At 43.0% G+C, this 72,089-nt stretch overlaps 1 protein-coding gene and 1 non-coding gene across 2 annotated transcripts; one reads left to right on the top strand and one right to left on the bottom strand.

Annotated features, from left to right (window-relative positions):
* Positions 1 to 10,877: 10,877 nt before the first annotated feature.
* On the bottom strand, positions 10,878 to 10,951 carry Trnat-ugu. Its single transcript has one exon. It is a non-coding gene; the product is annotated as a tRNA-Thr (tRNA).
* A 9,546-nt stretch (positions 10,952 to 20,497) lies between these two features.
* On the top strand, positions 20,498 to 64,226 carry LOC124560170 (proline-rich protein 2-like). Its single transcript, XM_047130922.1, has 4 exons — positions 20,498 to 20,576; positions 53,047 to 53,148; positions 62,046 to 62,459; positions 64,156 to 64,226. Exons 1-4 carry the CDS (start codon positions 20,498 to 20,500, stop codon positions 64,224 to 64,226), a joined length of 666 nt encoding a protein of 221 aa, XP_046986878.1.
* Positions 64,227 to 72,089: the final 7,863 nt, after the last annotated feature.

Below are 72,089 nucleotides of genomic sequence, written 5' to 3'. Positions count from 1 at the left end.
ATCGCCGATTTCTGACTGTCGTCAGACCGGCGTAAGATATGCTCAGTTTTCTGTCCACCGTTTTCTGCCACAAGTTAAAATCGAGAAACCAGCATTTTCCACAACAGATCAGAGTGTCTCCGTGGTCACGTTCGGAATGCGTTGCGCAATTCGTGCCCTCCATTCAGCTACGTTCGTAACTGGAGCACTGAATACAACATCTTAAAAAAAAGCACAAATAACCCCACAGCTAGAATTCACACTAATTAAGATCAGGTGATCTCGACGGCCAGGCTGTAGGGAAACGACGGCTGATAATTGTAGCATTTCCGAAATGGTTCTGCAGCAGCCACTTAACTGGCTGTGCAATGTCATCCTGCATAAAAATCCATGCTGTTGAAGGGTTGGAACAACGCTGGTGCCAGAAAACGGTACAGGACTTGCCGAAAAACTTCAAAGTGAAGTGGCACCGGTTGACGTGAACGTGCGTTTTCCGTTGACCATATTCTGCAATTCTGCGTACTGACATATCCTTTGAAATAGGAATCGGCTTCGTCTGTCGACAGCATGTTCCATAGTCTTAATTGTCCACTTCCATGCGAGTGAGAAATTCCAGAGCGAACGTTTGTCTCGCTGACAGGTCAGCAGGAATCAACTCTTCTTTCGTAGGGTTTTATGCATGTCGAAAGATCGGGCAATTCCCCGCGCACTTTCGCACACCACCGTTCGACCCCTCCTGCAATGCTGCGGACACAGCCGCATTGAGTTTCAGAAGGACCTTTCTTTTCGAATTTTGTAATCATTTTCTCCAGCCAAGTGCCTTTTTTCATACCCTTGAGTGTCTGGAACTTCTGCAGGGTTACTGGCGCACAGTCACCGTTCTTGTAAAACTGCTTTATCAACAGCGTGCTATTCTTCAAGGAGACAGTCACGCTGGACGTCTCGGACCCAAACTGAGGAACACCAGTGTGTCACCTATCCGTTGATGTGCATAATCTGACGCTTACTGCGCCATCTGTTGGTCAGACTGTGGTTAACATTTTTTTTTGTTCCACGACGTTTCCCCTTGCATCAATAATACGCTGCTCGAATCCGACGTCATTCTGAATAGTAGGTCTTTTTCTACAGCGTTTTGAAACTGGAATTTTAATTATGGACACCCTGTATACATCTCTACCTTTGGATTGCTATCAATATCCTGTTCTACCAGGTGCGTATCTACCCACGCATGGTCAGTTATTCTTTTAAACTTCAACATGCTCCTGCTCGGAGCTATATTTCAAGTTTCAAGCTGAAACCTGGCAATACTGCCCCTTCATCTACTCTACTTAACGTGTAAATGTTTCTGCCTTTGTACCTTTGCTACTACTGCTTCACGGTTGTGTTTTCAAAGTGGACATCCTAAAATAGGTCCCGTCGTTTCTTGCCACTAGATCTAATATACGTACGTCATGATTGGCTAGGTTGGCAATTGACTCTCAACATAAATGTAGCTATTTTGTATAAATAGGCAGAACGACCCATTACACGATTGCGGAAGAATCAGTGAAAGCAGTCGCATCCATAAGATATTTAGTTGTATCAGGAAGGAGAGAATTAAGAGTGATTTAAAGTGGAACGATCACATGAAACTAAGAGCACATAAGTCAGATGCCAAACTGAGGTTCACTGTAAGCATCCTCAGAAAGTATAGTCAACCCACAAAGGAGGTAACCTGGAAAACCGTCGTCTGGCCAGTACTTCAGTATTGCTCGTCAGTCTGGGATCCGTATCAGACATGACTGATAGAGGAAATAGTGAGGATCCAAAGAACAGCAGCGCGTTTCGCAAAGGGCCCATATGGTAAACACGAAAGCCTTTCGGAGATGCTCAACGAGCTCCAGTGGCAGATGCTTAAAGAGAGACGTTCTACATGATGTTGTCGTTTACTGTTCAAATTGCTATAGTGTACGTTCCTAGGAGAGTCGACCAATATATTTCTCCTTCCCAGATTAGGGAGACTGAACCTCGCATCTACACCTGCCAATAACTGTTCTTCCCACGAAACATACACGACTGGAATAGGAAGGGGAGTTGCGACAGTGGTGCGAAAAGTACCCTCCGCCACACACTGTAAGGAGGCTTGCAGACAGGACATGTAGATGTAGTTGTAAATCTGGAACTTTAATTTCTCACAACTTCAACTCTGTAAGACAACATCTCATGGCAGAATTTCACTCGGCAGTGTACTGTGGACTGTGAGCTATGCTCACATATAAGATCGATGAACTGTTGAATATCAGAAATGAGCGTTAGATTTCGACCTATAGCGCTGCTGGAACCGCACTTCAGTGTGCGCGCTTCGGAATTATATCTGCAATATGCACCCTGCACTTTCAGTGTTTCTTGAAGCTCCAACCACCTTAGAGGCCTCACGCCTACTACGTAACAACTTCGTGTCGTAATGCTTTATAGGTCAATGGTTCTGAAGACTATGACTCAGTAGCCTGCTTCTCGAAACGACCTTCACACGAATTCAGACCACGTAAGAACCCGGAACGCTAATGCTCACGACATTCAGTCGAATGTAGTGTAGGCGCCAATCATTCTTGCGATCAATGTAGGTTGCGCGCTACAAAGCTATAATTTTCGCAGCTGAGAAGCCTTGCGAAACTTCTTACCTAGTTCACAGACTGTTCGTTCAAGGGCAAGGTCCCAACAAACTCATAAATTTACATCTGTTTAATGAAAACAAAACAACGTATGATGCATTTGACTACAATATCTATAGGGTTCACTTCTGTTCCTCTCGAGGCACCCACTGCGTGGCGCGACGCAGTGATTAAGGTGTTGCATTGAAATCGGAAGTAGCGTGTTCCAGTTCGGAAATTTTAATTTGCCCTCTCAGGGTTTTCATAAACGACCGCGGTATTTCATTCAGTACGGCCTTAGCCGTTTCTCTCACCCATCCCTGTGCGGCGAAGCTCTTACTCTGGTCACAGCGACGTTCATAGAAGGCAAAAGACAATTCTTTCCATTCTCCTTTGAAGTAGTTCTCTGGAGTCACATTACGGGAACGGCAAAGAATCTAACCATGATTGTAAGACCATCACCTTAACCATACCCTCCAGTTCCACAACAAGCGAAGGATGTGGGCTAATTATCTTCATTGAAGCCATCACACGGAGTGTTTATGTAAGCTTTCTTGAGCATATCGAACTGCGGTAAATCTGGGAGCGACAACATGAGTTTATAGCAGTGTCTGTTAACTTTTCTTACGGCAGACACTTTAAAAACTGAGCGTTGAAAATTTTGTGGTACTGCATAGGATGTTAGCTCCAATCTGAAAGATGGGTTAAACACCACAGTGACTAACTTCCTCCAGCCGTTGAACGGTTCTAGCCAATTATAGGAGGACCTATAGCTTAACGTTGATTCCGAATCAAGGTACAACCTAGCATTTTTCACATTAACAAATAATCGTCAGCTATAAAACAGCTATAAGGGACAAAAAATCCTGCGAATAGGTGAGGACAGAATCCTGGCCTTCTGTATTTGTATTCTGGCAAATGTCCACGTCGAGCCACACGTGCGTATAGACATAATAGAGCGTTGTACTGCTCTACTTTGTGTTACGGGTAGGTAAGAGTACAGGAGGGAGAGATTAAACGTGGGGCCAACTTTCTGTCTACATTTGGTTTTATTAAAGAAAAGAAAAACTTTGGTATCAATTAACATACTTTTTATTTTATGAAACGCGTTTTAACAAAGAATAGAGCTCTATGGATTTAAATAAATTTTAAGAAAATTAGAAAGCTTAGTTTCATACACAATCAGCAAGCTTGTTAATTGCAGTATTAAAACATTTGTGTTAAAATATAGATTGCACAACCAGTTTATTTGATCTCATTGTTTATTTTATCTCATTGAATTCACCACTACCAGAAACGACAAACAATCAGCAGAAATTAACTAACTGAAAACGTAAATGAACAGAAATACTTACATTAGCCTAAAGAAAGCAAGTCGTTAAGGACTACGCTTAATACGCAACGTGACTGCTCAGTCTCTTATCTTTTTCAAAAAGAACAACTTCTGGGTCCTATTCCAGCTGCTGCTAGTCTCTGATTAACGGTGCGGCAAAAAAATGGTTCAAATGGCTCGGAGCACTATGGGACTTAACATCTATGGTCATCAGTCCCCTAGAACTTAGAACTACTTAAACCTAACTAACCTAAGGACGTCACACAACACCCAGTCATCACGAGGCAGAGAAAATCCCTGACTCCGCCGGGAATCGAACCCGGGAACCTAACGGTGCGGGATGACACAGAATGTTGTACAGAGCCTACTACTTGTTCCCACATGGTACACAAAGTCTAAATGGACATCTTTCTGCCGTTGACCGTAATGTTCTATTTTTCAGGAAACAATTCCAATTTGGGCACTTAGGCTATTGTCAAGCGCTTAAACGAGTGCTTTAGCATAAGTCAAAAATGCCGGACCATTATAGAAATATCGAGATATTCGACGCCGTTGTCAAGAAAGCCTATGTGGCATCATAATTTGACCGTATAATTATGTGTTTTACGTCCTGACATGGCCGTGGTAACGCACAGAGACATCTGTTTGACGAGATTTTTATTTGAATGTCAAACTGTGATGCCACCCAGGCTTTCTAAACAACGACCTCGTATGTCTCGGTATTTGAATCATTGCCAGACTTTTTTTACTTATGCTAAGACACTGTTTTAAACACTTGACAATAGTGTAACTGTCGCAATTGTAATCGTGTTTGAAAAACAAAACATTACAGTCAAAGTCACAAGTATTATTTTTTAAAATTCATCAAGTCGGTGTCAGTTTCCGTGCTTATTTGCGTTAAATTTTATGATTTCCAATTGTCGCCTAACTACTTTGTACTGACATATTCTGTGCCGGCAGAGTTTTCTCAGTCACTGCCTATCGTGATGTGAGGACGTGCTCAATGTCTCTTTACACAATGACGTCAGGAAGAACGCCACTATGTCTCTCCAAAACATTGGTAGAACAGGACCTCTCTCCAGGTTCTTTCGGGGTGGTGCAGAACTGTGGTTCATCGCTGGACACAATACGATGCCGTTCATCAGCAATCCGTGCTTCCCGGCCACGCCACCACTCCAAATGCAGCAGTCTGTGCTATGGTGCTAACGGCAGACTACGGAAAGGGCGCAACTTTCCTAGTCCACTTGCTGCTGGTCTCTGGTCAATGGCGCGGGATCACACAGAATGTTGCAGCAAGTGTATTAGTTGTTCTTGAATGGAAGTACAAACGTTACGGGTTACAATGTGCTCAGTGCACAATATGGTGATCCTCCTTTGTGTTGGTTAGCCATAGTCGAACGGAACCTTTACGATGAGTGTGCTTGCTCTCAGTACCCAGGCAGTCGAACATCGAGCCGCTAACGCATCCGAAAGCCCCAAAAATCTGGATACTGCACGATGCGACCAGCCGATCGAATGGAGACCATGTTCTGCTAGGTGCCAATAAAGCTGTCTCACACGAGTACGTGGCTCTTCGTGTCCTTCAGAGATCACTCAGCATTTAACATCGTTCACTTCCCATGGTCGTCACAGAGAACTGAAACTCTAAATCATTCACCTACCCACTGATAGTGTGTACTTATTTCGTTGACCGACCATGTTATCTGGGCGCTTCAGACTTTTTTGTCGGGCAATATTAAAAAAGTATCCATGTACGCAGATTACCTCTCGTTTTTCTAGTCCTATGTCGAATCCACAGAAAAGTTTAGAGGCAAGTGGGCCCGCGCGAAGAAAATACCTTAGCGTTACTACAATTCGACTAAACTTTCATCAACTGGGCGAGAGACATTACTGAACAATTCCAGTAATTCCACCAGGAAGGAGGTACACGGCTGTTGTTGTCTGTAGTTCAACCATGCCTAGACGGTCAATACCGCGGTTCGATCGCGTCCGTATTGTTACTTTGTGCCAGTAAGGGATCTCAACAAGGGTAGTGTCCAGGCGTCTCGGAGTAAACCAAAGTGATGTTGTTCGAACATGGAGGAGATACAGAGACAGGAACTGTCGATGACATGCCTCGCTCAGACCGCCCAAGTGGCTACTACTGTAGTGGATGACCGCTACCTACGGATTATGGTTCGGAGGAACCCTGACAGCAACGCCACCTTGTTGAATAACGCTTTTCGTGCAGCCACAATGTTACTACTCAAACTGTGCGCAATAGGGCTGCATGATGCGCAACTTCACTCCCGACGTCCACGGCGAGGTCCAACTTGGCAACCACGATACCACGCAGAGCCAACAACATGCCGAATGGACCGCTCAGAATTGGCATCACATTTTATTCCCCGATCAGTGTCGCATAAGCTTTCAACCACACAATCGTCGGAGATGTGTTTGGAGGCCATCCGATCAGGCTGAACGCCTTAGAAACACCGTCCAGCAAGTGCAGCAAGGTGGAGGTTCCCTGGTGCTATAGGGTGGCATTATGTGGGACCGATAGTGCCACCGATAGTTTATATACATGCCTCCATAGCCGAGGTGCTGAACGAACGCCCCTGTGGTGGTACCTGACTCGAGGAAAGCCGTTTCGATTTCTGGTGGCAGAAAATTTTCACTGGAAGTATGATGACGGCGTAAAGTTCCGATGACAAGTGTCAAACTTCTGGATTAAATTGCGAACGCCTCCGCAGTAACTCATTAAGTGAGGGCATGTGACACTATTGATGGTGGCCCGTCCGCCTGCTGGGAACGGCCGCGCGGGGTCACGGTTCGCGCGGCTCGCCCTATCGGAGGCTCGAGTCCTCTCTCGGGCTTGGGTGTGTGTGTTGTTCTTAGTGTAAGTTAGTTTAGGTTGGATTAAGTAGTGTGTAAACCTAGGGACCGATGACCTCAAGTTTGGCCCCATTGGAACTTACCAAAAATTTCCAAAATTTTCTGATGGAAACGTTAAACAGGGAGGCCACCTTGGTTATATTCTAGAACAGTACACTATGTGGCACCATATAGTTTCATCCTCTCCATCCGAAACCGACAGCGACACAACCCCAATACCATACTCGTCAGAGACATCCACACGACACAGGTACTCACTTTACATTTCATTACAGTTCAGAGGATGAGAACGTCAAACCACCCCTACTAGGACCTTGCCTAGAACGACGGTGCATGATTCCTGCTTCTGCTTCCTTGTCTGATTGTTTTGACACTCAGACACTATTTCTGTTTCTGATACATAAATGGTGTTCAAAAAATGGCTCTGAGCACTATGGGACTCAACTGCTGTGGTCATAAGTCCCCTAGAACTTAAAACTACTTAAACCTAACTAACCTAAGGACATCACAAACACTCATGCCCGAGGCAGGATTCGAACCTGCGACCGTAGCAGTCGTGCGGTTCCAGACTGTAGCGCTTTTAACCGCTCGGCCACTCCGGCCGGCTCATAAATGGTGTGTGTACTAGTAAATTACCGGAATGAATTACTCAGAAAACTGATGAAGCTGTTAGAACGAAACGAATGCAACCTATTCATTTCATGCAGTTACTACAAATGAAAGAAAGAATGATATTTAAGTACAGTAGGATCCACGTTTATGCCCTTCCGAAAGGGGGCAACAGAGGTCAAGAACCGCCTCTGTAGCCGACTTTTAGATATGTCGTTTCGAATACTACTAGTGGAATTATCACCACCAGATTTTATACGGCAAGTGGAGGAGGTGGTGGCGCTAAGTTGGCATAAAATGCCAATATCGTAAATTAAATTCCAAATCTCTCTGCAGTGTCTCGTGTAATCTGGGCATGTACCACTGGTGGTCGTCCGTCCTTCGGAGAGGACGTTAAAGCCAGGGGCACCCTTGTAGCTGTTAGAGAGGAGGGCAAGTTATGTGTCAGCATCAGCTTTCACCCTCCTCCTCCTCTCGACATACTACAGCAATATGACACCACACTGCATACACGCTCTTTACGGTCACCTGCCTTCAACAGATAAACACAACGTACAATTCTCACAATTCGCGAAGGTAAATTGCCACTCGCGCGACGGAGAGAAAAGCCTTTCCATGTAGGCAGCTGCCTCTGGTACCATGGAAGCTACTCTCCCATGTCGTAACAGATGTCCTATCATCCTGTCCCTTCTCCTTGTTAGCGTTTTCCAAATACTCCTTTCCACTACGATTCTGCGCTGAACCTCCTCATTCCTTACCTTGTCAATCCACCTACTTTTCAACATTCTTCTGTTGCACCACGTCTCAAATGCTTCGATTCCCTCCGTTTCCGGTGTTTCCACAGTTCATGTTTCATTGTCATGCAATGCTGTACTCCAAACGTACATTCTCAGATATTTTTTCCGCAAGTTAAGGCCTGTTTTTGATGCTAGTAGACTTTTCTTGGCCACGAATGCTCTTTTTGCCAGAGCCGGTCTGCTTTTTATGTCCTCGTTGCTCTGTCCGTTATGGGTTATTTTACTGCCTAGATAACAGAATCTCTTAACTTCATTTACTTCGTCATCACCAATCCTGATGTTAAGTTTCTCATGGTTCTCATTTCTGCTACTTCTCATTACTTTCTATACTCATTAGACTATTTATTCCATTCAGCAGATCCTGTAACCCTTTTTCAGTTTCACTGAGGATGGCAATGCCATCAGGGAATCTTATCATTCACCTTTATTGTATGTCCACTCTTGAATCTTTCTTTTATTTCCGTCATTGCTTCTTCGGTGTATAAACTGAACAGCAGGGGTGAAAGACTATATCTCTGTCTTACACCCTTTTTCATCTGGGCACTTCGTTCTTGATCTTCCAGTCTTACTTTTCCCTGATGGTTCCTGTACATATTGTATGTCACCTGTATTTCCCTATAGCCTACTCCAATTTTTCTCAGGGTTTCGAGCATTTTTCACAATTTCACACTGTCGAACGCTTTTTCCAAGTCGCTTAATCGTACGGAAAAGTTTTTTTTTTTTTTTTTCTTACATTGTCAACTGCAACATCAGAACTGACTCTCTGGTGTCTTTACCTATGCTAAAGCCAAACTGATCGTCATCTAACACATCCTCAATTACCTTTTTCATTCTTCTGCAGATTCATCTTTTCAGCAGATTGTATGCTTGAGCTGTTAAGAGATAATTCTTGCACTTGTCGGCTCTTGCAGTTTTCGGAATTGAGGGATGATGCTTTTACGAAAGTCAGATGGTATATCGTCAAATTCATATATTTTACATACCGACGTGAATAATCGTTTCATTGGCGCTTCCCCCAATGATTTTAGAAATTTTAGTGGAATGTTATCTGTCCCTTCTGCCTTATTTGATTTTTAGTCTTCCAAAGCTCTTTTAAATTCAGATTCTAATATTGGATCACCTGTCTCTTCTGTATGGACTCCTGTTTCTTCTTCTTTCCATCATACAAGTCCTTCCTCTCATATAAGGCATTCAATGTACTCTTTTCACGGATCTGCTCTCTTCTACATTTGACAGTGGAATTCCCAAAGCACTTTTGATGTTAACACCTTTGCTTTTAATTTCTCCGAAAGTTATTTTCACTTCTCTATACCCAGCCATCATTTCCTTTACGATTTCTTCACATTTTTCATGCAGTCATTTTGCCCTAACCTCCCTGAATTTCCTATTTATTTCATTCCTCAGTGACTTGTATTTCTGTATGCCTGATTTTCCTGAACATTTTTCTAATTCCTTCTTTCATCGATCAACTGAAGAATTTCTTGCGTTACTCATGGTTTCTTTGCAGTTACTCTCTTTCTACCCATGCGTTTCTTTTCGGCTTCTGTGATTGCCTTTTTCAGGGACGCCCATTCCTCTTCAACTGTACTGGCTACTGAGCTATTCATTATTGCGGTGTCTATAGCCTCAGAGAGTTTCTAGCGTACCTCTTCATTCTTCCCAATTCTTTGCGCATTTTTTCTTCCTGAATAGCATCTTAAACTTCAGCCTACTCTTCATGACTACTAAATTGTGATCTGAATCTATATCTGTTGCTGGGTAAGTCTTACAATCCAATACACGATTTTGGAATTTATGCCTGACCATGATGTAATCTAACTGAAATCTTCCAGTGCCTCCCAGCCTTTTCTAAATATATCTTCTCCTCTTGCGATTCTTGGAAAGAGTATTCGCTTTTGCACAACCAATTAATCTTTCTCCTATCTCGTTCCCAGTTGCCATATTCTCCCGTAACCCTATCTTCTACTCACTCCCCTACAATCGCATTCCAGTCCCCCATGACTATTAAATTTTCATCACCCCTTACGTTTTGAAATGTTCGTTCAATCTCCTCATGTACCTTCTCTATCTGTTCATCTTCGGCATGCGACACTGGCGTGTATCCCTGAACTGTCGTTGTCTGTGTTGGTTGGCTGTCGATTCTGATGAGAACAACTCTATCACTGAACTGTCCACAGTAACTCACTCTCTGGTCTACTTCCCACTCATAACGAATCCTGTTCGCGTTATACCATTTTCTGCTGCTTTTCATATTACCCTGTATTCATCTGACCAGAAATCGTTGCCTTCTTTCCATTTCACTTTATTGACCCCTACTACCTCTAGATTGAGCCTTTGCAGTTCCCGTTTCAGACTTTCTAGCTTCCCTATCACGTTAAAATTTCTGACATTCCACACCCCGACTCCTAGAACTTTATTCTTTTGTAGGTTATTCAACCTTTTTCTCATGGACACCTTCCCCTTGGCAGTCCCCTCCCGGGGATCCGAACAGGGACTGGTCCGGTATTTTTTGTCAATGTAGAGCTCATCATGACACTTTTTCAGTTAAAGACTACATGCCCTGTGGCTACATATTATGAAAATGATAATTAATTGAAACCCTCAGCTGCCGACAGGTGTTGTTGATATACCTCGATGGGGACAGCTGAAAATGTGTTCCCCGACCGGGACTCGAATCCGGGATCTCCTGCTTACATGGCAGACGCTCTCTCCATCTGAGCCACCGAGGACACAGATGAAAAGCGCGACTGCAGGAACATCCCTTGCACGTTTCCCGTGAGACCCACACTCCCAACTGTCCACAATCTACATACGTAATGTACATAATAGATATTTGCCCATTCACTCTTTACTCACACACAGTAAGGTGACGATTCCCGTAAGAGTTCGGGCAACCTGTGCGCATTCGCACAGACGAAGGTCAATGTCTGGGTAGCCTTTAACTTCGTATATGAAGATAGTAACTGTTCTCGAAACAACATATACCATCGATGACCGTGCAGCTGTCCCCATCGAGGTATATCAGCAACACCTGTCGGCAGCTGAGGGGTTCAATTAATTATCATTTATACTAGTGAAGCTGCACGCTCATAAATGGTATCTGTTCTTTCGAGATGTCCCCATCGAGGTATATCAACAACACCTGTCTGCAGCTGAGGGTTTCAATTAATTATCATTTATACTAGTGATGCTGCACGGTCATAAATGGTATCTGTTCTTTCGAGAGCAGTTACTATCTCCATTGTCTTCTGCATCATCATGCCTTTGATCATTGTTGATTTTTCTGCCTGTGGAGGCAGTTTCCGACCCCAAGGGTCTCCTCTGTCCACTCCTACCCCCTCTCCAACAAGGACGTTGGATGAATAAGGGATAACTTCTTCTGCCGGAAGTCTTCAGCCACCACTGCTGATCGTTTTTTAATCAAAACTGATGCGGTGGTGGGGCCACGCAATGTGAATAAAGAAGTTAAGAAATGTAGGTGACGACAGAGGCTGACACGTGTAAGAAAGATTAGGGAGATAACGGCGCAGTCAGTTCACAACGCAGTGAGCAGAACACTGCTGTGTTGCGGAGGTTTAGATCGAGCATGTCGTAGAAGTCACAAGAGCGAAAGCCTCTTTCGTGACACTACTTAAATGACTCACTGCAGTCAGTAGTTGGACTGTTGCTTTAATGCGTGAGAGCGTCTTTTGGAGTCCGCGGATGACTGGGCCGGTTCTGTTATTCTGAGCTAGTTGCGACGGCCCACGTCCACTAGTGCCCACCGACGATGAGTCAGAGAGAGACGTGCGTGCAGCGCTGCGGAGGCGAGGCAACTGCCCGCCCACTACAAGGCGCCGAGTGGGCGGCGAGCTGCAGCCACCGACGTGGAGGATGGCTGCGCCGGCCGCAACAGCACGTCACAGGTACACGTAATCTTTAACATATGTGTAATGCAGTGAATGATAATACGTATGCAGATACAAATCAGGCTAGTAAGGACGTGAATCTGAAGTTCCAGCATATTGCGACTAGTGTGTACTAGGAAGTCGAAGAAGCACCAAAGTTGCGTGAGGGGTGCTAAGGTACTCAGACGACATGGCCCGTCTTGTCGAAAGTAAAATTATTTTTTGGTTTCTCGAATGGAATGAACATCGTACTCAACTCCAATTACTGGTAATAATAAACAAAACTAAGAATAAAGTGATAAAAAGTAGCTGAAAGGAGAACAGCGTATTGCGTATCATTGCAAGTAGAAATGTCACAGCAGAGACACAAATGCAAGAATTCTCCAACCGAGATTACAGACGATGGCCCAAGCAAGAAAGCTATTAAAAGTAAAAAAATTTAAGGCCTATGTTGCGGTCAATTTCTGACGTGGAGCTGAATAATTATTGAAAGCTTCCACTTGAAGTATACCATCGCATGGAAGTGAGGCTAGCAAAGGCAAACCAGAAAACTAGATGGTAGAGACGTAGGAAATATGCTTCTATAGAATGTTAAAAGTTATATTGCACAGGGAAAACACGAAATGAGCAGATAGCAGAATACGTGAGGAAAACAGTCTACAGAGAAGCCTAATTCGAAGACGGGAAAGGTCACCAGTACATATCGAGAACGTAGTTCTTCAGTGACACACTTACGGGTATCGAACATATGAAAAGATTCATTAAACAAAGGGCAAGTCTCTTGTAGCATAATATTGCCCCCAATAGCCTGCAACCATGCCACGGCGCATATTTCGAGCAGTCGTTCCTCTTGATGACGGTGCTTGAGAACATTACTATTCACCTGGTGTAACAAGAGACGTGATTCATCCGAATAGGGGACTTCCACTGAACCGTGGTCCAATCTGAGTGATACCGCGTCCACTGGACTCGGTAATTGTTATTATTACACATTTTTGCCATTAAGACTGTGATTAACTTGGATGTTACACGTTTATTCAATTTTCTCTTGTCACTTTCTTCTTTTTCTTTCCACAGAATCATTTCTTTCTTTGAACGTCTTCCTGTTTCATTCGCTCTGCCCATAGTTTCCCTGTTTTCTTCCTCTCTTTTACCTCAAATTTCGTGTTCATAATTTTGCTTCTGCATTTTGTCTCTTTTGTAGAGGACAAGGGTTTATTTTTAGAAAATAAGGTGCGAAATTGTGATTTAGTGTGTTTCAGTGCGCGATGCGCCAGCCTCAGGGCAGACGGCGGACGGAGGCTGGCCGGCGCGTTATGCAGGTGACACAGTTTTGCAACGAGCGTCGGTATGTGTGTACGTGCGCGGAAGCCATCAACAGCCAGAACGCGGCATTAGCAGAATTACGCAGGCGCGGGCCGCGTGTGGCGCGGTTGCGTTAGCCAACTCATCGACAACCTTCTAATAAACACGGCGCCGCATAACCGGCGGATTCAGCAGCGGTCTGCACTATTTAAGGGCATCAGAGGTGGGCGTCGGCATCGGTTCGACCGATTGGGCGTTCGGTCGCTGTTACGTCGTCGTCATCAGTGACGCTGTCCCCGAGGACCGGCCGGCGGAGGGCGTTGCCCGCTGCTGCACCGGCGACTCCCGGCGTCGTCACGAGCTGCAGTGTCTGCAGGAGGCGAGCTGGGCCGGGCCTCGTGCTGCTAACCTTCTACCGCCTGCGCTGCCGCTGACTGAGCACAGCGTCGCGTTCTCCGGGTTGCACGCATCAGCACGCCTCCACCACGACACAAGTGGTGGCGCTGAGCTACCGAAAAATGTATGGGAAGAACCAACAGTAAAGAGGAAGACTGCTAAAAACAGCCACCTTCTTCTACCCAGCCACGCACTACAACCACGACCACGTCACCTGCTCCGGTCATCCTATTACACTTTCATTTATCACTTTCCTAGTGATTCCTGGTTGTTTCAGTTCGTCTTCTATTTCTTGAAATCGGTTGCTTATTTAGATTATGCCGTTTATTACATCAAAAATCTTCTTTGTGTATCTGCTGTCAATTCTATGCATATGTCCATAGAAAGTCAGCGTTTTCTGATCACATCCATGAGTCTGTACGCGTATAATTCTTTGATTGGTGTCTGCACCCATATACCATGTCTGTGTGGTGTACTGAATATTTTTCTGCCTCTCTGATGCCTGATGCTCCGATTGTGGTCGTTCCTGATGCGTTGAGTAGTATAACTGTATTGTAGTGCCCGAGTTTGACCTATCTTGAAATTATACTTCTTTGTAGTGCGCCCATGTTTGTTTGTTCACTTTCTGAAGTACTTCGATCCTCCTGTTTGTACATAGTCGGCAGCTACTTAAATTTTTCCACTCTGTCAACCTTTCTGTATTTTTGTGTATGGATTGTTGTTCTTCCTTTCCATGAACTGCGTTTTCTCAGTGACCTCTGTAGACCTGTTTTGGCAGAGACAGTTTCCAGAATTTACCGTTTACAAAATTCTCGTTCCCGCCCTCCAGGCCAACAGTACTTGTAACTTATGTCAGAGGATTTCTCTATCACGCTGTTGCCTGCCTTTCTCTAGACAGCTATGCTAGTAACGGAGGGTTGCAGTATTTTACCTTGAACTTAAGTTTGGTGTATATGTAGCATAGCGTGCTCGTGTGTGTCCTCTCGCTACAGTGCCGGTATTTGACATTGTTGTTATCTCGTGGTGGGCTTACTGACGATCCACTAGCCTCACTTGCCTTGCGGGGTAGCCTCGCGGTCTTGGGCGCCTCGCCATGGTTCGCGCGTCTCCTCCCGTCGGAGGTTCGAGTCCTCCTTCGAGTATGTGTGTGTGTTGTCCTTAGCGTAAGTTAGTTTAAGTTAGACTGAGTAGTGTGTAAGCATAGGTTCCGATGACCTCAGCAGTTTCGTCCCGTGGAAGCTTACCACTACCACTAGCTTCCCGTGCCGCTGAAAGCATCAGTATTTTCATTATGCTTTCACAGTGACGCATTTTTATACTGTTGAAGTTTACTGCATAATTACTTCAAATCAAATGGCTCTGAGCACTATGGGACTCAACTGCTGTGGTCATAAGTCCCCTAGAACTTAGAACTACCTAAGGACAGCACACAACACCCAGCCATCACGAGGCAGAGAAAATCCCTGACCCCGCCGGGAATCGAACCCGGGAACCCGGGCGTGGGAAGCGAGAACGCTACCGCACGACCACGAGATGCGGGCATAATTACTTCGTGTATTCCTGTAATCTGCCTATCACCCTTTGTTCTCAGTGTAAGTAATGGGAGGGAAAGTTCTGTGGAACGTGGTATATCCTTCTCACTGTTTCATTTTGTTAGCGTTGTAGTTTTTCATGGCGTGCTTTGACCGCTGCACCCAAAAATAAAAAACCAGGCTGATTCCCCATTCTCCTCTCCTCCCCCTACATTGGTGATTCAGCTCCCCCCTACTGGTGTCGTTTTATGCAACAGCAATGCTATAGCTGGCCTTCTTAACTACGGGCGAGATTTTCATATTCTCTCACTCCCTGCATGCAAACTATTAGTCCTACACAAAATATGAGCGGGACCTTTTTGTAAGAGGTTTAATGTACTAAATTTTGTACTGGCATACGTTTTCGCTGGAGGCCACGGCTTTCGAGTTATTTAAGAAAACCTTAGCGACCTTCAAACGCACCTCCACGCAACACTCATCCCTCACCTGTCAGGATATGTAGTGTGTTGTCCGTTCCGCTCCCTCCTACCACAACAATTTCCGACTTCACGAGCTATTCCCGATATTCGACCTGCTTTGGTCTCTAATGATGCCAGCAGCATAACCAACTATTTCGTTAACATTATTCATTTAAACGCACGTGTAAGGGTAATGAACGATAAACGATTCCTGTAAGGATTAAGGTAAAGCAGATGACGTTGAAAATTCCATCCAGACTTAAACCTTACAAGCACAGCAGTTGCTTAGTCAGAAGACCTGACGAATACAACCATGTAATTGTTTATTTTATGCTGTTAATATTCACAAAATTGTTCGGTAAAATTTACACAAATGCCGGTTTTACAATTTGTAAGTACTCGATTAAGCCGGTGGCGTACAAGGCCATTTGTTGACGATCAAAAAAGGTCGAATGTGGGAAATAGCGCGTGCAGTCGCAAATATTTCTACAGTGTAGAGGGAGAGCCGTAAAAAACATACTACAAATTCTGACAGATACGGTGCGTTTGAAGATCACTTAAGTGCGTTTTTCTTGAATAACTCGACAACTACGTATTCCAGTACAACTTTAACTACGTTAAATTTTCTATGATAAATACCTGTTCATTTTTTTTCTGTAGTGAGGCGAAACAAGCGCTGTAGGCTATCACTGTACGACGGACAGAGCGAGCCAGTGCGCCGGGGCTACCCCAGTTCACTACCACCAGCACCACGTCATCATAACGCACCTCCTCACCATACGAAGGACTGCACCATAATTTAAGAGTGAAATTAAAAATTAAAATACCTTTCACAAACTTCGTCAGTGTACGCTTAAATATATTAATGTGTAAAGTCTCAGAATGATCGAATGAATATGTTAGGCAAAATATATGATCTTAAGAAAAAATAATAAAGCTAGAAAGATAAAAACTGGTCAGAATATGCAAATGCATATCAGAATTAAAAGTTACAACTTGATCGGAGCAATATTTTGGTTAAAATCGGCGTTTTACGACAAATTGAAGCCCCTAAATATTAGAGTCAGAAAGCTGAAAATTTGTATGTAGCCTCAGTTTCATGTAAAAACATTAAACATGTGACACGTACCTCTACCAGTTTTCAAGTTATTTACTAAAAACGAAATTTGGAACGAAAACGGTAATTAAGTATCGTCTGTCCTTGTAATTACACCAAACTCCATCCGAACAGGTATCAGGACACCCTAACGGTACTGACTGACCGCCTTTAGATGCCACTGGATGCGGTTACAGAGGGGCTCTCCCAGCCGTTACCGGTTTCTGTGACCGGAGCCACTACTTCTCGGTCAAGTAGCTCCTCAGTTTCTCTCACAAGGGCTATGTGCGTCCCACTTGCCAACAGCGGTCAACACATTGGATGGTCACCCATCCAAATACTAGCCAAGCCCGACAGCACTTAGCTTCGGTGATCTGATGGGAACCAGTGTCACCATTGCGGCAAGGCCGTTCGCTTCTATTTGTAATAGAAAGTACTAATTACAGCACTCGATTACATTCATGAAATAGTACAGCTATGCCAAGCTTCAAGACTGTATTGTAAATAACAATGGTTACTGTTATTGTTGTTGTGGTCTTCAGTCCTGAGACTGGTTTGATGCAGCTCTCCATGCTACTCTATCCTGTGCAAGCTGCTTCATCTCCCAGTGCGTTCTGCTGCCTACATCCTTCTGAATCTGCTAAGTATATTCACCTCTTGGTCTCACTCTACGATTTTTACCCTCCACGCTGCCCTCCAATACTAAATTGGTGATCCCATGATGCCTCAGAACACGTCCTACCAACCGATCCCTTCTTCTAGTCAAGTTGTGCCACAAACTCCTTTCTCCCTAGTTCTATTCAATACCTCCTCATTAGTTATCTACCCATCTAATCTTCAGCATTCTTCTGTAGCACCACATTTCGAAAGCTTCTATTCTCTTCTTGTCCGAACTATTTATCGTCCCAAGGCTGTCAATAGTTCTAATGTAATGCTGTCTACTCCCGGGGCCTTGTTTCGACTGAGATCTTTCAGTGCTCTGTCAAACTCTTCACGCAGTATCATATCTCCCATTTCATCTTCATCTACCTCCTCTTCCATTTCCATAATATTATCCTCAAGAACATCGCCCCTGTATAGACCCTCTATACAGGGTGTTACAAGAAGGTACGGCCAAACTTTCAGGAAACATTCCTCACATACAAATAAAGAAAAGATGTTATGTGGACATGTGTCCGGAAACGCTTAATTTCCATGTTAGAGCTCATGGATGGCCCCCTCTGGTCCACATGCATTCACTGCGACAACCAAGGAGACAGCTCTGCTTGGGACTTACCCCGATGGCCATGAGTGGGAATCCGACTGTGACTGGCTGTGTGCCATGAATTGCCCCTTGGAAATGTCGTGTGGCTAGGGCCTCCCGTCGGGTAGACCGTTCGCCTGGTGCAGGTCTTTCGGTTTGACGCCACTTCGGCGACCTGCGCGCCGATGAGGATGAAATGATGATGATTAGGACAACACAACACCCAGTCCCTGAGCGGAGAAAATTTCCGACCCCGCCGGGAATCGAACCCGGGCCCTTAGGATTGACAGTCTGTCACGCTGACCACTCAGCTACCGGGGCGGACAATTGCCCCTTGTAACTCAATGCTGGCGGTAACAGGAGACAGCGGCAAGCTGACGGCACTGGGGTGCTGAGTCCCACCAAGAAGTCAACAATGAAGGCAGCTGGTGCAGCCCGGAGTCGAATCCATGGCTGCTGCTGGCGATGCTCTCTCGCCTCGTGGCTCACTGTGGCCCCGGTGTCGTGATGGTGCTGCAGAGCTCGGCAACGATGACCAATCAATGAAGAATCTGCACTTCCTCAAGATACAGCGCTATTTATGCTGTGGCCGCCCACTTCATACATCATAGCGCCATCTGCATCCCACTTCATGTCCAACCAACTTGAGATGCCTGCATCATAGGGCGTGTATTCACCAGGAAAACCTACGTTGTCTGTGTTGTCAACAAAAATATTTACCCGCGGCCACAACACAACACAACACCAGGTCTCCACCAACGGCCGCCAAGGACCGCTACCCGTTCGCGGAGCCTGCAGAACAGTTTCACCAGAGGTCGCAGCTAGCCCAGGAACTACTTTGATACGCCAGGCACAGGATCGCAAATAGTTCCAGGAGATACATCCGCCAAACTGGCTTTATAAGGCGGCGCACTGCCGGCAAAGGGTGGTTCGACGCACCGTATACAGAGCTGCCACCCAGGCAGCCACGGTGAGACACCACTTCTAGTTGGCTGACCTCTTCCAGATGGACTTGGTACAGTCGACGAACATCTTGACATTGAAGAATTGTTGTATTGTGACCTCTCCCCGTAAGGAGTCGGATCGTATTTGTTATTTTATATTTGTGACGATCCGCAGCTGGGATCAAGTCTGTTGTTCTTTTGGAGATTGTATTATTGTTTTGTTTTGGTGAGTCCAATAAATTGTTTTCGGACACGTGTTTTGACATTTCTATTCTGCTCGCGTAGATACTTCAATTTATGTCTGTCCCTAGCAGCCGGCTGGTGTGGCCGAGCGGTTCTAGGCTCTTCAGTCTGGAACCGCGCGACCGCTACGATCGCAGGTTCGAATCCTGCCTCGGGCATGCATGTTTGCGATGTCCTTAGGTTAGTTACGTTTCTAAGATATATGGGACTGATGACCTCAGTCCCATAGTGATCAGAGCCATTTGAACCATTTTTTGTCCCTAGCACATTTGTTTCCCTAAAACTCACGGCTAGTCACGTCGTTCATAACAGAGACTAGCCCTGGATCTACATCAACAACTATATACACCGCAAGCCATCGTACGGTGCGTGTCGGAAGGTATCCTGTACGACTACGAGTCATTTCTTTTCCTGTTCCACTCGCAAATAGTGCGAGGGAAAAACGACGATCTATATGAGCCCTAATTTTTCGTACCTTATGTCTGTGGTTGTTAAGCGAAGCAAATGTAAGTTGGAAGCAGTGAAATTGTTGTACAGTAAGCTTCAGGCGCCGAGTCCCTAAATTTTCTCAATACTGTTGCTCGAGAAGAACATCGCCTTACCTCCAGGGTTTCCCATTTGAGTTTCTGAAGCATCTTCACAATACGTGTGCGTTGCTCGAAGCCGCCAGCATCAAATCGCCTCGCTCATTTCGGCGGCCATTGCTGCGTTATGCTGTTTTCTGCTGCTGTCGATTGCCCTCGCGAAGCAACGGCTTGCCTGTGTGTTTACACTGTTCTATCCCACATGGACAGCATGGCGGCTAATGTAATCCTTTTCGTGACTATCACTTCTTACTACTTTTACGCTAAAACTCAGACCATGGCGTTACAGCGATAAGACAATAAGTAGTGTAATCTGATTAGTTAAGGTATATTTTTTAAATATTATATGTGCCTTTCGCTTATCACTTCCTTACGCCACCTAGATATTAAAAACAGCAACTTAGATAAATCGTTCGTAACTTGTTTACCTGCAGCGTCTCTGAAATGCCTTACAGAGACTTGGGTTGTTTTTATGTAGCAACTGCAATTTTCTGGCGCACTGTGCTTAAAACGTGGGTAGCCGTATTCTAGAGCGAAACAAAAAGCAATTTTCTTTGAGTAAAATACGATGTGAGCTTAACGGCGCAATGGCCAATTCTGAGACGGTGGTTGAGCGTGGGGGCAGCCAGCGGGCGCAGTCGCCCGTGTCCGGGTCCACGCTGTGCTGTAAGAATTAACATTTTATGGCCCTCGCGCGTGCCGTGACGAAATAATGCGGCAGCGAGCGCGCGGCAAGTGCCACCTCGAGGATACGGCGCGCCAGGGCGGTCCGTCATCTGCAGCGCGCATTCTGATGCCGCGCGCGGCGCGCGTAAATGGCCCTCCAGCAGCGCTGCCCGCCGGGGCACTGCGTCTTCCCGCCTGCCATCCTGCGATGATACCTCTTCCAGAGTACGGCGGAGCACCGTGCAAGAAAGCCAACACAACTTCTGACACAATATGAAGCACTCTTCATACCAGTGTGACCAACTGCCACACAAACAGAGTTCTGTACTTATAAAAAAATTGGAGACCTTACTTTTGGGATTACATGTAATTACGAGGGTAATCCCAAAAGTAAGGTCTCCTATTTTTTTATAACTACAGAACTCTATTTGTGTGAAAGTTGGTCACACTGTTATGAAGAGTGCTTCACGCGCTGTGTGTAAACATGCGCACACCACGCCGAGGCGCTCAGCCGTTGAGAAAGGAGCTCCCGTTGGATGTTACCGCCAAGTGCGAATTGCGGACAGTTATTCTGTTTTTGAAGGCAAAGGGCACTGCGCCGATTGAAATCCATCGCCAATTGACGGAAGTGTATGGTGTGTCGTGCATGGAGTTAAAAATGGTCATAAGTGGTGTAGAGAATTTGCAGCTGGTCGGACCGAAATTCACGACGAACAAAGGAGCGTGAGACCGACAATCTCTGAGGAGACAGTGTTGAAGGTTGAGCAAAGCATGCGTGAAGATCGACGGATCACCCTAGATGATCACTGCACGTTGGTTCCTCAGGTTTCCCGAACCATCGCTCACAGAATTTTAACGGAAACATTGAACTACCGGAAGTTTGCGCAAGATGGGTGCCACGCATGCTGACTGAAGACCACATGCGACAACGAATTGATGCTTCCCGCGCATTTCTTCATCGCCTTGCAGCTGAACAGGACAACTTTGTGGACTCAATTGTCACGGGTGACGAGAACATTTGGCCGGAAAGCGATTCAGCTCCGACGACGAGGTGAAAGAAGAGGTTCATAACTTTCTGAACAGCAAGGCGGCAAGCTGGAATGACATGGGCATACAAAAACTGCCACAGCGTCTACAAAAATGCATCGAGAGAAATGGTGATTATGTCGAAAAGTAGCTAAATCTTCAAGCTGTAAGCTGATGTAAACCATCGTAGAAATAAACAGGTCTATCTACTTATAAAAAATAGGAGACCTTACCTTTGGGATTACCCTTGTATTTAGATGATGATGGTGGTGTGATCATGACGATGAATGAGTATTCTCAGCAACTCAGTAGCGTTGTTATTAGTCCCTTCTGTCCCATAATCAAAGAGGCAATAGAAGAGTAGCGAAATGACTGTCGGAAAATAAGGTGTAGAACATAAATAAGTGAAGGGAGAGTAGTGGAAGTAATATCACAGGAAAAGTTCCTCCAGAATAAGAACTGGAGTGGAAGGTGTACCCCACGACTCCCTTCCCTCCGCCTGTCCATTCAAATTAGGAGAGGATACCACAAAATGGAAAAGTTATTCTGTGTATTATGGACCATAAGGACAGATAATCCGGTTTCAAATATAGGGAGGTAAGACTTGAGGTTTGTGCGTGGAGTAGAGTGAAGCTGTGATTGGATTCCGCCATTCCGCCACCTCCCCCCCCCCCCCCTGCCCACCCCCGTTCGGGGACAAAAGTAGTGGCAAGTGTTGTCCCCTCACCAATTCCATCCCATGAGCCAACTGCTGAAACGAATATTTTCAATCAATGGTAATATCCATTTTCCCATAGGAATGTTAAAATGCGAGTTTCTTTCGCTGCATCACTAGCTAGGATCTGTGGCAGTGATTCGTCAAGACATAATGTATGTTGCTGGTAAAGTGAATCTCGACATGCTCCATGGATGTGGCGGACTGTCAGGGGTTCTACGTAGAGCCGCTGAGGAGTGTGCGCCTACGCGTGTGCGTGTGTGTGTGTGTGTGTCTGTGTGTGTGTGTGTGTGTGTAAGAGAGAGAGAGAGAGAGGTAAGTGTGGTCAGTATGAATGCGACGTTGGACTAAAGCTTCTCTTCGCTCTCCTTTTCTAGGTGCAGGTTTTTAGTGTTCAGAGTATGTTGCGCTGGCTGTTGGCCACGAAGTTATTTACAAAAAATATTGACATCTTTCTAAGCTTAATGCATTGTACTGTGATCAATCGCACATGTTGCCTCAAACAGACTGTTAAATTGTGTAATAAAATGCCTTTCTGATTTTTTTTTTCAGTATAAGGCAGGCAGCTAGATCAGAGTCTAGTAACTGTTAGTGTTTACGAACTATTCAGCTACAGCAATGCAAGACTACTGAGTACGATAAGTATAGTACAGGCAAGTGTAACGTAAGCACATCTTGGCTGGCTCTAGCGTTCAAATGGCAATCCTAACAGGATTGTTTTCAGACCCCACGTCACCATAGGTTCGGTCTCTGGCAGCGACGGGAATTTTTCCTCGTTACAGTCTCCCCAGGACGGCCGCAGGTCCATTCAGTCTGACGTCAGTGAGTACGAGGCATCTTTGCCAGGTGTAAAGGGCAGCCAGGTCGCGGGATCAACCAGCCCTCCCCCTCCTAGTGTCGCGGCCAGTGGAAAGGCTGCGCTCTACCTGCAGTCAGGACAACAGTCCGGCCACGGACGCGCACCACAGACTTTGCATTTATCTTCATAATATGGAATCTTGATATGATATTAGGTGGAGATAAATCCGCAACAACTGAATTGCCGCCCGCTGTGGCCGAGCGGTTCTAGGCGCTTCAGTCCGGAACCACGCAGCTACTACGGTGGCAGGTTCCCAATCCTGGCTTGGGCGTGGATGTGTTTGATGTCCTTAGGTTAGTTAGGTTTACGTAGTTCTAAGTCTAGGGGACTGATGACCTCAGATGTTAAGTCCCATAGTCCTTAGTCATTTGAACCATTTTTTGTAACAATTGAATTATTCCTCTGACACCTCTTTTATAGCAGCCCATTGTCACATTGTCTTCATAATAGTAACTAGTTTCGTTCATGTTCTAAACATCCTCACATCCATTATAACAAAAGAAGACATGCTAAGTTTGATCTGACGTAAGTAAACTGAAACATGCATGTGATAAATATAATAGTGTATATGACATCCACAGCTGTTGCAGAGCAACTCGTAAGTTTTATGTGCTGTGCACAGCCTCCGTAACTCATTTACGTCCAAAAATTAGGTCAGGAGTTATAAAAGACTGTGGGCAGGCAGAGTAGGAGGTGTCGCCCGCTGTATGTGTTACATCAAAAACATAAAGTCCTTATGTTAAAACAAAACAATTAAAAAATAAAATAATGATCGGATTTAGTTTTATAAATTTATGTTTTATCGAGGGCACGTGCTGCAGAAAAGAGTGGAGTGTAACACCAATTTGCGATATGATATACACTTCACACAATATTCTATGCATAGGATAGCGCAATATTGCGCAGTGGTACCCAGCTTGGGTCACTGCAGAAGGGGATGATGTAATTTTCAGTGGCGTGGGACTGTACACGTGACAGCCAGGTGGCGTGGAACTGGATGTTCATGTCCTATTGACTGAGAGGAGCCCTGCCATATAAGGAAGAAAAACGAACTCCAGGCGCAGACTGGTCGATAAGAATATTTGCTGCTAGCAGCTCAAGAACTCTGTTGCCTGGCCACAGTGAGTCATGAGTCAAAAACTTCTAAAGAACAGTTAAAAATTGAAACACTCCGCGGTAAATTGCAGTCGAATTGCGATGTTGTCGCGAGAATCGATCGAGAGTGTGTATAAATAATTGTAATATCTTAATATACTGTTTAATTTATGTGTTGGATTATGGCAAATGGTGCAACATCTGTATATAGTGAAGTATGCAGAATGGTTCAAATGGCTCTGAGCACTATGGGACTTAACTTCTGAGGTCATCAGTCCTCTAGAACTGAGAATTACTTAAACCTAACTAACCTAAGGACAACACACACATCCATGCCCGAGTCAGAATTCGAACCTGCGACCGTAGCGGTCACGCGGTTCCAGACTGTAGCGCCTAGAACCTCACGACCACCCCGGCTGGCTGAAGTATGCAGTAAACCTAGATTGGAGCCCAGCAGGAAACTTGTGGCATTCTTTAAGTGATTTGTGACGTTATTTAACAGTGAACAGTCCATTCGCTGCCAGACTCCTCTTCGTACGATATCACAACACGCAGTATCATCAACGCCACGGGCCAGTGGACTGGGACACCTGCTGCGACACAGGGACAACCATCTGAACAAGAGTCCAGATAGGAGCTCAAACAGATTCACTTTATGCTAAGTGTGACGAACTTGCGGACTTCCAATAGCAGTCCAGCAGGTCTTACTAATGTAAGGGAGGCTTCTAGGGGGAAAATGGACGTGAATTAGGTACTATTTCGAAATGCGCCTGCATGGTATAGCAATTCAGCAGAAAACCTGTGTCGGACATACCTAGTCGGCAGTTTTTAAACCCACTTTTTTTGATTCATCAATCTTCTGACCGGTTTCATGCGGCCCGGTACGACTTTCTCTCCTGTGCCAACATCTTCATCACAAAGTAGCACTTGCAACCTACGCCCTCAATTATTTGCTGGATGTATTCCAACCTCTGTCTTTCTCTACAGTCTTTGCCCTCTTTAGCTCCCTCTTGTACCATGGAAGTCATTCCCTGATGTCTTAAAAGATGTCCTACCATCCTGTCCCTTCCCCTTATCAGTGTTCTCCACATATTACTTTGCTCTCAGATTCTGCGCAGATCCTCCTCATTCCTAACCTTATCAGTCCACCTGATTTCCAACACCTCAAATGCTTCGATCCTCTTATGTTCCAGTTTTCCTACAGTCCATACTTCATTACCATATAATGCTGTGCTCCAGAAATTTCTTCCTCAAATTAAGGTCCACATCTGATATTAGTGGTATTCTCTTGCCCAGGGATACCCTCTTTGTCACTGATTGTCTTTTTTGGTGTCCTCCTCACTCTGTTCGTCATTAGTTATTTTACTGCCTAGGTAGCAGAATTACTTATCTACATCTAATTACTATTAAAAACAGTCTTGATCACGATTTATTTAACAAGGTGACCGGTTTCGACCACTACTGTGGTCATCTTCAGACCATTGAGTAGGAACCTCTTTCTGTTGGAGAATCACTGCTGTTCCCGTAATGCATTCAAAAGTAATTTATCTACATCTGCTTCATAACCATCAATGCTGATGTTAAGTTTCCGCGGTTCTCATTTCGGCTACTTCTTATTGCTTTTGTCTTTCTTCGATTTTCTCTCAATCCATGTTCTGTATTCATGTAATTCTCCTTCACTTTCACTCAGGATAAAAATATGGTCAGCGAATCATATCACTGATCTTTCACCTTGAATTTTTATACCACTCCTGAAACTTTCTATCATTTCCATCATTGCATCTTCGATGTACAGATTAAACAGTATGGTCAAAAGACTTCATCCCTGCCTTACACTCTTTTTAATCCGAGCACTTTGTTCTTGGTCGTCCAGTCTTCTTTTTCCCTCTTTGATCTTGTACACATTGTATATTACCTCTCCCTCCCTATAGCTCACCCCTGTTTTTCTCAGAATTTCGAGTATCTTGGACCACTTTAGATTGTTGACAAATCCTATGAACGTGTCTTGATTTTTCTTTAGTCTTGCCTCTGTTATCAACTGCAGCGTCAGAACAGCATTTACCTTTCTTAAAGCCAAACTCGTCGTCATCTTGCAGTCTTCGGAATCATGTGGATGATATTTTTCCGGAAGTCAGGTGGTGTGTCGCCAGACTCACACATTGCACACAACAACGTGAATAATCGTTTTGTTGCCACTTCCCCCAGTGATTTTAGAAAATCTGATGGAATGTTATCTATCCCTTCTGCCTTATTTGATCTTAAGTCTTCCAAAGCTCTTTTAAATTCTGATTTTAATACTTACTCCTCTATCTCTTCTAAATCGACTCATGTTTCTCCTTTTATCATATCAGACAAGTATACCACTTCATACAGGCCTTCATTGTGCTCTTGCCCCTATCGTCTCTCTCCTCTGCATTTAACAATGGAATCCTGTTGCCCTCTTATGTTACCACCCTTTGATTTTCTTTTCACTTTCCTACATGCTGAGTCAGTCCTTCAGATAATCATTTCTTCTTCGATTACTTCATATTTTTCATGCAACCATTTCAAAGTAGCTTCCCTGCACTTCCTGTTTATTTCATTGCTCAGTGACTTGTATTTCTGTATTCCTGAATTTCCCTGAATATTTTTGTACTTCCTTCATTCACCGATCAACTGAAGTATTTCTTCTGTTGCACTTGATTTCTTCGTAGTTTTTCTTTCTGACTTCGTGATTGCTCTTTTCAGATATGTCCATTCCTCTTCAACTTCACTGCTTACTGAGCTATTCCTTATGGCTGTACCTATAACCTTAGATAACTTCAAGCATGACTCGTCGTTCATTAGTACATCTGTATCCCACTTCTTTGCGTATTGATTCTTCCTGACTAATCTATTAACTTCAGCCTACTCTTCATCACTACTACGTTGTGACTCAATCTATATCTGTTCCTGAGTAGGCCTTACAATTCACTATCTGACTCCGGCCTTTTCCAAGTATATCTCCTCCTCTTGTGATTCTTGAAGAGAGTATTCACTATTACTAGCTGCAATTTATTACAGAACTCAATCACTCTTTCTCCTCTCCCATTCTTTGTACTAAGCCCATACTCTCCTGTAACCTAATTTTCTACTCCTTCCCACACAACTGCATTCCAGTCCCCCATAACTATTAGATTTTCATCTCCCTCTCCATACTGTATTACCCTTTCAATATCCTCGTATACTTTCTCTGTCTCTTCAGCTTACGACGTCAGCATGTATACCTGAACTATCGTTGTCGACGTTTGTTTGCTGTCGATTCTGATAAGAACAACCCTATCACTGAATTGTTCACAGTAACATACTCTCTGCCGTATCTTCCTATTCATAATGAGTCCTATTCCGAGTATACTAATTTCTGTTGCTGTTGATATTATCCTATACTCATCTGACCACAAATCCTTGTCAACTTCTCATTTCACTTCACTGACCGCTGCTATATATAGGTTGAGTCTTCTTATTTCCATTTTCGTGCTTTTTAGCTTCCCTACCACATTCAAGCTCCTGACATTCCACGCCCCGATTCGTTGAACATTGTCCTTTCGTTGGTTATTCAATGTTTTTCTTATGGTCAACTTCCCCCTGGCAGTCCTCCCCCAAAGATCCGAACGCGGTTCTATTCAGGAATGTTTTGCCAATGGAGAGATCATCATGACACTTTTTCAGTTACAGGCGATATGTGCTGTGGATACACATTATGTGTCTTTAATATAGTCGTTCCAATTGCCTTCTGCATCTGTATGCCGCTGATCACTGCCATTTCTTTCGCCTTTTGGGGCAGTTTCCCACCCCAAGGATAAAGTGCCCTGAGCCTCTCTCCGCTCCTCCGTCCTCTTTGACAAGGCCGTTGACGGAATGAGGGTGACTTCCTACGCCGGAAGTCTACGGCCGCCACTGGTGATTATAAATCAAAATTCAAGAGGTGGCGGGTTTCAAACTCGGGACCGAGGAAGCTTTGATTACTAATCAAAGACATTAGACCAAGAGTGCAGTCCCGCTACATGATGATATGAGTCCAACGCTTTAATCATTGCTCCCCCTCGACCTTCTGCGTGCCGTTTCCAAACTGAGGGTTAAATAAGTAAATTTGTCAAGGGGGAGAGAGGGAGAGAGAGAAGAGAGAGAGAGAGAGAGAGAGACAGATTGACCTTAGTCACGCTGTTCTTTCTGACATATTTGTCAGAAAACCTTCATGCAACGTCGACAGGAACACCATTCATATATCTTTCATAGCTGAATGTTCTCGACCGAGAACCTGCTCAAAAGCCGCTTTGGTATGTGCAACAATGACACACTTCCTATTTTTCGCAGGGTGGAAATGGAGTGACGCACATGTTTTACAATAAATTCATGGGATATCCTTTAGCTGGGTACCTGGCTCTTCCAAGTGCTTGTGGTGACTTCTCAACTGAGTTTTGCACGAATGCGCTTTTTGAAGCACAGAATCGATGGAATAATATGGCTGTTTCTGTTGCAGACACAATGTAATTTACATGTTCCTGTAATTCGACATTTCAAGCGCAGCAGATGATCATCTCATCTAATCAACTTAATTAGGATTACGAAAGGGACGATCTGAATGGAACCATAATGATACTTCCTGAATCTGAGGACTACTTTAACAAAAAATTTGAAGAAAAGAAATCATGAGTTACGAGTAGTTTTGTAACAATGTAGGCCAAAGAACTGACCCAGTGTCGAAGTTACTACTGCTCAAATCAAGGACCCGCTGACACAGGAATCCCACTCAGCGGCAGCAGCATCCACACTCCAGCCTCCTCCAGCAAGGCAAAGATCGCCCAGGACGCTGACCAAACCTTCAAGAAGTTTCCGTGCTGGCCAGATGGTTCATCGACACAGGGGAATGCGGCGATGGTACGTCTTGTGTACGGTCAGCTCCAGACAGCTACATTTATATAGCAGTCGTCATCAGAGTCGCGGGGGTATGTTACGATGCCCACTCGGTCGTTGCAGACAACGTTCAACAGATGCAATCATAATCGGTATAGCTGGGCTATGTTGGACACTCACTTCAGCCAGGCGACGCCTCACTTGTGACACAGTTGTCACCACCGTCACCGGGCCTCGAACCTCCAACCACTGCCTGACTGCCTAGACCATTAACAGCATGCGTTCTGCGGCCACCTCAGTGTTTGGGGCACGAAGCGGCGTCCTCCCAGGTACGCACACCGAGGGGTCCGACTCCGCCCGCTCCCACTCTAACCGTTCCCCAGGCTGCAAGTCTGCGTTCATCACCCTGGCAAGATCCGCCCTCTACAGTTGGGCTGTCCTGCTTGGTTCTCGCTGTTGGTAAACACTTTGCTGTTCTCCCATACCGACCAAGCAGGAGCCGACTGTTGCAGTGCAGAGGTAGAAAATATGTACACCACCGCTCGCATCCACGAGAATCGCTTGTATCGATGCACCCAAGCCAGCTCGACTGGATACAAGGTTCAGTGCCTGCTATTTGTTGTCTGTTTGCTGCAGACACACTGTTTAACGATTTGCTTATGACTGGAAAGAAATAATCTTAACAACAAACTGGCTCTCGTTATCGCCTGCACGTTCACCCACTACCAGCAGACACAACCGTAAAAATTCCAGAACAAATGTTCCGAGAACTGTCTTAGTAAAATACTTTTTTTCTCTTGAATATGAAAAACTAAAGTACCTATATTTTTTCCCGGTTTTCAATTACATATTATTTTCTATTATTTCTAGTATTCAGCTGTTCCAAGATGATGGTTATCCACTTGTGTTTTGACTTTACACGTCTTCTGTTGAATGCCATCTACAATATCAGTTTTCAGAATGTTTATTTCGATTTGTTGGGTATTTGAGTTTGTGAAAATATTCTTTGTCCCAGAAATGCTAGTTCCATAAGATATGCGGAAGAACGTCTGTTAACATAGGATGTTCAATATGAGGTCCTGGTGGAAGTAAGACTGCGGGAAGCTCGTCGGTCGTACTTGGATACCTCACTCTGTATATTACTTATCCACTTAATGCAGAATTTCAAAGTTCGAGCTCTGGTTAAAAAAAAAATGGCTCTGAGCACCATGCGACTTAATTGCTGAGGTCATCAGTCGCCTTGAACTTAGAACTACTTAAACCTAACTAACCTAAGGACATCACACACATCCATGCCCGAGGCACGATTCGAACCTGCGACCGTAGTGGTCGCTCGGTTCCAGACTGCAGCGCCTAGAACCGCACGGCCATTCCGGCCGGCGTTCGAGCTCTGTCTGACACACAATTTCAATCTGCCTGCAACTTCCATGTCTTAATAAGGTTTATAATTTATCCCTCTAAACTGATTGATCCTATGTATCTGAGATGAGATATTTGAAATATCGTCTCAAAGTCAACTACCACAAGTTTTCTGAAAGATATCGAGCAGACCCTTCCATGTCTTGTTTCTTTCTCCTGTGACATTCCAGGGTTAGTGTAGATTACAACTTCAGGGTATTTAAGCTATTAGGACAAACTGACAAATTATATTGCGAGGTCAAACACTGGAAATAAATTGTAATTTTTCGTACTCACTTTCCCCTGAACTTTGTTCCATTTCTCTAATTACAAAAATAACAATATCAAAATGGCAATATTTTTTTGGCGTTTTTTATTTAATGCCAAAGCTGTCGATTTATCGGAAGTGAACTGCTGAAGTCGCGTTTGTTGATATTTCTTTGAATATCTGTGTTTCAGTTGTTTACTTCTAATTTCTCCAATATAAGGCACGATCGAAAATTTTCCTTTTGACGGGATTGCTGCAGCGTATGACCATCGAGGAGCAACTCTGATGCAAGTATGCGAACACCGACATGTAGGTAAGAGATTAGTGAAGCATTCGTGTCTTTCCGAGTTGCGTGTGGTAAACGTGAACTATGGTAGCGTTATTACCAAATACGTCCAAACAGGACCAACGAACTGTTATTTTTTTCTCGGCTGCAAAAGAACAGACAGGTAACAATGCATTAGAGAAGGTACAATGTGTGTGGGCCAACATTTCTAATAAAAACTACCACTACGACAACGGTTGCTGCTGCTTCACAATAACGTACGTCCCCATATCGTAAATGTCGAAACGCAGAAGGCATGATCCCTCTCCATGCGGTTATCACGCCTTCGGTCTCCTTAAAAAGACCCTTGGGGGGTCGAAGATTCCTGTCGAATGAGGATGGGCAGCATACAATTACGGACTTCTTCACGCAACAGCACACAGTACTTTACTAAACAGAATATCTTCAACCTGAAGCGACGTAGGGATGATCGCCTCAATGCTCGCGTCAATTTTGCCTCACTGGCATACCTATTCTGAACTGTACGTCCTTCGAACAGGAATTTTTTGATTGCCCCCTTACGTACTGAAGCCTATATGTGTATTAAATCAAATACATATTCAAATTTATAAATGTAATCAGGTGAGTAAACACTGCAAAGAAAAAGGTCGACTGTATAGGACCAGCCGTGTTACGGTACAGCGTGACACTATCATGATGGAAAATAGCAGTAAAATATCGAGTGTTTATAAACATTTTTACTGAATGGAAGCCCTCGCGGGGTAGCTGCGTGGTCTTAGCACCTTGCCACGGTTCTTACTGTACAATAGGTGTTCTTACTGTACAATAGGTGAGTTCACATGATGTCGACACTAAAAGTTACGAGATGCGTGTACATACTCTTCTACTCATATCATGATCATTTTTCATCTAAATATTCAAATCGCCTCAAAATTTGTAGTCTGTCATTCAACGAAACAATCAGCAAGTGAGTGGCGATTGTTTCAATGTAGTTGATAGCGCATAATATCTGTAGTTCTTTATTGTCAAAATTCGTACAACTGCAGAAAAGTCATGCAAAATAATTATTTTAATGAATAGTAGACATTCCTTTACACCCGGTCTGACTTGTCAGTCTTTCTGCCTTGTCTATACACACGGGGCATAAATACAATTGCCTTTCCTCTGGAACTGAGAAGGGAGTACGTATAATCATTAATACTGCCAATTCTCGATTACTTCTGACGGCGTTTTGCAAGTGCTTTCACATGAGATTTCAAGTCCTGTTGGAGCTCCTAATGGATATGTAAGACATTTCAGACGGTCATAATGCTCAACAATGTCACGCCTCCTATCTACAGTTGTCTGGAACACGTAAAAACGTGCGATGATGACCTTACTCTCTGCTCGCAGGTTTTACATCCCAATGTAATTTTCTTTGCAGTTTGCATGCGAACAGCTTAAAAGCGTAACCGTTCCCATAGCCCTGTGACGCACTCCATATAAGACCACTTTCTGAAAATCTGCCTAAGACTCAGAAACGATGACTGCCAAAACTTCAGATTTAACACATCGTCCAAGGTTCAGAATATACTGAATTATTGGTAGCCCGTCAAAACACTTGTTCTTTGCGCATCCTGTACGCAGCTCACGAAATCCTCAGTATTCACACCCGGCTCCTGCTTATCTACAATGGTATCTACTTTCTCAATAATCGTTACCTTCTTTAAGCCTAATCTGATATGTGAGGATTCCTCACATGCAGTTGGTATCAATGCAAAGATACTGTATTACCCAGTAAAGCGAACTGGTCACCTGACCTGGTAAATCACGACACTTCGAGGGCAGTACCAGTAAAACTTCGAGGGGCGTTCAATACGTGATCCAACACATTTTTTCCTCGACCGATTTCGGTTGGAAAAAATAAGGATTTTGTTGTGGAACATAGTGCACACTTCTGCAACTTTTCCCTCTTTTTCATGCTTGGAGGCACTTTCTCGTTTGTCGCATGAGCTCTGTCGCCCCTCCAGAAAGGTATGAGCTGACAACAGACCCCTTTCTATTCTTATCATTCGGTATGTGTCTGTCACTGGGTGCTAACGGTGCAATTTGAAGATGTATGTGTCGCTTTTTTAATAGCTTGTGGTGTTATTTTCATAGTTCTGAGTCCATACCATGAGTAACTCATATTTAACTTGGAGGCGGAGTTCAATGGGTTATTTCTCCTCTTTATTTCAAAATTCAAGGTGCACGAATGCCGAAGTCTGATCTTCTCTTTCTTTGAGTCTCTCTTACGATAGCAGTCGAAATCCCACACAATTTGCTCCAGTATTTCATGTTAGTTTTCTTTCTTTTTTTTTTTTTTTTTCAAGATTTATATTGCAATAAGATCAAATAACTGTTTTGAATGTGAATAAATGTTTGGTGGTCGTGATATCGACTTCCTTTTATGATCCCTACTTCCCACAACTTTTCCCAAAATTAGGTGACCTTTATTTAACCAATATAATTAGAAATAAGCTAAGGTGTTATTTCAGAGTGATGGTACTATCGTTGTCCGCAATGGGCAAATTATGAGCAGAGTGATGATTAATATTCTTCTGCGTGTCGCACCGCGTCATTGTATAAAATACTTTAATTATAAACTTAAAACCCACGTTTCAACAAATGTCAGTACCGTTTTACAGAAGGTCGCTCGTGTTTCATGTTTGCATAGGCAAAAGTGTTGCCATCTGACGGCCCTTGTGGTGGGGCAGCCAACAACGATTTGCACCGCAGTCTCTCAGTGAGTCCAGCGCTGCCTCTCGGAGAGTGACTTAGGTAGTACAATTGTGGGAAATAACGATTTTCCACGACCTTCACGCTCGGTAGACCCCGAATGTGAGAGTTCACACAGTGGAAAGACCACCGCCTTGACTCCTCCACCTGCAGTAAACACACGGCACGCACATCCCAGTGCCGGCACCGCGATCGACGCACTGCCTCTTTTTGTTGTACTACAATACCCGCCGCTGTTCGCTTGTCCATTCTGTTCTGAAGCAATTTCCGGCCGGGGGACGTCAGCGCAAGGCCATCACAGTCCCGTTACGAAAGTCGGCAGGTCGTCCCGTAAATAAAAGGCAATTCGCGCTCGTAACAGCCGTCTGCTGCAGGGCGCCAGAAAGGCAATCGTGTGGCGCGTCGTCTCTTACAAACACGAATAATGAGCATTACCTGGATACGAATACGGAGGAAACGTTAGTTCTTGTTAGCCAGTCGTGTTCTATATAGTTATCGTCATTATGCTTCCATAGTCCTTCCAGCATGTTTTAGTTTCTGGAGGATGGAAAATCTGAACATTTTTATCGGTTGGGTTGTTTGGGGAAGGAGACCAGACAGCGAGGTCATCGGTCTCATCGGATTAGGGAAGGACGGGGAAGGAAGTCGGCCGTGCCCTTTCAAAGGAACCATCCCGGCATTTGCCTGGAGCGATTTAGGGAAATCACGGAAAACCTAAATAAGGATGGTCGGACGCGGGATTGAACAGTCGTCCTCCCGAATGCGAGTCCAGTGGAACATTTTTATGCTAGCATCGGCCTCTGGTATAGTGGAAAATTGTCGCGTCTCCCTACTGCTTTTTACGGGTATTTATTTACTTCACAGCTTTACTGCACATTAAAATTTTTAAACTATATTTATTCCGCTCCTTTTTCTTGTCACGATATAAAGGGCGAGTCTTGTCGTTGCAAGCTTCATATTCTGTATTGCACGTCGTACATCATTTTCTGATATTTCCAGAATATCGTCGTTCTCCTGAGATTTTCAAAGTAGCACCAACCTCTTGTCTTTTCCGCAGTAATTTCCTTTCAAATAAAATCACGTTCGAAGGGCATCCAGTCTTTTCTTTCTTTTTATTCTTCTGCTCTCCGCGTATTAGCAAATGTTGCCTGTTCCGGCTTCAGAATATATCGCTCCATCTTTTCCTTGGACCTCCCGACTCCTTTCTTCGCTTAGTCCTGTAGCACAGCACTCTTCTTGAGCCTCTCCTTCGGCATTCTATGAACATGCTGTCTCCAATCATTTCTACAGTTCACAATTTTTCCTTCCAAAAAATTTACTCCTACTTTTTCCGCTATTTTTCGTTTGCAGTTTTATCTCTTTTACTGTTCTTGAGAATGTCGTTTCTGCAGCCTGCACCTTGTTTTCGTCTCCTTTTGTCAAACTCCACGTTTCAGACACATACAGAAAAGATGGCATAGCCATTACTTTGTAGAATTTCAGTCTTGTTTCTGTTTTGGCTGTAGTCTTAGGCTTCCATTTATTGTATGAGAAGGCAAAAAATACCGCCCTGGCTGTAGGAAGTTTTTACGAAAACCACGACCGATTGCACAATTTAGGCACGTCTTCAGGGCATGTAAACAGACATTAGAAAGTAAATATTTTACATTTTTTCCTTTTTCACTGGCTTAACAGATATTGTTATATCTAGTAGAAAAGAACTATACATTAGCTACTTACATAAATTTTGTATACAGAATTATCTTGTGCTGTCCTGAAGCCCGTTCCCGTTCGCGTTCTTTACGTCACTGATAAATTAAAAGCCGCCAGAAGCGTTTATCAAATTGATAAAAGGGGATGTCCCTAAAAAAAATGAAACGAGTATTTGGTGAGGAGAGAATAAAATAAGCCCTGCAAAGCGTGCGAAAATTTATATAAGCACCAATAAAAACGTCCCCTATTATCAACTGCTGGATGCGATGCGTGCGTGTCCATAAGGGACAGTGATCTAGGCAAGCAGCCACGACAAAATCTGCGTTGGCAATGACATCCGAAACCCAGCAGGATGGCGCTGGAGAAAATGGGGCTAGTGCACCGAATGTAGAAGCCTGAAAGTGAGGGTGCTGCACATAAAAATGACTTACAATCTAAAACAGCAAGCAGTATTAAAACATGGACAATGCGTGGATAGAAAACTAATAGTGGACGTCCTTTATGATGCAGGCTACTTAATATTTGCGGTAGATATTATTCCACGCAATTTGAAAACCAATGGAGAATTTATAAACGGTAGAAGTTTTTACAGGTAGCAATTAAAGTTGTCGGAAATTAAGAACAATGAGCTATCTAGTTAGACAGTCAAAATTTCCAAAAAGAGTCCTGTGTCCCAGTTCTGTCCGGCTGTTTAAGCTGACTAAAGTTCAAATCTTCTGGGTTGTTAGGCCACGTCACATTTCCTCTAAAATAATCGACGTTTCGACCCCTCTGCTGGGGTCTTCTTCAGGATCTTCCGGTGTCCACTATTGCTAGGGTTCGAAAGATGTTTGTAAGGCTTAGAAAATCGCTATCTATTAAATATTAAGGTTGTTACCCTTATTCTCCAAATATATGATTTGCATTCTCTCGTGTATGGCCGTGATCTGAAATCCTGTGTCGCGTAAATGCGCACTTAGTGTTTATCCTGAATTGGCGCAATGAGTATGCTCTTTAAACCAAGTTGAAAAACTTCTACCAGTTTTTCCTATATATTTGGCGTCACATAGCAGGCAAAATATGCAATAGACACCCGATAACTTAAAACTATCACTAAGTATACTTCCCTTGAGTCTAGATTTTTGGCCGTTGTTCTTCGGAATATAGTAGTCCGGGATTATGTTTTTTGAAACCAGGCATTTGCCTGTTCTGTCAGAAATATCTCCAAAGAAACGAATCCTATGGCACTTTTTTCTAGTGGAAGTTGCTATTGTGATAAGAGAGCTGACGGTCTTTGGGTCCTCTTCTAACGGGTTTTAATTTATAAATGACATGAATGACTGGGAGAGATTTCAGGACGGCATAAAATAACGTTGTAGACAAATTTATGTAAGTACCTGACGTGCAGATCTATTCTACTCCGTATAACAATATTTACTATGTATTGTGCTAATACAAAAAGGAAAAAATTGTAACATACTTCCGTTCTAATCACTGTTTAGATCACCTGAGGATGTAACTAAATTGTCGTGAAATCAGTCGCGGTTTTGATAAAAACAGTCTACAGCCAGAGCGGTGTTTTTTGCCTTCTCATAAAAATGTGGACATTTGGCTGCGGTATCCGCAATTCAAAAAATGATTTAAATGGCTCTGAGCGCTATGGAACTTAACATCTGAGGTCATCAGTCCCCTAGAACTTAGAACTACTTAAACCCAACTAACCTAAGGACATCACACATATCCATGCCCGAGGCAGTATTCGAACCTGCAACCGTAGCGGTCGCGCGGTGCCAGACTGAAGCGCCTAGAACCGCTCGGTCACACCGCCCGGCATCCGCAATTCAAGCTCTGTTTATTGTACAGCAAGTTTCTGCTGGAACTTGAGTGATTTTTTAAAAATCCTATTCATATTTGTAAGTGACATATGTTCCTAAGTATTCAAACATTGTTCTAACATATTATCGCTGATCACCATTTTGGTCCCAACATCTTACCTCTGAAGGCCATTGTTTTTGTTTTCCATAAATTTTAAGATTATTCCTCTCACAGAACGGCTGTAACATATACACTGCTCTTTGAATCTTTCCTTCATTTCTACTTATAATAATCTGATCATCAGCAAAAAACTTCCCCTTAAGCGTAACATTTTATGCAATACAAATGCCTCCGTTAATTTTATACATCCATGCTCTAATTAGATCATCTACATAAATTGTGAACAAAATAGGAGACAAGCTACAACTATGCTTATGCTTTTACTATTCCTTCCATTTTCGACATGTAAGCTGATTGTTGTAGCTTTATATACCCATTTCAGCACTTCATTGAAGTGATACCGATATCTAATTGGAGTCATGATTTCCCATAATTTTTGCCTACTTAGTCGATCGAATGCGTTTTCGTAATCAAAGCTATATGAGCTTCAAGTTTATGTCCCCTTTTTTTTATAATATCTGCTTAACTGTGAAAGTGGCATATGTGCAGGATCGTCCCTTTCTAGAGCCGTTCGTTCTTCTACTAATAAACCGTCTGGAATGGCTCGTACGCTTTTTACTTAATATGCTTGCATATATTTTATGTCCTGTATTGAGACTCTTATTTCCCTATAATTTTCACACTTGTTTTTAACACTTTTTGAAAAACATTCGTGTGGGCATGCAACCAGAGGCTATGAATCTGATATCAATTCCAACATCTATTAATTACAGTCAGAAATGTCTAATTTAGTTTTGGCGCCCATATCTCCATAATTCTGCATTTATTCCATGTTCTCTTGCTGCCTTCCTAATCTTCGTGTCTTTTAATGCTACTTCTTTTTCCCCTAAGGTAATGGGATCTACATTTTCATAAATAGAGTCATCGTTTGCTTCTTCTTTTTCCAGGGAATTATTAGACAAAAATCTTTGCAGGGTTACGTACATTGTTCTTTCCCTAATACCTTTATACTTGCTACATCTCTTTTTTCACTACCTACACGATTAAACACTTTAAACGCCATCATTTGTCTTCCATGTATACCATCTTCAACGGTCCTTTTAAATTCGTCCCAGAATTCTTGGACAGCTTTCCTTATAATATACGTCAGTTCATTTCGGTTTTCTCTACATATGCCAGTTGCTTCATCCGTTTGCTGTCACCCTTCTAGATGTGCTAATTTCCTGTCTCGTTGTGCGTTTCCGATTTCTTCTTTCCGTATTCATAATCATTTTTTTCTTTCATTAGATCACTTTTTTATCTCAGTCTTCGTTAGTTACAGTTGTTACAGGTTATGTAATATTATCCTGTTCCTCATTAATGTCTTGGCTAATTTCTTGTTTTTTATAGATAAGAAGATAACCCTCATTGATGTAAAGTTTTTATACTTTCTTCTTAAAATACGCATGTTTTAAACATATCTTCGTCCGATCTCTCATGTCTTTCAATTTCCTTCTACCTTGTTAGATGTATTTCTTGGAATTAGAAAATAATGATCCATTGATTTATCACTTTTCCGACAGATTGTTACTTGCGATAACAATTTTCTATTTATCACTTTGCGGACCAAGTAAAATTATGGCTGTCTTTATTTCTAAGGAAAGTATTTGTTTTCCTTAACTCTCTGAATGCTGCAAATTGTCTCAGCTTCTCCCCATTATTGTTCAAAGCATCGTCGCCAAATCTATCTGTAACATCTTTAATTGGTATTTCTCCCATTTTGCCATTTAAATCTCTTTTTACACATTTACTGATTTCCTTATTTAGTTCTTCATGGAATCTTTTACTGTCTTCCTTTTCGCTTTCTTCAGGGGCGTATTCCCCAGTTACTGTCAGATGACTTCCAAGTATTCTAAATTTAACAGTTAGTAATCTGTCATCTACAAAAGTGTAAGATTCTATCTTATTAGCCTATTTCTCATCAATAATTACCGCAACTCCAGTACTTGCTCTTTGTTGTTTATTAACTACACTAAAAATCAAGATGCAGCCTCCTATTGGTTGGGTGCAGTTTGGTTTCTAGAGAAGCTGCCTTCACTGCGCATCTAATTTGGTAACAGCTATTTGATCGTTACAAACATGGTACTGTCGTGATTCTTGCGTCATTATCTTGGGAGGTATTAATTGAGTATTAATCGATCGTTCAATGTCATATCTTTGCTCTCGAGCTGTTACATGTGAGTGAGCAGCGATGTTGTAAGCTGTATCGCAGGGTTAGGTTATCATCTTTGGTGTGCGCGTAGGTGCAGCTACAGATAATGGTTAGCGAAGTTCAAGTGAGGAAGCAGTTGTAATGTTTTGTTTCAAATGTAAAGTCTCAATTTATCGATGTGTTTAAGTAATATGATTATATAATGGTAATTGATCTGAGAAGGAGGAAATTTAATGGAATATTTTATTTACGGGAAGAGGAATTATATGGTAATATTTTTGAAGTCACTCTTTTATTATTGCAGCGCCATTTTTCCCCTACCCTTCTCTAACACTTTTTAACTGATCATGTTTTTCTTTCAAAAGTAAAAAACCAATTGTCTTCCGAAAATACTTCGATTTGCAACTAAAAGAACTCATTGCACTTCTCCAGTGTCTCTGTGTAGATATAGTAATTTGAAACTTCAGCATAGCAGAGCGCAAGACGTAGCACTAGTGCAACGCGTATCCAGATTTGCGTAGAATAAAGATAAGGACTAAATATTTTGATGTCTTTTTATAAAATAAGGGTCAACTTATGTTATTCAGAGACAGTGAGCTTTTTCTGTGTTGTGTATCAACTTTAGTTCCGGGATCTGGGATCGATTTTACAAAACTAATTATCGTAGGTTTTATGTCAAAGTTCATTATTCAGACTGTTTATACTGTTCAAAATTCTTGAAGTCAGATTATTCACATTACCAGTATTGAAGGCTTGCCTTCTCATTACGACAGTTCAATTTTCTATTACTACTCATTATTACCTCTGCACACCTCTTATTATTCAAAACAGAGTACGTCAGTCATAAATTGATTATTTAAAGAAAACTTTCAATCTGTATGACTACCTGTGATGGCCTGTTCTACTGATTATGCTTTCTGTTACCTCTACAAGCGTCAACAAGATTCAAAGGTTTTCCCTATATTAGAGATTTGTTCTGTATACGTTATAAGAGTTTTGTGCCATGAAAACAAAGGGTTCTCACCTAACTTTCTTCATTGTAGTAGACGGGACGGTGACGAAGTATTTTATTTAATCAGAATAACTACTTCAGCCCATTCACAATTGATTTTTGAGGCTGTGATTAAGCGAAAGCAATAATTGTTAACAGTGTATGTCACCTTTCGTGTCTGTGATAGAATGTAACTTAAGCACTTGTCTATTTCTCTCTATCTGCTTCTCTCTATCTTTCAAAAACTATCTACCAAAACTTCTCAAAATTGATTACCAAACAAAGTAATTCCTAACTTAAACTAGTGTACTGGGCGGAACTCTGACTATACTGAATTACAAAAAACTTAATATGATTTGCTCAAAGTTGTCTACAAATTGAAGCTAACTGTTTCTATAAAAATGAAATGCTACGCTGAATATAACCTGAATATAACTGAAATAAATGCGCAACTGAACTTGCAAAGAACTTCCTGATCCTAAACTGTAATTTCACTTACCTCGTCTATTGACAAATATTTTTTGCAATTTTCTCAAAAGCAGTGCACAGCATATAGCAGAAAAGCAACATCAAAATCTACGATTGAAAATTCTGTACCACAAAGTGTAATGTGTGTACATACGTAATAAACTGAACGAAAGGTATGAATTTTAAATGATAAGAAATGACTTCTGACAAAAGTCAAAAGAAACTCTATAATAAAAAGTAATACTTCAACAATCAACGCAATGTTCATCTCATCTTCCGTTCAGAGCAATCCATATAACAATCTTACTATCTGAGCTTCGTTACTAAAATCTCTGTAACATAGAGTAATGCTACACACTGGCGCGTGTACCTCAATCTTTCAACATTTCAGAAAAACTCACAAATAATTTCCTTAGCTTCTCTCTCCATAAATGCATCAAAAATGTTCGTACTCCAATTCCAGCAATCTCATATCACACTTACAAAGAAAATTTTCTGATCATTCTTCAAAATACGTCTGCTATTCAACACTGCTCAACTTATAATGCGTGTAACTTTGCTTACGCTCTCAGGCAGAGGCGGTGTAGCAAAACAAATATATTGTAACAATAGTCAAACAATACTCAGCACCATGTTTTTGCTCCGTGTGAGCTATGCGTATCGACATTTACGTAAGAAACAGAAGTTACAGAGTGAGCAAAATAATATGCCTACCTCACCAGATTTACAATATAACCATTGTAAAATTGCTTCCCTAAATTTAATACAAGCTTCCTTGTGAGAGAAGTGGTGAAATGATAAAGATACTGGCCTTGAGCAGGTACAAGAGTCGGTTCTCCGCCCAGCCAATGCAGATTTATATTTTCCGTGGTTTTGTTCAGTCTCGTGATGGGACCTCTGAAGAGGAGACGGACGATTTATTTCCCCATCGGTGCCTATGTAGATGTACTGTCGTCATAGCTGACGGCTCATAAAACCCTAATCTTCCATTTTCCAGTGTCCATTGGCACACAATTTCGTACCCGGCTGGATGATCCAGAAATATGTGAAGCTTGTAGAACACCACTTCAGTGCAACATATCGTAACTACATGTGTTTCATAAGCTGACATAAGGGGAACTCCTAGAATGGTTTGAACATCTTCCAAACCCTGGCTGACAACAGCAACAGGGTAACACACATTTCGAAACTTTTTGAAGCCTCCTACCAACCTAAAATGTAGGAAAAAAGATCTCAGTGAGCTTTTTTTTATAAGTAATCATCCTCACATAAGACAATTTTATAACTTTTACTCATTGATTCTTGTTTCATTAAAAAGCACCTCAACTAAGGAACCAGTTCACTTTGTCAACCAAGAAGGCGCCAGTTGAGCGGTGTCCCTAACACCTTATGAAATTTTTCCCCTGTCCTAATTTTTTTACAAAAAATAAGCAATCTTTTAAGGATATGTGTCACTTTTCAAGAAAAATATTATGAAGCTAACTGACATAACTTCTAAATACACTAAAGTCATCAATAATTATCCACCCGCAGTGAAAACAGTGAGCTTAATATTTCAAGTATCGTAAGTTCATTTTTCCAAACTATGGTCTATTTTAATATATGACAAGGTAACTTGCACTGCTAGACATATAATTTTATTTACGAACTACTGCGTGTATACGCAAATTATCGAGTTTTTTGTGCTATGTGTTGGCCCTTTATGTAACTTCAACAACTTCCAGTACATACTTTCAAGTTTTAGTGAAGTTATCCATTCATCATTCATTCATCATCAGCCAGTTCTATAACTTAATGATGTGGCCTCTTTGAGTCAGCGTCTAACAAAGCATCCCAGTAAGATCTCCCATTTCTTGCGATCCTGAACTTCCCAATTGAATCCCACTGTCTTCCTTATATCTCTGTCCAAACTGTCTGGTGGTCTTCCTCTAGGTCTTTTTTGATAAATTGGGCTCAGTCTAGGACTTGTTTAGACCATCTAATACCATCTTTTGTTAGAGCAACATGACCAGTCCACTGCCATTTCAATGTATTCACTCTTTCCATTATGTCGGTGACCTTCATTGTTCGTCTTATTTCAACTGCTCTCTTCCTGTCCTTTTTTCGTGTAACCCAACATTGATCTTTCCACTCCTCTTTGGGCTACTGTTAGCTTCCTAGCAATGAACTCATTGAATGTCCATGTTTTGCAGCTGTAAGTTATTATTGGCAATATACATTGGTCAAAAATAGATTTCTTCAGCTCAACCGACATCTTAGATTTCGAAATTGAAGAGTACCTCCCATAAGCTTGTCAGTCCAATTTAATTCGTCGTAATTTTTCTGGTTTTAAATCTCCTTTCATGTTTATCAGTTGACCCAGATAGATATACTCTGTGATTTTTTGAAGATGTGTACTTTGTGAGCGTACAAGCTGTGGCAAGAGAGTAGAGCGGCAGTTTCCCGCCGCAGAGCACGTGGCTGGTGGTTGCTACTGCACCGTGGCGAGCGGCTAGCGTGTACGCGCCGTTGGGAAAACCCGAGTGGACGCTCGGCAGGGGCGCGTATGGCCGTGTTTGCGCTCTTGGAGAAATTTATACGCCACACAAAATTGATGAAAACGGAACTAAGAGTGACACGGAGGTGTGAGTTGGTACTTATGAACAGAAAAGATAGGTAAAGCTAAATTATCTAGACACCCCACAAAAATATGTAGTTTAAAAGTTATTGCTGAATTAAAAATTGTAAACTTATGAAAGTTCAAAAGCTAATATCTCGGCAATGCCATGGCCGATTAATATAAACAAAGTGTCTACGGATGCGTATAGTAGAGCTACATCGAGAAATCATAGGCGATTTAGCAAAACATGTACCATTTCTGAATGAGAGGTCGGAATATGGGATTCGACTGAGAGAAACTGTGTTTTTGGTAATAAACAAATTTAAAGAAACGAAATAAGAGGCCCCATTCAAGAGTTTAAAGAGGTAGATGAGTAGTTAAGTATTATTTGTTTATTTATGTTTAGTATCAAAATTCAGGAAAAAAATCACGCCACAAAAACACTATTTGTGTAAAAATGGTGGCAGATACAAAAAAAATTGGACGTTAAATTGTTACTGCCCGGAAATTTTCCATACTTCTCAATGTATCATATGTGTTTCTGTGTTTTAGAATATTCGTAATTCTTTTTGTCAAACTTTTTTTGAGTTAGGCAGTCGTTTCGAGGGTGCATAGGGAGGCCATCTTTGATCTTTGGGGACAGTTGGTTCTGAGCGACGCTAAGAGCCGGACGTGACGCGTATCTGGTAGTAGTGGGTTGGTAACCACATTCGGGGACAAGTATGCATGTAGCGATTAAGTGGAGCGCAGTATAGCGGTTTAGGACAGAAGACAAGAGTGGATTTTGTGAATTGTGAACAGACTGTCCAGTGCCGTGATCGGGACATAATGAATTTCGTAGTGAAGTGTTGTTGCATCAAATGTTAAAGGCCGCCCTTACGTACATAAAAGCCCATCAGACTGCAAGTGTTTAGTCAATATACTTAAGACTATTTGTGGAAACATAGAAATAAACTATTTGCTGAAGTTATAAATCATCGTGAATGACTCAATATTTTTTAAATTTCATTGCAGTACCTGCCTGCATTGTCTTTTTATATTTTATTTCAGCATTAAAAATTGAGTTTACGATAGGTGCGAGCTGGCGCCCTATGACGAAAAACGTAGCCAGGCACATCTCTGGGCCTCTCAAATACGCTACGTGTAACAAATATATATTTTTTTCTATATTTTCGTGCCATAGCACGGGGGGGGGGGGGGGCGGGGCTCAAGACAAACTATTCAAACTTCAATATGTAGTGCAAGGTACAGTCGTAACTTCCAACCGATATACTTCCCTCAGTTGTCCGTTCATTGATCATTACCTTGCTTTTATCAATGTTCATTTTTAGTCCAACTTCAGAGTACACTAATCTAAGTTCGTTAACTAATACTTGAAGTTATTTTATGTAATTTGCAAATAGGGCAATATCATACACAAACCTCAAATTGTTCAGTCTTTTTCCGAGAACATGAATTCCACTTCCGACCCAATTCAATTTAGACATGGCTTTTTCTAAGACTGCTGAAAATGGCTTGGGAGATATAGAATCACGTTGCTTTACACCCTTTTCAGTAGGAAATTCATCAGTATCTTCGGCAACGCTCACAAAGGCTGTGGAAGATTTGTAAATGATATGTAGGATTTTATATAGCCATGTTCTATTCCATGTTCTTTTAGAGCCGCAAACGTAGCTGAGTAACGAATCAAAGGCCTTTTCAAAGTCTATAAAAGCAAGTCAAAGGGGTAGATGGTACTCACTTGTTCTACTAATTATTTCCCATAGCGTGAAGATATGGTCAACTGTGCTTGCTCAATGGTTTGAGCCTGGTCGGGTGTAGTGCTCAATCTCGTAGTCAAGATCGTAGTGAAAACTTTGTACACTATGGAAAGTAAGCTGATAGGGCTATAGTTCTGTTTGGAACTATCTTTCTTATGTATTAGAGTTATTTTGGCTTCATTCCAGTCTCTTGATAATGTTCCACAGTGCAAACAACCTGAAAATATCGAAGCTAAATGCTTTATGGATTCCTCATCCATCAGCTTTATAACATCGACTGGGAGGTCATCACTACCTGGAGCAGTCCCTTTTTTCATATTGTCTATTGCATGTTTGACTTCTGATGCGAGTATTTCTGGAATTTGGGAGACAGAAGCATCCAACTCATCTAGGATCAAGGTATCATACAGATTTTACTGTACAGGTTAGTACAGAAATTTCCAATATATTCAAGTATTTTTTTTCTTGTCTGTAATTCGGCCTTGATCTGTGTCTAATGCTATTAGCTGATTCCTTCCAATCATAAGCATTCGCTTAACTTTCTTTAAACTGGATTTATTCTCAAGACTGACTTTTAGCTTGTCTTCTTCATACGTCTTGATGTCGTCTTTCATGCTCTTTCTCAGACGTTTGGACACCTCTGCGTGTTCTATTAGTGAAGTATTATATTCAAATTTTATTTAAAACGTTTACACGTAAAATAATTTGTCATGGAAATATAGCAAGGCAATGAACACATGTATATCGAAAAATATTTGTAAACAAATCTTATTTTGCGAGTGATTTACAGGGCATTATAGATCTTTTGAAAATAGCCGTTTGCTGCGTTCCAACACATGGGAGTAGGAATGTGGCAAGTGAGGAAGGCAAGCGGAATTGTGATGGAGTGATGAGTATTTTGTAAACGTGTAATGACAATAAGACTGTACAGGTCTATTACAAATGATTGAAGCGATTTCATAAATTCACTGTAGCTCCATTCATTGACATATGGTCACGACACACTACAGATACGTAGAAAAACTCGTAAAGTTTTGTTCGGCTGAAGCCGCACTTCAGGTTTCTGCCGCCAGAGCGCTCGAGAGCGCAGTGAGACAAAATGGCGACAGGAGCCAAGAAAGCGTATGTCGTGCTTGAAATGCACTCACATCAGTCAGTCATAACAGTGCAACGACACTTCAGGACGAAGTTCAACAAAGATCCACCAACTGGTAACTCCATTCGGCGATGGTATGCGCAGTTTAAAGCTTCTGGATGCCTCCGCAAGGGGAAATCAACGGGTCGGCCTGCAGTGAGCGAAGAAACGGTTGAACGCGTGCGGGCAAGTTTCACGCATAGTGATGTGAAAGATTCAGTGTTTAAACCTCCTCTACCAAGAAGCGTGCCAGAACTGCGAGCTCGCATCAACAATGCTTTCGAACTCTTTGATGGGGACATGCTGCGCCGAGTGTGGGAGGAACTTGATTATCGGCTTCATGTCTGCCGAATCACTAAAGGGGCACATATCGAACATTTGTGAATGCCTAAAAAAACTTTTTGAGTTTTTGTATGTGTGTGCAAAGCATTGTGAAAATATCTCAAATAATAAAGTTATTGTAGAGCTGTGAAATCGCTTCAATCATTTGTAATAACCCTGTATGTTGGGAAAGGTGCCCATACGAGTACTTGTGGACATACATTATGATAAGCAAGTGTGAAACTGCTTGACGAAGCTAGAGGCGCTGCCGAAATCTTTCTACCTCGTAACAGCTAGAGTATAGGTCTGAAGGTCTACTACACCTCACTTAGGCCCCACTCAGAAATACAGATTCGCCATTCAGTAATTACATACGCGCTGTAATTGCGATTACAATTCTTAAAATGAAATCTAACTGTGGCTTTGTCCATATGGATTATTTCATCTCAAATCTGTTTCTCTGTCCTGAATTATAAGCATGAGTAACGAGCCATTGTGCTTCTGTAATTAGTAGTCAGAAGAATTAGTCAAATAATTATTTGCACAATTATTGGTTGAAAATTATGTAAGGATACATTTTCTGCCACTACAGTGCACTTACGTAAACTGAACTGTTCAATCATCTATGATTAGGACGATTTCGAGCATATAGATACAGTTTGATTGTGCTGAAACGAAAGTAAAAGTCAACTTTTTTTTTTTTTTTTTTTTTTTTTTTTTTTTTTTTTTTTTTTTTTTTTTTTTTTGGTCTTACTGCTACATTTCAATTGCTCTGCTATTGCTGCGTTGGGAGTAAATCGGCGTTGCAAGGACTTGCACTCATTTCAATAACTGTTACGTGAAAAAGTTTCTACAAAATTTGTTTGCTTTGTTTTTGTTCAAATGTTCCAATAAATTAGGCAATGGGGTTTTGGCCGAATTTTCATGGCCAAAGGAAAAGTGCGAAATGGATAAATGGGATAGCAAATTTGATTGTTTGAACGTAATCAGTGATTTGAGGAAAATTCTTAAATATTTCACTGGCAGCTGCTGCTAGCTGTTTAAATGAAGTTCCAAAAAGTTCATCTCTTCAAGGCCTGCCTATTTTGCGCATAAAAAGCTGCGTTGCTGTAAATTTAACTGTCAAAAGCTTCCTTCAAATCAGGCACTAAATTCAGGATATTTCGAGAAGACGCAAGGAAAGGAAATGAGATGTCATAACCTTAATGCTCTCTGAACAAATCTGGAAAACAAAAAATAGTTTTCAAAATAGAAAACGCTTTGATGTTTTGTGAAACGTTTTGTCTAAAAGTAAGAAATGAAATGGACCAGAGAAACATTTGACGCGGCTCTGAATGGTCGAAATCATGTGTAGGAAATGAGGTGCTTATTGAGAATCTGAAGTTCAATATTTAACTTTGGATCTTAGAATTTCAAAAAGTGCTAGAGGATGTTAACAGCCGAGAGGCGTCAGTCATATAAAACTTCACGTCCATAATAATTAAAAATGAACAACATGGCTGTTGTCATATGGTATTTCCTCAGTAACGAACAATTTGTGCACTCATTGATGACGAAATAGCATATGACAACAACAATGTTCTGCATGTTTTAATTTAATATGGATGTGAAATTTTATATTTGACTAACACCTTTCGGCTATATTTAAACGTACCTCTGCCACAACATACATTCCAATATTTCCTTTTGAAGAAGACGTTTTTATAAACGTTCAAACCATGGTAAAGGGGTTTTAATAAACCTTCCGTTACGCAACTGATTGACTGTTTACTATTGCTACAAGTAGAGCAGTAGACGATATTTGTCTGGTGGATTATGTTGAGTAGACCATGCAGTTTGCTGTTGCGTGACCTTGACATATTCCTTCTTTTACAAGCTCTTACATTGACAGACAGGTTAGATATTGGGATAACGGAAATTGTGCGACTAGTACCATTATAGCTACTTTGTCACCTTTGCGGGACGTGCGGCGCGGTCAGTGGTTTGCTGTCGTTTTCCACTGCCCTTGGTGCCTCACTGACTTGACTAAGAGGCAGGGCAGGGGACCAGGTGGCGAGCAGAGGAAACCTGCCATTATCCAATAGCGGGCGCAGGGTGGCGGACCAGCCAATTGCAGCGGTCCATTGAGTACGTACCGGGCGGCACGTATTCACATTTGAGCCCTAGCACAGTCTTCCTGACTCGAGCACGCTGGTTTTTTCCTATGCCTGGTGACACGATAAGTCTTGTTTCCTCTACACGAGGTACGAATAATGAAAATGCATCACTAGTTTTCAGGGAATGAAGGCTTTTTTCTTGTGTTCGTCAGAAACGAAACCTTTTGATCGCGTGGCATGCATCATCATGATGTTTACTCTCTTACTGCACTATCTCCTTGTACAGTAAGTGCAAAAATCGTTATGACACCTAGATTTTTTGGCTTTAGGGGTTGTTTAGGAGACGAATCACTATGTCAACAAGAACGTGTGCCACGGATTGTAGGTGCTGTAGTGTTTGTTTTAGATATTACCTGCACAAAATAATTAAAAATGAAACATTATGTCAAACAAAACTGTGAAGGTCATCCATCTTAAGAGATAATTAGTTTACTTTTTTAGTTCCTTTGATCAAATGTCCTAGCTGACATCGTCTCTGGTACCTTAAAAACGCGGTTTGCCTGAATTATTGCACTAGTATCAACATAATTAACGCGCCACTTCAGTAACAGTTATATGAGGTTGTCCTCTGAATGGACTTTTATCATTACTCTGAAAAAATGTCACTGAAGTCTGTGTTCACTTTAATAAAAACGCAACTTTTTTACTTAGTTGATAATATTGAATTGGGCCCATGGTCTTCTTTTCAGAGTATGACTACGTCCAACGGTTTTTACTGTGCGAAAAATATCTCCTAATTCCAGAGTTATGATTTTTGGAATGAATCACTAACTATAAAATGAAATAAACTGTCTCCATTTAAAATTTACGTATTTTGAATACTTCAGATATCGGAATGACGACATTTAACACCCATTCGCTCCTTTAACCCATTATTTTCAACTAAACATGTCTCTTTTCTACAGCATAACAAACATAACTGGAGTATATATCACAGCAAATCTCCACAACGAAGAAGGACAAAGCGGTATAAAATATTTACCTCGTTGTCACATAGATTTTTTTTATTACTTGATACAGATTTAGTATAACTTAAAGACATCTATTCACAGACTTTCATGTAAAAAATTTAAGAGTCATCGTAATCACAAACTATAAATAGTTATGGATAAAATAATTGATTTTAGTAAATCTAGTTTACGAAGTTGTCCATATATTAATGAAGTTATCGATCCCCACTTGCATCGAGGGCTGCGAAATGTGTGTCACTTCATTACACCACAATACATACATCAGGGTGTCCAGCGGACTCTGAAATCTTGAAAATTTAGAAAAAGCGAGAATTTTCGAAATCGGGAAAAAACTGGAACAAACATCGAATTTTATTCAAAAAACTTGATTTTTTTAAACAAAATTAGATACTGTACACATATTGATACATTATCAGTTTAAAACGTCTGTGACATTTTAATTAACATTCGAATATTCAATGGGTAATCTACATGTTACATACATAACACACGTTGGTGATCCAATGTTCACAGAATGATTCCACAAGCAAGGAAATCGATTCGTGCTACCGTATCAGAGCTGGTCTAGAGACGGGAGAATTCATTGCTTCGAAGTCTGGCATGAAGTACAGATCAGCTACTATGGTAGAAATACACGGAAATAATAAGTTTTGTAAAACCATCCGTTTTGCAAGCTCGACTGAATTCTCTCTGTAATATTACCAAGGTTGCTGTACCAGCGTCACAAAATTTGAGAATGGAGTGGAAAGACTTTTGTTACAACGTGAATAGTCGGACAAAAAAACAAGTGACTTTGGAATATTACAAATATAAGTACAAAATAATGAAGGCTTCCTTGAACATTACCTTGAATAAGAAATGTTTAAATAGTAAGATTTTTCCTGTATACGTGCATAGGTACCTCAAAACTAATCGTTTCGATAACCCATCTCCCGCTATGTTCAAATGAGCCAAAATTATAATTTCGAATGAAATTAAAGGGTGGGACATTCTTAAAGATAGGCTTAATGTCCTAGCATACATTGCTTACTTTATGGCTGTTAATGTTTTTGATGTGCAGTGCTTTGACACTATTATATTTCTTGTTGATTTATGTGCATTGGATAAAGCTCAACTGATTAGTGATCGACAAAATAGGAAGTTGGATAAGCTCAGGCAAATTTACAATAAGTCAAGTAGTGTCACCTACAGTGGAGAGAAGCATAGCTTTCGGTTTGCTGAACCAATAAGTAATCTCATTAATATTTCTTTCAGTCATCAGCAACCACCACTCTGGAATAAAAATCTAAATATCAGTTAACACCACAATTAAACGATAGGGCGATTACTTCCCTTGCCACAGACGTAAAAATGACCTTAGACAGGCCTGCAATTGAAAAAAGAAGACGCGATCGAATTGACGGTTAAAGCCAGTGAAATTATTCAGAGAGCAGCCAACAAGCCTTCCTCTCCCCACTAACATAGGACCCTGAAGACCGTAAAACAAAATTTAGTTTAGGACGAGGCGACTGTAGTAACGGCTGACAATGGGAACCCAGGTGTTGTGATATACTAACGTGATTATGCCAATAAGGTTGAAAACTTTTTTGCTGAAAATGAGATTCAGCCAATCGACTCAGAAACTAATATTGCATTCGATAAGCTTTTAAGAAATCATCTCGATAGTTGTCTGTATATTAGTCTTCGACAGCAGTTGTATGGTTTGAAAGTAAGGAATCCTAGAGCCCCTAAGCTACAAGCACAAATAAATACTCACAAAGACGGCAACCCAGCAAGTTGTGAATGGTATGGGTAGCTTAGCTTATTATGTCTCCAGATTTCTTCTTCAGATTTTGAAGTAATTACTTTATATGTAATCGTAAGGAGTTGGTTGCGTGTTTGCATGATCAAGTTATCCCGAAAGGTTGCAATCTCATTTCTTTCGATATAAAAAACTTGTAAACGAATGTCCCCCCCCCCCCTTTCCCTAAAGGAAACTATAGATATTATTCAAAGATACTTATCAGAGAAAGGATCGCTCCTAATGGAAGAAATTAACGGGATTATTACTCTCTCATCTCCCACCATTACTTTACATTTAACAACGCTATTTACAAACAAGAGGACGGTTTGGCGATGGGGAGTTCCCTTTCTGTCTTCCTAGTCGACGTCTTTGTGAATCACGTAGAATCTGAGTTTTTCAAACGGGGCGTTTAATCGCGTACATACAAAACTAGTTTTTACGCACGAAATCATGAACTCCGACGGGATCTTAAACTATTTAGATCTTTCTTTACAACTCATGGAAAATTAGATTTTGTTCGATAGCTTTAGGAAACCTTCCACTAGTGTGTCTTCTATGCATTCCGCCTCCTGTCATCCGAGGCTCTACAAGCTTAGTTATTTTCGAGCAGCTGTTCTAAGAATTTGTGAGCCCCCTCTTTCTGACAATGCTATTAGGAATGAACTGAACAGTCTGTGTTATGTAGCGTAGAGGAATGGATTCAGCCTATCGTTGGTGCCTTGCAAAGATGGGTCACCCCTCCCCCCCCCCCCCCCCTTCATTTCTGAGGTATGAGTGTTCGTTATCTATATAATTCAGCAAAGTTATTTAAACAAACTAACGTCCAAATTGTTTCTTCTCCGTCTAATTCGATTCAGTATGCTATTCCCCACAATGAACAATACCAATAGTAATTTATTTTTGAAATCAGGGGTTTACGAAACATCTGCTGTTTAGGGGAAAGGGTTCGTAAGGCTTAATGACAAATTTATTCTTTTGTGCATGGTGTTTGACAAATTTTAAATAGCCTAGTGTGTTTTGTATCAGCTGGAAACTTCTCCAGTTTCTAAAATTTTTTAGCGCCATACTATTTCGTTTTGAGAAAGTTTTACTGTAAACGAAAAGCATTCGACTTTTTTGTTACCCACGCGATCTCCCAACGAAATGTCACTTCTCCATAAATCTGAAACGTGTTGCAGGAGCTTTTCTGAATCAGTCTTTCCTGTTGCTGCAGTTGGCATCGTGCCAGAGACACGCCGTGCCTTCGGTAAACACAGGCCCTGCTCTGCCGTATCCAGCGCGGACTCCAGGTGGCCGCAGCGGCGGCAGAATCAGCGTGGGTGTGGCCGGGCGCGCCGGCCAATTCCTGGACGCGGCTGCACTCTTTGACCAGTGGAGCGCACTGCCGCGATGAGCAGGGCCGGTTGGCTGGCTCCACGCTTTACGACGCAGCCCGCGGTGCCGGCAGCTCGCCTCTTAAAGCGCGCACTGGACCGAGCGGAGGGCGATATTTAGACAGCGCTGCCTCCGCGGCAAAAGTCATCCCGTTAAAAAGGCCGCCGCCGCCGTCCTGGATAAGCGCCCATTGCCTCATACAGGGCGACAAATTCCGGCTAGTCAGCGTAACAAGTGGTTCATGGGAGTTTGCGATCAAAAATCAGAAATTATTGGTATTGGAATTACAAACATTCATCGCTTTACATCTTCATATCTCTGAAACTGCTCGAGATAGAGGACGCTTGATTTCACATACCAATAGAGCAGCACTGAACGCTGCGCATAACATCTTATAACATCTCTGTCACATGTCTTAGAGTACAGCGTACGTAGGATATGGTGGCCGATGCACAATGACCATTTTTCATCCAAAGTGCTAGGCGAGTTCATTCGTTTGTTTGGAAGGGGAGACCGACAGTGTCTGAAACTCTTTCGGCCGGTCGACAATGACAGAATTGAAACGCACGCCCTGCAGTCTTTCTCACACGATTTTACAGAAACTATTCGGTACAAAAATTAATTTTTGGTTTACTTATAGATTCATATGTCTGATTCATGGTGGTGTGCCCATCATTTGGTTAATGGTCATAGTTACTGTGGTATTTACGTGGAAGTAAGACAATATGCGGAATTCGAAAAAGTTTGTAATGAAAAAGAGAGATCGCTATGATTTTGCCTTTGGTGCTCGTTACATATAATGTTGCAGCCTATGAAATATTATTTTTATTTTCTTCAGACTTGGCTGGAGGTCTCTATCTGTCACCACCTTCGAGAAATTTCATCTGATGTAGCCCACTCATTTGCGATCGCGCCGCGCCAGCGATAAAGCCAGAGTGGAATATCCACAACATTCCTCATCTTTCATAAGCGATTTGAGATACGGAAATGAGATTTTGACAAATAATAGCACGCAAAGACGAAAGTATTTTGTGATATTGTTATTATACAAAACTTCATTATCTATTGTGTTATTCCACTAACTACAGACTCTTTTGAGGAAAGAAAGCAATTTTTAAGGGCCATCGATAGCGATAGCACGAGAAATACTATGTGTTTTTGCAACAACATATGTTATGTTATGCTACGTTATGTTAACCGGGGACCTAGAAACGACGGAGAGGCTCCGTCCCCGCCGCAGCCACAGTGATCCGCAACCCCACGACGACTACCGACTACCGCAGTCCACTTCGCCCCCTCCCTCGCCGCCCCACACCGAACCCGGGGTTATTGTGCGGTTCGGCCTCCGGTGGACCCCTAGGGAACATCTCACACCAGACGAGTGTAAACCCTATGTTTGCGTGGTAGAGTAATGGTGGTGAACCCGTACGTGGAGAACTTGTTTGCGCAGTAATCGCTGACATAGTGTAGTTGGAATAAGGGGAACCAGCCCGCATTTGCCGATGCAGATGGAAAACCGCCTAAAAACCATCCACAGACTGACGGCTCACCCCACAAACCCGCCGGGCGGATTCGTGCCGGGGTCCGGCGCTCCTTACCTCCCGGAAAGCCGTGCGTCAGACCGTGCGGCCAACCGGGCGGGCTGCAACAACGTAACTGAAGACATTACACGTTTATTTTGTACCGAGAGTGTGCTATTCTATAAGCTAGAAGCTTACTAAATAACTTAATAAAAATGTTTTTCAGAATTCTTTTGCAGCTGAGTCAGCACAACGTATTAATAAGGTGACACTGTGTAAACACCGCGGTGTTTTGGCAAAAGAAGCAAATTTTAATATGGCAACCAGAGAAACGTGTAGGTTTTACTCAAAATTCACCACTCATGATTCTTCTCTGAAAGTTATAAACAGTTAACAAGCCAGGCGAAAATAAATCAATTCATTTTCGGCGAAATTCTTTTTAGATACTAGCCAAAGCAGAGGTTGCAGTAGATTTTTTTGAATGGCCACCACGCAAGTGTGAGTGTGGAGGGCCACCAGTCAGTAATTACAGAAAATGTGATAGCCTTCAGTTTAGAATGGCATTCTCCTCCATCGCTCGGCATTTCCGCTACAGCGCCTGCCCATAAACTCCACCACAGCTTATCTCCCCACACGTTCCTGCCATCTGCGCGAGGCGTTCTGCGTGCAGTGTTGACCTATCTCTGGAGTGAGCGATGCGTTCTGCGTAATTACATCGACTCGACGTTGTCTGCTTAGGGCCTATTCAAACCGGCCGTCACGTCACGTCAATTCACGTGACGCCAAACTATTTCACAATGCATTTCATATGGCGGCATTCACACAATCTGTCAGCGGACAGTCACGTCACATCACAGTACGATCAGATTTATCGATAAGAAAGTTTTGGCGGTATCGTCGTAGGCAAGCAACTTAAGTGCACATACACTAAAGAGCCAAGGAAACTGGTAAACCTGCCTAATATTTTGTAGGACCCCGGCGAGCACACAGAAGTGCCGCAACACGCCGTGGCATGCACTCGACTAATGTCTGAAGTAGTGGTGGAAAGAGCTGACACCATGAATACTGCAGGGCTGTACATAAATCTCTAAGAATACTAGGGGGTGAAGGTCTCTTCTGAACGGCACATTGCAAGGCACCTAGATAAGTTCAATAATGTTCATGTCTCGGGAGTCTGATAGCCAGCGGAAGTCTTTTAACTTAGAAGAGTGATGCTGGAGCCACTCTGTTGCAACTCTGGACGTGTCGTTGGTCCCTTTCTTGCAGGATATTTTTCCAGCCGCAGCGATGTCGTAGTTTTGATGTTTTACCGGATTCCTGATATTCATGGCACACTCGTGGTCTTGCGGAAAAATCCCCACTTCAACGCTGCCTCGGATGTACTGTGTCCCATCGCTAGTGCGCCGACTATAACACCAAGTTCAAACTCACTTGCATCTTGATAACGTGCCATTGCAGTAACCGATCTAGCAACTGCACTAGACCGTTCCTGCCTTATATAGGCATTGCCAACCGCAGGCCATGTTCTGCCTGTTTACATATCTCTGTATTTGAATACGCATTTCTATACCAGTTTCTTTGGGGCTTCAGTGTATTTCCGCAGCGTTCACTCGTGTGATAGTTCTGGATATCGTGCTTTTGAGAATGAGGGTTTCACTCTGCTGCGGAGTGTGCGCTGATATGAAACTTCCTGGCAGATTAAAACTGTGTGCCGGACCGAAACTCGAACTCGAGACCTTTGCCTTTCGCGGGCAGGTGCTCTACCACCTGAGCTACCCAAGCACTACTCACGCCCCGTCCTTACAGCTTTACTTCTGCCAGTACCACGTCTCCTACCTTTCCAACTTTGCAGAAGCTCTCCTGCGAACCTTGCGGAAGTAGCACTCCTGAAAGAAAGGATATTGCGGAGACATGGCTTAGCCACAACCTAGGGGATATTTCCAGAATGAGATTTTCACACTGCAGCGGAATGTGCGCTTATATGAAACTTTCTGGCAGATTAAAACTGTGTGCCGGACTGAGACTCGAACACGAGACCCGAGTTCGAGTCTCGGCCCGGCACACAGTTTTAATCTCCCAGGAAGTTTCATCGTGCTTTTGTTTCGTCATAATCTTCATTTTGTTTTTGTGCTCTGTTTTCAAGACAAATTGCAAATCTTCCACGACGACTTTGATGTTTCTGCGCACAGTGTTCCTAGAAAATCGAGGTTAGATATCAGAAAGCGAAAAATTATTTAGGTTTTACAGCAAGAGAACAGAGCTGACACCTACAATGTACATAAAAAAGAAATAAGTTAACGAAACAGTTTCCGTTAAATAAAGTTTTAAATGAATTTGTCAGTTTTAAAGAAGAAGGAAAACACTGTCCTTCATGACTTTATTAGTTCGTAAGAAAAAAAACCATAATGGGTGAGGTAAACAGGCTCCGTTTATTTCTTTACATTGTTTGAGGTATTTGTATGTATATAATTTCCCTAGCAAATAAACGTCAAAAGCATACGTTATGAAGTTTGCCTTGTGTCGTTAATAAACGTTGTCGTTGTAAGTTCCCCAATTCCGATTCTATACCCTTTGTTATATCCTAGCCAGTAATGCCACCCGAGCCCGCTGCCAAAAGGTTGGCAGCATCAAAGTCCGGACGCCGTCCGCATAAGCAGCGCCAGCGAGACAGGAAATCGCCGCAAGTCTGCGCGCGCCACCGCTGGCTTCTGGTTTCTTAAGCGCTGGAGTCGCGAGCGCTAGGACAGTTCTGTATTCGCCGCTCAGTTGTATACTCGCCACCGAATTGTGTACTTGCTAGTCAGTTGTGTGTTCATCGCAGCAGCAGAGTTGTTGTTTGTCGTCAGCCGACGCTGACCTAGCCGCTCCGACTCGAACTAGACAGATCTCTGTAGACACGGAGATCACTACTGTGTTTCTGTATCTTCGTTAATAAAGATAAGTACCGACTTTTATTTAATCAGAGTGTTTGGGTTTTCATCTTTCTGTTCACTGTTCCAGCGGACCGGTCGGCCCGCTATTAAAAGCGTGGCGGTGACTTCGTAAGCCGTTTCTACAGCGAATTGCTTGTCGCTACGAACACCGCCACAAAACTGGCGACGAGGACTTCCGAACTCGTGTGCAGGGCTGGTTCAACTTGTTTCTGGTTATACTAATTATAGCGATAAAATTTTGGGGGCTGGTTTAATTTGTGTTCACTATGTCTGCCGAATTACAACAGTTGATCTTGTTACAGAGTCAGCAAATACAAAGTCTGGTGGAAGCAATCGCCAAACAAGCGGCTAATCCTCCAACACAAAAGGAACAAGCACAGGCAGCACCACCTTTCCGTGCTTTTGATGCATCAAGAGAAGAATGGCGAGAATATTTCGCGCAGTTGCAGGCACACATGGCAGTCTACAAAATCACGGGTACTGAGCGGCAGCTTTATTTAATTTCCACTGCAGGCGTGGAAGTCTATCGACTACTTTGTAAGTTGTTCCCGGAATCCAAGCCTGAAGCTTTAGACTATGACGTTGTTGTTAACAAGCTTGCTGAGTATTTCGAGTCGCGAGTTCATGTGGCAGCAGCCAGATTCAAGTTCTTCAGATTAAAGAAACTGCCACATCAATCTAATAAACAGTGGTTAACAGAATTACGAGGCCTCACCCGTCAGTGCCGATTTAATTGTGTGTGTGGAGCTTCCTACAGTGATGTCATGTTACGAGACGCTATTACTCAAAACATTGCAGATTCTCGTATTCGTGCTGCTGTCTTAAAGTTGCCTGACCCGTCATTAGAGACTGTGATGAACATCACTGAAGCCCAAGATACTTTTGACTATGCTGAGTGTGAGTTAGATCAGCCATGTATTTCTCAAATTGCCTGTGCTAAGCAAGTTATGTCACGCCCGCGGCCCCACCGGCAGAGTCAGACTGTAAACACTAGCCGGACGCGTCATGTTAAACACATTCGTCAGCCGCGTGTGCAAAATGATAGAGTTAAGTCTTGCCCTAAGTGTGTTCTTGCTCATCCTCGTGAACGTTGCCCGTTAAGAAACGCGGTTTGTCACTTTTGTCAAAGGAAAGGACACATCCAGACTGTTTGTTTGCGTAAACGCAAGAACAATTCTAGTGCTGCCCAGCCCATGGATATTCATGTTCTTCAAAGCCAGCCCGCCCAAAAGGTCGCGTTTAAAGACTCTTCCACGGTTCGTGTGGGTAATAAACTTGTTCGCAATAAGCCACCCACCCAGCCCTCTGCTATGCGACCCAAGCGTAATTCAAACGCTGTAAAAAGTAATGTACAGACTGCAAGTGAAGCGGGAGTTGTTGTTCCACCCGCCCAACCCACGAGTTGTCGTAAGCAGCGAACACGCGCTAAACGCGCTGATTTTGTGTCTTCCGCCTCCACTGCACCGATCCAGAGACAGTGTAATAAACTATTTGTGAAGCTACGCATCCAGGATAAGACCTTCAATTTTCAATTAGACACTGGTGCGTCTGTGACTCTCATAAACAGTGCTACGTATGCGGCTATCGGCCGCCCTAAACTTTCAGTGGCAAAACATTCTTTGGCTACTTATAGTGGAGAACAAATTCCTGTGTTAGGTGTATGTAGCGTGCCAGCCACATTCCGTGGCAATACCAAAACAGTTTCATTCACAGTGCTCCGCGCTACAGACAGTGTAAACATTTTCGGATTAGACTGTTTTGACTTGTTTGGCCTGTCTATCCAGGACAATGTTTTGCAAATTAATTCTGTTGTTGTTCCTCAAGACAGCATAACCGATTTGTGTAAACGATACAGTGACATATTTAAAGACGAACTAGGTTGTGCTGCGAACTTTGCCGCTCATATTACGTTAAAAGATAATGCTCAGCCTCGATTTTTTCGTGCTCGTCCAGTGCCTCACGCCCTCCGGGCACCTGTAGAAGATGAACTTCGTCGTTGGCAAAACAACGGTGTTATTCAACCCGTTTCAGCGAGCCAGTGGGCTTCTCCCTTAGTTATTATAAAGAAACCGTCTGGCAAGTTACGTTTGTGTGCTGATTTTAAGTCGACAGTTAATCCTCAGACTGTCATTGATTCTTTTCCTTTGCCTAGACCGGACGAGCTGATGGACAAGTTAGGGGAAGCTCGTTTCTTTTCCAAAATTGATCTCCGTGAAGCATATTTGCAATTGCCCCTCGACGAGCAATCACAACAGTATTTTGTCATAAACACGTCGTTGGGGTTGTTCCGTTTTCTGCGTTTGCCTTTTGGTTGTGCGTCAGTTCCAGCTGTTTTTCAGCGTTTTTTGTCACAACTTCTGGCTAATGTGCCATCGTGTTGCAACTATTTAGACGATATTGTTGTGTCCGGTCGGACGCCTGCTGAACATTTCCGTAATTTGGAGTGTTTGTTTAAAGTGTTGTCTCAGGCAGGCCTACGTTGCAACATCGATAAATGTTCATTTTTCCTTACGGAGCTGGAGTATCTGGGACATGTTATTAATGCTCAAGGCATTCATCCCTCCCAGTCACATTTAGCAGCTATTCGTGACTTGCCCGCCCCTCGCAATCTGCAGGAATTGCAAGCAGTTCTTGGCAAATTGACATATTATATTAGGTTTATACCTAATGCATCACAGATTGCTGCACCGTTGCATCGTCTCCGCCGTAAGAATGTTCCGTTTGTGTGGTCAGCTGATTGCCAATCAGCCTTTCAGCAGCTTAAAGAGGCTTTATTGAATGATCGTTGTCTGGTCCATTACGACCCTAACAAGCCTCTGGTGTTAGCTTGTGATGCCTCTTCTTTCGGCCTCGGTGCTGTGTTGTCTCACCGAGTCGGTAACACCGAACGTCCTATTGCGTTCGCATCTAAATTGCTAAACAAAGCTCAGAGTAATTATAGCCAATTGGACAAGGAAGCGTTGGCTATTGTGTTCGGTGTCACAAAATTCCATCACTACCTCTATGGTAGACCATTCTATTTAGTAACAGATCACAAGCCCCTGACGTCACTGTTTCATCCGTCTCAACCAGTTCCTCAGCGGACAGCTCAGAGACTACAACGTTGGGCTCTTTTGTTATCACAATACCAGTATGAGATACTGTATCGCCCTACAGCTCAGCATGCAAACGCTGACGCGCTTTCTAGATTGCCGATTGCTGCGGATGATGTCTTCGATTCCTCTGACGACTCTTGCCATCAGATTGACGCCGATGAGCATCAATCCCTCCGGGATTTTCCGATTGATTATCGTCAGGTGGCACGTGAGACAGCTACGGGTCCTCATCTGAGTATACTATTACGTTTTGTTCAACGTGGTTGGCCGTCCAAGGCAAAGGGCATATCGGATCCTGTGGTTCGTCGCTATTATCCGCAACGTCATCTGTTGTCTGTTTCGCACGGAGTTTTGCTGTTACGCACCGAGAATGACCAGCTTCGTGTAGTGGTTCCCCAAGTGCTCCAATCCAAGGTCCTCGACTTGTTGCATCAAGGTCATTGGGGAGTGGTCCGCACCAAGCAGCTTGCCCGCCGTCATTGTACATGGATCGGCATTGATAAGCAGATTACGCAGATGTCTACAGATTGTTCGACGTGTGCCGAACACCAAGATGCTCCGCCTCAACGCTATTTTGAGGGGGCACGCCCTGCCGGTCCCTGGCAGCGAGTTCATATTGATTTCGCTGGTCCATATTGGAATTCTCGTTGGCTCATCGTGATAGATGCATTTAGTAATTTTCCGTTTGTTGTGCCCATGCAGTCTACAACGTCTGCACAAACTATACAGGCGTTGACTTCAATTTTTTGTATTGGGGGTCTTCCAGAAGTTTTAGTGTCTGACGATGGTCCACAATTTACCTCTACTGAATTTGAAAGTTTTTTTCTGCCAATGGCATTCGCCATGTTCTTACTCCGCCGTTCCACCCTCAATCGAATGGTGCAGCGGAACGTTTTGTACGCACATTCAAGGATCATATGGACCGCCTTCGTGCTACGCACTCTCGTCAGCAGGCCCTCATCACGTTCCTGTCGTCGTACCGGACCACGCCACGCGACGGCCCTTCGCCTGCGGAGCTTCTCCACGGCCGTCGTCATCGCACCCTACTACGGTTGTTGCACCCCCCGGATCGACCCGCCGCTTCTGAGCATCGCACGCGTTTTCAGCGCAACGACGCCGTTTTTTTCAGAGTTTATCACGGTCGCCGTCGTTGGGAACGTGGTACCGTGATAAGTGTCCAGGGTCGCGGTTTTTATACTGTTCAAGGTGCTACTGGGGTGCACAGGAGGCATCAGAACCAGTTGCGCCGCGCTGGCCGCCTGGATTCTGCCGCTCGTTCTTTGTCCACAGATTTGGTCCGCGGCGGGTTCCAGCCGCGCCTTCCGACTTCGCTGCCGCCCCCAGGGCAGCAGCAGCAGCCGTCGCCGCTACCACGCCGACAGCCCGTCCCGTTGATTCCTCCCGCGCAGCTTCATCCGGGAGCGCCCCAGGTTGTCGCTCCGGCGCCTGCGGTCCCTCTTCCGCCGCCACCGCCTTCGGAGCTGATGGACGTCGACCCCTCAGCCGGGCCGCCGTCCCAAGCGGTGGCTGTGCAGCCTGTCCTGCAGCCGCTTTCCTTGGGCACCCCCAAGGAGTCTGACACCGCAGCGCCTTGTCCGGCGCCCACTCAGCAGCCGTCGACGCAGCGTCAGGAGACGCTGCCTCTCTTCGTGGGTCCCGACGCCCCGTCGCGTCCAGTACCAGAAGCTGCGCCCGTGGTCACAGGCGTGCACCCTGACCTCGGTTTTCAGTCGGTGTTTCCCGAGGCCCCGCGCAGCCAATGCTGGGGTGCGGACCGGGGACTGCCACCGACAACAGTCTCCCCCCCGGTCTCTTCTGCTACGCCTGCGGCCAGACCCCTCCCCCGCCGTCGACGCTCGCCACGTCATTATTCAACGACGGTGCGGCGATTTGGGGGGGGGGGGGAGGAGTGTTATATCCTAGCCAGTAATGCCACCCGAGCCCGCTGCCAAAAGGTTGGCAGCATCAAAGTCCGGACGCCGTCCGCATAAGCAGCGCCAGCGAGACAGGAAATCGCCGCAAGTCTGCGCGCGCCACCGCTGGCTTCTGGTTTCTTAAGCGCTGGAATCGCGAGCGCTAGGACAGTTCTGTATTCGCCGCTCAGTTGTATACTCGCCACCGAATTGTGTACTTGCTAGTCAGTTGTGTGTTCATCGCAGCAGAGTTGTTGTTTGTCGTCAGCCGACGCTGACCTAGCCGCTCCGACTCGAACTAGACAGATCTCTGTAGACACGGAGATCACTACTGTGTTTCTGTATCTTCGTTAATAAAGATAAGTACCGACTTTTATTTAATCAGAGTGTTTGGGTTTTCATCTTTCTGTTCACTGTTCCAGCGGACCGGTCGGCCCGCTATTAAAAGTTTGGCGGTGACTTCGTAAGCCGTTTCTACAGCGAATTGCTTGTCGCTACGAACACCGCCAAAAAACCCTTAACCAGGGTCGGCCACGGCGTGCCAAACTTCACGCGTGCAGTGTGTGCGGGTCAAGGCCTTGTCCGTCACCCGGTTTTGTTCGGCCCTTCTTGGATGTACACGAAGGAGCGCGATATTTCATTTAGCATCGCGGTGCGGTGTTTTTCGGTCGGCACAACTCTCTGAGTTGCCAGCATCGTAATGTAAGCGCTGTTTACAGTTCGCTGTTCGTGGTGTGAAGAACGTTCAGAGGTCCAGCGGCTGTTTGTGTAAAAAGAGGCAGTCTAGCGATCTATCGTCTTAAACCCTTATAATGAATGTGAATGACAGAAGAGAGGCACGAGAATTCTAAATTCGCACAAGTGACAGGTATTACATATTTGCAATGAGCCGACATTACAATAACATGCAAAAAGGATTTAAAGGTTTAGTTGACAATGAAAGAGCAAACAATTACAACGATCGACAAACGAGATTATTGTTCTGTACATCAAAAAAACACTTTGCGCTAAACTTCAAGCCTGGGGCACGTGAAGAAATTAGTGGTACAAATAGTAAAATTTTTGAAGTTGCACTCATTATTCCATTGTCAGTGGCAACAGTTTTCAATCGAACCGAACGAAGAGTGTGGAGGCTTCATGTATAACTGCAAAGTACGTTGGTTAAGTCAAGGGACATTCCTGGAACGATTTTGCTATTATTGAATGTAGGAAGGAGAAAGGAGTCCAGGAACGGAAAGTAGAACATCACTGTGTAATTTGCTATCTTATGCACTATGCTGCAGCAATTCTTTCTATGTATGGTCCAAGTTTCATGAAGGTAAGTTACTTGACAGTGACGCATTATGTGAAAGTTACTTTTGCCCTAAAGTTTCGGACACTGGTGTATTTTACTAAGGCATTAACACGACGCAAGTAGTGTGACAGACGGCATTCGGGCAGAGACTGTGCTGACACAGTGCTTTGTTATCTGTGGTGTCATATTACAGCTGAAACTATCGCGCACCTCATATTTTGCTGCCAGCAGCATCAGCACCTCATTTCCAAGATCATTCCATGATCATGACATCCTGTAACATGTCAAGGACAGGGAGGGGAGCTATCACATGAAAATGCGTGTGGCCGACTGTGGTGTGAGTGTATGCACTAGACTGCTCGCTTCCAAAAAATACCATCATTTAGTCCATCAATAAATAATCCTTTTTTGTAAATAGAACTTTGTATTGATTTATTTGTTTCCGATTTTCCACCTCACTTACACGCTTCAGGAAACTGTTTAACGTATGTCGTCTGTGCTTATCTTGAAGAATAGGAAACATAATTTCGGAGACATTGTTAAAGCGCCAGTGATCGACTGTTACTGTCATCCAGGGCCCCTCTTACCTGTATACGGTAAAATCCCAGTCTTCTAACATGTAAACGGATGTGGACACACGGTCTGGAAAATGAACTCACTTCAGTTCATGTCTCCAGTAGATGTGGCACAGTTGTTGCTGCCCAGTGGGAGACCCACCTTTCCTTTAGTTTCACTAATGGGTCCCAGCAGGCTTCGTGCCAAGTCATTGTTTCTCAGGATCTTAACCCTGGCCGATATGGAAAAGAGCCTTGCGGACCTGATCTGTCTCTCAGGTTGCATGGTATTTCTGTGCTGCGTCTTCAGGTCTCCAATTCCACTGCATCTGCACAAGATGTAGTAGTGGCCACTGTGATTCCAGTTCGTAGCAGTTGCAGATAGATAAATGTCATGTAACCATCCATGTCAGACATATATAGGCGTAGGAGATGGAACTGAGCAGAATGGAAATATGTCCAAATTTCATTCCCAAACCAGTGCCTCAATACGGTTCAGTTGATTGCGTGTGTGGACTAATGCTGCCTAAACACGTCGTGGAGGAGGCTAGATTAGTATCATTTCGTGAGTAGCCTCTTGCTACTTAACAGGGACCGGATGAGCTAAGTGAACTTGGGTGCTTGTACACCGGTGATGTAATAGTATGTTTTCACTGTGGTGGTGATTTCAAGCATTGGCATGAAAACGATGATCCATGAACAGCACATGCACTGTGGTTCTCCAATTGTATGTTTCTGATTCATGTAAAGGGTACTGAATTTGAGGATACTATTTGTCAAACAAAAAATGTGACATTAAAGCAAATGGTGTGTTTATACTTAACATGAGGCAGGTATTCTGAACAAAGCAGTGTCATCATAACAACATGTCGTTGTGTAAAATTTGATTCCAGGACGAGGTGGATGAAATGTTCCATCCAAGTGGACACATTACTACAGGGTGTTGGAGCCTATAGCATCTACTGTTAGAGTATTAATTCAACCTAATCGAGACAGAATCAACAAATAGTGTATTTTTATATTTGCAACATTTTTAGCTCCACAGTTTACAAATTAATATGTATCTATTGTGAAGCACAATAAGTTTCTTTTTTGTGAGGAAGTTCATGTATGCAGCTTCATGCAATTCATATCCCTATCCAAAAACTTTATATCAAAACGTGCAATACAGAGCGTCTGAATCATATACAGCAACGTTAAGACCATGAGGTGCAGAACTCACACGGAAATTGGCGTTAGCAAACAGTGTTTATGTAGCCACTGGTATATGCTATTTTTGTAACATAGTTTAATAGACCTGCTAAAGTGCTACTTATACAATCACAAACAGGTACTTTATGACGTATTATATATAGAATGACATGGTTTGAGAGCGCTGTGTCAGCAGTATCGGCTTGTTGATTACTAACACCGCTGCAACTCCACTTTTCCGCTGCAGTAAATCACTTACAGCACATAAGAACTGGTCAACAGATAACAATTTGCTATTACTCAATTACAGCAGGTTCTACTCATTGTATTCAAGCACCCAAACTGGTATTGTGTGTCCTACACCAGTTGTCCGCTGTAACTCGGTCAGTTCTGCTAGCATCGGGTGGAACACCCTCTGTAGTTCGTCTACTGGCATACAGGTAGACTGTGTTCTAACAACTGTATTCCATCTGCATATGGCTATAATAAGCTACCCTGACTCCGATAGAAGAGCTACACGAGCGTTCAATCAGGGTAAGCACTGTTCTCCACAATACCATCAGGTGTACAGTCTGTCCGTTGCTATTTGGTACTCTGTCACAAAAATCTCGGAATTTATCATTAAAATATCCCAGTATGTTATTATTCGGTGCCATTATTTTTGCCGAATATGCTATGACATCATTAATTTGTACACAGCGCACGCACCTCACGAAACTACATTATAAATTTACAGTTACTGGAACCAGTGTGCTTTGGTAGTTCTGTAAAGATTTTCCTAGGTGGAGCGTAATGTTCGGTTGGGGCTGATACCTATGGTTATACTTTACGATAAAACAGTTTGGGTTGACTATTTAACGCGGGTGACCTCCAAATGTAGAGTAAAATTCATGTAATATGTTATGCATGTCAAATCACAAGTCCAGGAGCGCAACGTTATTGATAACCATAGTAAAGATTTTGTAAAGTGACCAGACAAGTGACTGAACGTGATTTTACGTGGGTGGAGACCACTAAAAAATGGATTATTTGTTCCCTGCCCAAGACTGTTCAGGTATTTACACGATGACGTGTATTTTTCTTGTCAACTACTCTGTTATGGAATATAATTAAGTCCCTTTGGCAATCATTAGTAAAGCCTCACCGCTACTGCTGTTGTGATCACATTATTTTCGGTGTATTACGACGTCGATATTTTCGTCTTTGCATCCCGGCAGTGTAATGCTGTCACACTGCAATGTTGATGTAACACATTTCGCAATATTTAGAGCAATTATGCTTCAGTTTTGCTTATCAGAAGTCCGAACATGAACATTGTGGTTAAGGGCTGAATATAAATCATTTATATCAGCTAAGGTAGTGTTATGGGTTGATAGTATCTCTAAAACTGTTTCCAGTTCTGATCCAATAAATTTTAGAACACGACGACTTCCACATCTACATCTACATATCTACACATTATAGAGAATAGCATCAGTTTAATAAGTGTTGTGCATTTGTTTAACATTTATAGCAGTGGAGGGAAGTCATACAGTGTCTTGAGCCAGACGTATTTATGACGACTCTCTGTGTCTGCAAGGCGTACAAAATCGAATTTTCGTAGCAACTTCGTTTAATATACACATGTGTTTCAATTAGTTAAACAGACACTTTAGATGCGACAACATTTAAATTGTGCTTTTCAAAGCGCGAGACATCTCGCAATATATGGTAACCAGTTTTTTTCTGAGTTTGTAAGACGTTATAGAGAACAACATCACTTTAATGCATGTTGCCTGAGATACAGAGTGTGACGCTGCCTTTGGAAATGTACCTGATGACTTGTATCTTTTCAAATACCCTGTTACGGTGTGTCATTACGTCACTTCGACAGTTATTGGCAATTCACATTATTTCGTATCTGCAAATCGGTAGCGTCATGCTGCCACACCATAGTTTTAGGGCACCATACCTTGTAATATTTGTAGCCTTTTGTTTGAGCTTTGCTTATTGGAAGTCCAAACATCAACGGTATGGTTGGGTATTTAATATGAAGCACATATTTCGCCTGTAGCCGCATCTAGGGTTGGCAGAATCTCTGTCATTTCCAGTTGTGATCTAAAATTTAAAACATATTTGCATGCCAGTACGTTATAGAGAACAACATCACTTTAATGCATGTTGCCTGAGATACAGAGTGTGACGCTGCCTTTGGAAATGTCACATCTCTCACTGCACCTTCTGCCGTTTCTCTCGCTTGTTTACATACAGTCCAGTTTCAGTGATACTTCGGCGTAAAGAACCTCATACCTTCCTTCTGAAAAACGACAGTTGTGTTGTGCATGTGTGTGGACTATGTACTTGATTACAGGTTTACTTTCGCGAGCTATAGTTTCCCGACATGGAGCCGCTCGGATTGAGTACAGATGCTGTGTGTTTAAAAATCGCTGCAACGCAGACTTTGCATTTTGTGACGCATTGTAGAATATTGTGGATACATACAAAATAGTAGGGGAAATATCATGTGTAAAGATTTTAGAGAGCCTTACGCCATAGTTCTTATGCGAAACTGCTGCTGTTCTACTTACTTAGCTTCCTATAGGTCTATGCCATTCGTAATAATAGCAGGTATTTTCAGTCAATAGCGTCGTTCATACTTTTTCTACTGAACATCATCCTCCGTCCTAAAATGGTGCTTCAGAATAATATAAATGTGAAAATATTGTTTTGTGACTCACTTCAAGACTAGGCCTAATTATTCATATTCAGTCAATCTATTTACCTGCATGGGGGTAACACCAAATTCGTGCATTAATTTGGCGAATATGTGTATATGTGGAAATTAACTCATGATTTCTTTTACATTGCAGATGTTTTCTTTGCAGTATTGGGGCATTAAACAGCGTTTCCATGTATTAACCTCAACTAGTAATGCAAACATCGCACGTTTTCGCGCTACTAACGTGTTTTGCACATTTTCAGAATTATTTCAACACCTTACATGTGGAAAAGTGATTGATTTACAACTCTTTCACGCTTTCTAACTATGTCCCAATATACTGGCAGTAGTACGCAATCGTGGTCTAAAAATCGAATCTGCCCTCGACTAACTATGTAAACACTGCACTTCTTGCACTGCCGATTTATTTTGCAAACATTTTAGAATATTGCGATATCTGAACCGTGAAAAATAATTTACTTACGACTTTTGCATTTTTTACTGTAGAGCCGTCTGTTAGTAACAGTGACAACTGCTTACTAAGGTATAACCAACGACCTAAGGACGATTTTAACAATGGAGCCATGTAATGACGTGGTACAAAGGTCGAATAAGGCTGCGAGTTTTCAGTGCAGTGGTATTATTTCGCGTTTTCTGTGTTTGTGAGCTGGTATTGAAGGTAAATCCCACGTTCAACAAACATGAAATTCCTAATTCGTTATTTGTATTTTATGTACAAACGTTAGTTCTTAATTACTAATAGACAAATGTGGATTTTTTTAGTGCAGCCATCTGCTGGTGACTGGAGCAATTAGGATGCGAAAATGGACTTGCTTTTATTTATGTTTTCAGAGCTTGTGGGGTAGTATTTAAGACAAAAAATTCATTTCCAACAAATAAGAATTCCTATTTCTTTATTTATATTTTACAAACAAATGTTGTTTAATTGTTTATAGAGAAATATGGTATCTACTCGTTCCAGTATTGCGGGGCGAATGATACATACCTTCAAATCGGAGTTTCCAATATGCTGCTTTCTGTGTATTTTATTAGCATCGCCCTTTATTTTGTGTTTTACCTTCCACAATTTTCCGCCATTTTACAATTTAAGTCACCGTTTTGATCGCCTGCTTTTGTTGTTTATTAACTTCTTCATCTGGTTTAAAAATTCTGTAGGCTGAAGAGCAGCGTACTAAGGTGCTGCCAGCCCACCCCCTTTTGAGGGAATCGAAACTGAATAAAGGAAAAAAAAATTCCAATGTGGTGTTTAGGAAGCTTTTGCAATCCATCCTTACCTGGCGCATCCATCACCACCTCCACCGACACCACCTCCTCCCCAACACCCAATGTGGCTTTCGACCTTCCTTCTCTGCCGATGACCATCTCCTACGCCTCGCTCATCTCCTCTCCCTCCAGCTTAACTCTCGTAGCTCCGCCATTTTTGTCTCCCTCGACGTTGAAAAGGCCTACGACCATGTCTGGCACCCCAGTCTCCTGTTTAAACTCCAGACCTACACCCTTCCTATCAACTATGTCCGTCTGATTGCTTCCTTCCTCTCCCGCTGCCCCTGCTATGTTACCATCAATAACGCCGATTCCTGCACCTTCTACCCCTCTGCAGGTGTGCCCCAGGGCTCTGTCCTCTCCCCTCTCCTCTACCTCCTGTACATGGCAGATATGCCCCAACCCTCCTCCCCCTCCAGTACACCTCCTGCAGTATGCCGATGACATCACCTTCCTTGCCCCCGCTCCTACCTTTCAATGGTCCCAATGCCTTCTCCAGAATCACCTTGAACTTTTTACCGCATGGTGTAATCAGCGGCTCCTGAAAATCAATCCTTCCAAGACCCACGCAATCATCATAGGTCATACCACTCTCTCCTTCCAGCTCCTTGATTTTTCCCTTACCATCTCCACCTGTCCGGTCCGCCTACCCCCCTCTCACCTACCTTGGACTTACCACTGACCGTCACCTCACCTGGAACCCTCATCTCTGCTCTATCCAATCCAAATCCCACACCTGCCTCCACCTCCTTAAACTGCTCTCTGGTCAGACTTTGGGGTTGAACCCCTCTACCATCCTCCACACCTACAAATCCATAGTCTGCCCCATCCTCTGTTATGCCAGTCCTGCCTGGATATCCGCCCCTCCCCCTCCCAAATTCTATAAGTCCCTTCAGATCCCCAAGTGCCATGCACTCTGCCTCGCCTTCTGTATACGCCTCCCATCCCCCACGCAGATCCTCTATGACCTGATTCCATTCCCCCATCTGCTCCTTTTCCTCTACACCTCCTGCCGACTTGATCCCCCTCATCCCCTGGTTGCTCCTCTCCTCTCCAACCCCCACCTACACTGCTGTGTCCCCCTTATGCTCCACCGCTGCACCTTTCATCTCCTTTCCCAAGGTGACTTCCATTGACTCCCCCTCCCGGATGATGCTGTCTCTCCTTCCATTTATCCCTTCTATCAACTCTGATCCTCACCTCCCACTCCCTCCTTCTGTCCTTTTCCCAGGCTTCCTCTCCCCCCCTTACATCCTGTTTTTTCCCCACCTACCCTGTCTCTGACTCACTTCTCTATCCCGAGTCCCTTCACTGGTTTTCCCACTCCTTCTCGTGTCCACACTGCCCCCCTTTATTCTATATCCTCTCCCTCCATCAGCTCCCCCATTTCCCCCCTCATTGGTCCGGGTCCCCCCCTCCCCCTGGTCTGCTGCTGTGTCGCCTCTATAGTGCTGTTTTAGGTGAATTTTCAGTATTATGTGTCCCCTGTCAGTGCTGCAAACAGCCACCATACTGTCGCTAGTTGTGTTTCTTTTATCTCGTGCGAACAGAAACCAAACTGTCGCCGTGTTTTTTGATTGTGCCTGTCTATTTACTATGTGTTTTACTCAGCATCACTGACCATTTGTTTTTATATTTTCTTCGCATCTTTTTCGCCATGTTTGAGTTTTTAACAATCACCATTTTTTTGCCTGCTTTTATTGTTCTGTTATCTCCTAATTCTGTTTTTTAACTTTTCTGTAGGCTGCAGAGCGGCATATTGTTCTGCTGCCCGACCGCCCACCCCCCCCCTCCCCCTCTGGAGGGGAATCGAAACCGAATAAAGGAAAAAAGGGTAAAAAAATGTTTATTGCTCACTATACTTTCATTGTTCATGCACCAAGTCTTCAGCATCGGGTGTACCGCTTTAATGTGACACCCCTTTACTACTAGTTCGATTCGGAACACATTTGGTAGTCAGTATTCACAAACACACCACTGAATGTACCAGCAAAATTAAGTCAATTTAAGACAAATAGCTGAAAAGATATGACATCATAGGCAATTAGTGCACTTTACTATTTCTGGAAATTCAGTCTCTGATGGGGTGGAATGTTCTATGAAAATATTTCGTTGTGAAACCGTTTTTAAAGCAATATCAATGAAAATTTGTATTTGGGTTTTCGGTTGGAAATTAAAAGAATGCATGTTTCATATTTTTTAGGAATTCACCCCCTTAGGGGTTGAATAGGGGATGAGAATTTTTAAGACACTATTGCATTATATTTAAAATTTGTTAAAACTAAATCTATACCTCTGAAAATTGATATTTCACTTCTCAATTAGATATAAAGAAATATGTGTTATGGGATAAACGTCTTATGGAAATATCACAACAAGAACTCCAACGGCATGATTAAA

The sequence above is a fragment of the Schistocerca americana genome, chromosome 1, assembly GCF_021461395.2.
Source record: "Schistocerca americana isolate TAMUIC-IGC-003095 chromosome 1, iqSchAmer2.1, whole genome shotgun sequence".
In the NCBI taxonomy this organism is placed as follows: domain Eukaryota; kingdom Metazoa; phylum Arthropoda; class Insecta; order Orthoptera; family Acrididae; genus Schistocerca; species Schistocerca americana.
The sequence above is the reverse complement of the archived record's forward strand: the minus strand, read 5'-3'. Positions and strand labels throughout refer to the sequence as shown.

Excerpts from the sequence above, each read along its gene's own strand:
- LOC124560170 (XM_047130922.1), top strand. The coding sequence starts at position 20,498 with ATGGCCAATTCTGAGACGGTGGTTGAGCGTGGGGGCAGCCAGCGGGCG. Across the intron at positions 53,149-62,045 it reads GCAGCGGCGGCAGAATCAGC|ATTTGGTCCGCGGCGGGTTC; the intron begins GTGGGTGTGGCC and ends CTTTGTCCACAG. Across the intron at positions 62,460-64,155 it reads AGCTGCGCCCGTGGTCACAG|CTGAAACTATCGCGCACCTC; the intron begins GCGTGCACCCTG and ends GTCATATTACAG.